The 72,089-nt window shown below is 37.4% G+C and overlaps 2 protein-coding genes across 3 annotated transcripts; one reads left to right on the top strand and one right to left on the bottom strand.

Moving 5' to 3' along the window:
- The first annotated feature begins 48,341 nt into the window (after positions 1–48,341).
- Positions 48,342–52,499, top strand: LOC105384360 (deoxyribose-phosphate aldolase). The gene is made up of 6 exons (XM_011554586.3): positions 48,342–48,549; positions 49,321–49,514; positions 50,153–50,312; positions 50,621–50,850; positions 51,693–51,839; positions 52,180–52,499. Exons 1-6 carry the CDS (start codon positions 48,525–48,527, stop codon positions 52,384–52,386), a joined length of 963 nt encoding a protein of 320 aa, XP_011552888.3. The 5' UTR covers positions 48,342–48,524; the 3' UTR covers positions 52,387–52,499.
- Positions 52,500–53,293: 794 nt separating this feature from the next.
- LOC105384361 (extensin) lies at positions 53,294–71,636 on the bottom strand. Of its 2 annotated transcripts, none has more exons than XM_038105435.2 (5): positions 71,454–71,636; positions 61,479–62,327; positions 60,395–60,476; positions 58,136–58,280; positions 53,294–54,497 (listed from the first exon to the last, which is right to left on the bottom strand). In XM_038105435.2, the coding sequence occupies exons 1-5, from the start codon at positions 71,469–71,471 to the stop codon at positions 54,341–54,343; spliced, it is 1,251 nt and encodes a 416-aa protein (XP_037961363.2). In that variant the 5' UTR covers positions 71,472–71,636; the 3' UTR covers positions 53,294–54,340. The 2 variants fall into 2 exon arrangements, with proteins under 2 accessions (XP_037961363.2, XP_048485103.1); XM_048629146.1 differs by having other exon boundaries at positions 61,476–62,327; positions 71,454–71,635.
- Between the last annotated feature and the right edge of the window lie 453 nt (positions 71,637–72,089).

Raw genomic sequence — 72,089 nt, 5'->3', positions numbered from 1 at the left:
TTATTTTCAGTTTACTCCCACTGTGAATCCGTTGATATAATACAAACTTGAATATTCGTATTTCATAACAAATAATAATAATATAGAACACAAGGCTTTCCCTAGGGATGAGCTCACAATAATATTATTAACAAATCAAATCAAATCAAATCAAATCAAATCGTTTATTTGTGAACATAGGTATTATTACAATAGATGTTTAAAAATATATATTATGTTGCGCTATGTTCTACACGTAGGTATACAATAATTATTTTTTTATTATTAAATTAGTACATGCAAGGAAATATACAATTCAAATTTAAAAAAAGGGCATGCATTGTTTACATGGTTTGCTTGATTACCATTAATTCATTAAGAATACAAAATAAAGTTTGTCAGTTAGATAAATATACTTAGTTGAAATTAAATACAAATAGGTACGAGTATAATGTCAATAATATTTTTATTTTATTTAATTACAATGACATGTCAGACATAAATTCTAAAACGGAGTAATAACATTTATCGATTAGAAGTTTAAAAAGTTTCTTCCTGAACTGTACAATGTCAAGATCTTTAATTATATTTGGTATTTTATTGAAAATTATTGGGGCCATGCAAGGTACATTATTTCGCATTAAGGTAGTTTTATATTTTGGTATACTTAGCCTATGTCTATGCTGAAAACGTGTTCTGTTTGAATATGTTTGGTGGGCTTTGGAGAAGAGAGAAGGATTGGTTTTTACAAATATAGCTACTTCATATATATATATAGAAGGCATCGTTAGTAGATTTAATCTTTTAAAATGAGGAGCACAGCTGTCGGTTGTTTTTAGTCCGCACATTGCTCTAACGCATCTCTTTTGGGCCCTAAACACGACGTCCTTATCAGTGCAGTTGCCCCAGAAAATTATCCCGTATCGTATGTTCGAAGATACAAAACCATGGTACGCATTCAAAGCTGTGTCAAGACATACAATTTTACTTAGTTTATGTAGCAGGTATGCATACTTACTAAGTCTTTCGCACACTACTTTTGCATGTCCTTTCCATGAAAGATTACTGTCCATTATGAGACCTAGAAACTTGGTTTCTTGTACTTCTTCAATCTTAATGCCGTTATATTCAATATTTAAGTCACAGTTGATTTTCCTTTGATGAAATTGTATTATTTTAGTCTTATTTAAATTCGCGATTAAGTTATTATTATTAAGCCATGTCATTATTTCTTCTAAAGTGTAGTTAATTTTGTTTTCATATAAATTTGTATCGGTACATTTTATTATGGCAGTGCTGTCATCAGCAAATAGCACCATTGGATGTGATACGTTATTAGGTAAGTCATTGATGTATAAGATAAACAATAGAGGACCGAGAACGCTTCCTTGTGGGACGCCACAAGAAATCTTTCTGCTTTTTGAGAAATATTTTATTTCCTCTTTGTTTTCAGGATTGATTCTGGTTATTTGTGTGTACTGACATCTTTCACTTAAATATGATTTTATAAGATTGAGTACGTTGCCTCTGATTCCATAACACTCTAATTTGCGTAATAATATGTTATGGTCCACATAGTCAAACGCTTTAGTCATGTCCATATAGATTGCGCTAACTGGGTTCCTTACATCCACATTACCGAGAACCATAGTGACTAGATCGTAGATTGCCATATTTATATTTTTATTCTTTCTAAACCCTTTTTGCTCGTTAATGAGAATGTTGTTTTTGTCAATAAAGTTTATAAATGATCTATATATAACTTTTTCGAAAACTTTCGAGAGAATTGGAATAAGTGCTACAGGTCGGTAATATTTCATTTCTTCCTTATCCTCTTTTTTAAAAATGGGTATAATCACGACTGGTTTCAGCGCATCTGGAAATACACCTTTAGCAATACAGTTGTTAAAAATGTGTGCAAGATGTGGTGCAATAAGTTCTGCTGTACTTTTTAGAATTTTTGTATGTATGCCGTCGTAGCCAACGCTGTTTTTATTTTTTAATGATTTTATTACTTTGACAATCTCTTCAGTTCCAGTTGGTGACATAAATATTGACTGTGGGTAATTATTTACATTCTTCGCCGTATTTGTCATGTCAGAGACAGTCTGTTTCGGAGGATTTATTTGGTCAATGAAAAAATTATTAAATGCATTGGCAATGTCTTCTGGTTTAGTCAGTATAACTTCGTCATTTTTAATTCTATTAATTGAGTCGTGTGGAAAGTTATTTTTATTTTGATTAATGATTGACCAACTGGCTTTTGATTTATTTTCTGACGAGTCTATGAAAAAGTTGTTTTGTGATCTCTTAGTAAGCCTTATAATTTTTTTGAATCTTTGTGAGTATGTTTTTAATCTTGTTTTGTTTTCTGGAGTTGGTTTCTTTCTATATTGCCAGAGAAGTTCTCTCTGTTTTTTACTACATACTTTGATACCCTTTGAGATCCACTTTTGTTTTTTGTTGATTTGAATTTTGACATATTTGTATGGGAAGCATAAATTGTAGAGAAGTAGGAAAATTTCCAAAAATGCATTGAAAGCCTTATTACAGTCGTCGGTTTCGTATACATCTGAAAATGATATACTTCCTAAATGTCTATTAAATTTGTTAATGTTTTCTATACTATAGTCCCGCCTTTTTACTTTCCAGAATTTTAATTTACAATGTTTTATTACTGGAATTTTTAACAGTTGTGCCGTATGGTCAGATAAACCAAAGTCTAATACTTGGCTCATTGCACCCCTTTTTATGTTGTGAGCAAAATTGTCCAAGCATGTTTTACTAATTAATCTCGTGGGTTCGTTTATTTGTAAGACAAGATTGTACCCCAATAGAAAGTTTTCAAATTGGTTTGCGGTGTTACTTTTCTTTAGTCTATCGATGTTAAAATCTCCGCACATAACAATTTTTTTATCACCATTTCTGCATAGATTGTTAAGTATTATTTCAAGTCTTTCATAAAATATACTGAGATTTATACTGCGTTGTTGACTTTTCGGAGCTCTATAGATACATAAGACAATTGTATTAAGATTTGTAAGCTCGACAGCGCAACATTCTACGAGACCCAGAACTGACAGTTTTGAAATGGATGATAGCTCTTTGAAAGGTTGGTCGTTCTTTACAAGGATACATGCTCCCCCTCGTTTTACATTTCGAGAGAATTGAGCTGCGAGTCTATAATTAGGAACTGCTATCAATCCTTCCTGCCCTGATACAATATTGTGTTCTGTAATGCAAATTACATCTACTGTCGAACCTTGAGACATTAATTCATTTAAATATATTGTGAGTAAATCTGACTTATTACTAAGACCTGCAATATTCTGATGAAGAATTATCATATGTTTACATGCGAAATAACTCAGTGGCCAGTCCAGGTGCAGGTTCGCTGTCCTTAGTTTCTTCAGTATTGCAGTCTAATATCTGAACTATTAAATCATGTAGATTCTTCATTATTACATTTATGCCTTTACTATTAACTGTCCCTCTTCGGTGGTCAAACATTTTAGCGTTATATGTCAGTTCTAAGTTAGAGTCAAGGATATATGCGTATTCATAGGTTGCTGCATCCAGCCATAGAAGGTTGTTGAAGGTTTCTATCCTATAATTAAACATTGTTTTATATTGGGCACATTGGTATGTTGGCAAGCAGATTATAAAGTTCGTGTGTTGAAATTTCTGTAACGTTGACTTTATTAAGTTCACGAGGTGAGCATAGTTGTTAGTCTCTATGAAATCTTGCTCACCGATCATTATCACACAAAAGTCTTCATTTGTGAGATTTTTTACACTGTGCTCTATGCCTGTTAGTAAGTTCTCTACACCACAGTTCGTTTTCAAGTAATGGTAAATTTTTTTATTACTTTGAAATGTTGCTTCAGCTGTTTCTAGTACATGACTGTTTCTATTTGTACTTAAGATACTTATTTTATGTGTAGTATTCGTTGTAGATAACTTGTTGTTTGAGGTTTTTTTAATGTAATTTTCAGAGTCAATTCTAGCCTTTCTATTTTCTTCCGTTTTTTTCGTGTCCTGGTTTGTTATTTCTATATCAGTTAGATGTACTAAAGTCTGAGTAGTTTTAGCTTTGCAGTCATCGACCTTAAGTGCATTTTTGCTAGGCGTCCTAGTATGTGTAGATGACTTTGGTTTTTGGGGTGTCGAATATTTCGACAATTTTTTTAATAGCTCATACTTTTTTCTGAGTGCCTCTAGTTCCGAAGTCAGACTTGCATTTTCTAATGATAGTTCTTTAACCTCGTTGTGGGCTATAGCTAGCTGTAGTTTAAGTTCTTCTACTTGTGTGTTGATACTATCACTTTCATCGTCAGATATATTAGGTAAGCTACATGAGCTGCCATCTATTATTTGGGAAGATGTATCATTGTCTGCTTCGTTTTCCGTTTCTGATTTAGTTCGTGCACCACGACGAAACGTGATATTACCGAAAAATGACATTTTTTCAATTTGTTTTAGTGTCTCTTGCGTATATCAGTTAAATTATTTTTTTTTTTCTTCAGTTATCGTCATATAACCTGCATATACAGCAATATTTTTCCCATCAATTAATTTTATTCCGTGTAATGGAACGTTTAAGTTGGAGTTATTTATTTCATATGGCAACACTGTACTTGTCAACTTGTCATATTCTGTGATGTCATTCGATCAAATGTCAAAATTGTTGTGCTTTGCGCTTGCGCACGATGTTGGAGTTTTATTGGTCCTTTATTTTGAAAAACGAATATGAATTTCAAAATTTAGCCGTTTACATTGATTATCAGCGAAAAGTTTATCATAATATAGTCGGCTTCAGTGTTATTAAGTGATATAAAATGTCGGGAACTCACTCGCACAGGTTAGTTGAATGATTCTCAATAGGTTTCACAACTTGATGATAGAAAAAATTAAATATATATATAACAACGCGCTCTAAACAGATAAGGTAAGGTCGGTTCCCCAAACTACGTTAAATTAGCTTAGTTTCTTTTAATTGAATTATTTGAACGCCTTTGAGATTTGAAACGGTTAGTAAGGACACATTCTTTGACTAAAGCGCCTAAAAAATCGATCTTGAATACAGTGGATAACTAATGTATTTTTTTTTAATTTCTGATCACAGGTTTCTGTAGGTACATTATTCATGAGATGAGTAATCTAAAATAAAGAGAATAGATATAGTTATAATTAAGTACCTAAGTGCCAACTTCTTCATTGTCGGTTATCTAACCGAGAGGGATTGATTTATAATTAAACGTCATATCCATATAAAATTCATGACAGATGTGTCAAAAGTTAACCACTACTCCCTGGTTGTGCTCTGCCTCTAACCGAGAATGGAGAAATTGGCACTAAGAATACCTATTCTAAATTTTTATAAAATCTCCATAATACCTAATACTATCTTCTCGATTATAAAGTAGCTAAATGCTAATAAAACGGGGTATAACGGGATAATAGAAATGAATAATGTTATTGGCACTTGTGAATGCGAAATGCCTCCGATCCTATTTAAATAATTTTAATCGATTTTATCGGGCGATGCCAGCCCACTGGTATAATGGGCTGTGGGCCACTTCGATATAAATACCTTACTTATGTCAACATTCCGCTTTTGATCTGACCTAAATATCCGACTGGCGTAATTATTTCGGATTCGAAATGTTGATGTTTCACTTTACTTTGAAGTTTTGTAATTTTTTCAGTATTTATCATGTTATGATTATGACACTAATTAAAGTGTTACTTTCGTATTCTATAAGCCCCAGTTTCACCATACTCTGTTAGACAAGGGATTAGTTGTTGATTTTTGACACAGCTGTCATGAATTTAATATGGAGATCGTACAGTTTACGGAGACATTACAATGTACGGTCAGCTGCATAAAGTCGCTATACACTTCTGTGTCAAACTGACGAACCGTCAATGTTTGAAAGAATTGATAGTTGATTGATGGGCGGTTTCAGATTGACAAGGTACAAAAGTGTATAGCAATATATGCAGCTGACTGTAACAGAAGTGTTAATGATCTAACAGACTATGGTGAAACTAGGAAAGGGGTTAAGAAGCGGTTGAATATATTCCAGTTATTTACACGCATTTTTTAAACAATTTTCATTGATTCCGCTTCAATACACCTGTAATCGATAAGGTATTCCATAATCATGAATCTCAGATGTACGTGGTCAATAAAAAACGTCGCTAGTAAAATATATGCCCCAAGAACGCGGCTGGCACGTAGAAAAGTACTCTCAAATGGAGCATTCAGTAAGCTAGTGTGAATTGGAATTAGTACTTAAAACGGGGCGTACTCATGTAATCAATTTTAATCTTTATCCGTTAATCCAATATTTGGACTATTATACGGCCAAATGACATATGATCACGTGAAGTTTGAACACTGGACTATGATGGAGAGTACACCTGCCCTGTGTGTGGTCTTCACTAATCTAAAGGTGGATAATGATGATTCATGTGAGTAGATTAGATACAAAATTATGTACATTCGTTCTCAGAATCTCACCGACTCACCGTACTTGTTTATCTTTGCGGGCTAACCATAATATATTTTAGAGCGTATTTTTTGAGAGGAGTTTAGATTGACTTCTAGAAATACATTAGTTCGTTCATTTAAGACATGACTGTTGTCTTAATCAATAAGTCTGGGATTGTATCATACGTATAATTAAATCACCATCATCATCAACCCGTCATCCTCCACTTACCTAAGCCTCTTTCTTCACCATAACACTCTATCTTCGTCATTGCTCATCCAGCTAATACCAACCTATCTCAGGTCGTCTGTCCAGAAAAAAAAATTTTGATCGTTGAGTGGTGGTAGCTTGCTCTCGTGTAAGCATCCACTTCTCACATCAGAGATGCTGCATATAATACTGTAGATTTAGCACCTCTAGATAATGTGAACCCGCCAACCAGCAGTGGACCAGCGTGGTGGGAAATGGTTCGAGCTTAGGAAGGCAGTTTAGACCTTGGGATATGCACAAAGGTTCAGACCAGAGATTCCAGATACAGTTACTTAAACCATCACAGAGTATAAATGTATAAGTAAAAGAATACCTATAGATTTGGAGAGTGCACGTTTCTTTCAGTGCAGTTTGGTGAGCGGTGTAAGTTCGATCAACGACAATTTGAAACTTTGATGGCCGCCGCATCGCCGGCCCGACCGAGCCCCGACCTAATTCACTTTATCGGAGCTTCATTTTATGATTCTTGCAAAACTGGAACCCAACACGGATTCCATGTTTGATTGGAGAAGGAGATCTTTTACGGTACTAGAATTGATTCGAGCTCCACACAGTAATTGCTACGAAGCTATATAAACCAATATCGTATTGGTTCACCGAGAGAGTGTCGTTTATACAGAGATTGACGTAGGGTAGGTGACAACATCTCTTTTTGGTATTTTTTGGACACGTTTCGGAATAAAATAAATATAATAGATAAAAATATAAAGTTAAAATAACAGATATATCCGCCGTTCTGTATTTAAAAGATGAAAGAGTATTTCTTACGACTCCTAAACAAATACTTACTTATTAATAAATTGAATCATTTCGGTCGGTCAAGGCTCGATGTACCTTTGTTTCATCGAAGCTATTCACAAACAGACCCTAAATAAGGCACCAACATCAAAGAAACTTGGGACAAAAGATAAATGGCGATAGGTACTGCCTTATATCTAATACTCTTTGTATTTTCTGAAAAATACGATTAGGGATCCTTCTTAAATAAAACTTTATTTTTATTCCTTAACGTGGTGATATAACATAGGTAAGTACAGCGATATACTTTTGATTCAGGTTAAAATCATTCATCACGCTCCTATAAGTATTCAGTGGGATATTAATATACTATGGTCAACTAACAAGAATTTGTCCTGTCATCTGAAAATATAATATTTACTGCAGAGCAATCTATCAAAAGCCTTTTCAATAATAAAAGCCAATCCCGAGTATGAATGAAATATGAACGTGGCCATTAATTTTTTATGAAACATTCAATTTCGTAAATTTGAGGGATGATATTGAAAAGCATAACATCTGTATTATTTTTCCTTGCGCCAAAAGCAGCGAAAATAACCGGCAAAATACCAAATTGTTTTGGGTTAACTATGAATGAACAATAAGAATTTTAAACATAACCATTATTCTAACAGTAAGTAGTAAACCAACTTAACGTAAAAAAAGCTTTAGGTAAAAGTAGCATAATAATGTCCACTGGCATACGGTATTATAGAGGGATCCTCGGAACATAATTACAAAATATTTCATTGCTTATTCTAAACAATTTCGTAACATAAATGACATGATGTGCGTGGGGATGGCAATCAAGGGATCTCGATACTAAATTAGTCATTCCCATACGATTGATTCTTTGAATTTCAGTAGCCGATTGGGTTTCACAATAGTTAGCCGCAATGCGATGCAAGTTTCAGCGACACAGACAGATCAAACGAAACCCCATCAAACTCGCAAAGCTGACAAAAGCGACATGGCGCTCGCCCCACGATTATTGAAGCTCCTTGCTGGTTTCAATTCCGGAACACTGACACGTTTGCACTGTCAACTGTTTTTCCACCATTTTAGCATTTAACCGTGCCACGCAAACGTGTTTGGTTTCGGAAATAATGACAAAAGCTGAAAGGATAAAAGTTACCATGTGGATAGACTTAGGGTAAAACACCCAGTAACTGACCATGTGCCAGTAACTGACCACCTTCCTCTTCAACTCCAATAAATAAGAAATATAGCCAAGCAGGGCCATCTAGTGAACATCCAATCTATTTTGTGGTTCATTGAGAGCATTACTGATACAAAAGATTTTGCCAGTCGCCAACAGATGGATAGTGAGCGATCGAAAAAGTTCAGTTGGCGCGCGAACCGAGTAAATTGCAGTTGTGACTAACGTATTTGTTAAGGTAAGTGAATTTTTTGATCGTAAAATTTACCATGAAAAAAATTGAAATCATTGAAAGAAAAAATTATACCATATAGATTTAATTATAAATATTACGTTTTTGATAAGATTCAGCTTGTTATTTCCCGTTTGATTGTTTTTAATGGGGTGGACAGTTACTGGACGACAAAACAGCGATTTTCCAATAACTGACCACCTATGTCGGTTATTGGGATTTTTGGTTGAAGCTGAATTTAGGCAAAATAAGAACGTAATATTAAAGCTCATATGTGCCATTTTCTTGTGTCAAAATATGAGCATTCTATCTTCACTCCTTCCATTTACTGACATAGGTGGTCAGTTATTGGGTAAATTGGTGGTCAGTTACTGGTATTATTATATATGATATATTTTTACAGCTTTCAGCGAGATGAAGAAGCGCCAAGATAGCAAAAAAAGTATAGAAAAGGCAATTCCACTTGACAGAGACAAACTAGGATCAACAAGACATTCCAATATAATTCAGGGTGACATGCAAGCACCTTTTAAAATATAGAGAATTCAAACACAAAGTCCAAGTTTGTTCCAGATTCGGTATTAGCTGATGAGGAAGATACAAACGCTAGTGGACCATACTATCAGCCTAGGATAATGTGGATTCTCCAGGATAAAGACAGATGTCACCATTTTTCCTTAAAGATAATCCTTGGGGCAGTCCCTTCAAGAATGCATACCAGGAGAAAAATGGCTTTCACCATCTCACTCTATGAAAAGATACTCAAATGCTATCTTCAGAACAGCTGAAGGCGTACCTAACCAATGCCAGCGCTTGTGAACCAGATGGAATTGGTTCCCCGAGCACAAAAGCACTTGGCGAACAAGACCTCAATGACGCTATTAATGACCCAACCCGAATATACGTTACCGACGAAACGCGCCTCCACATTTTTCCAAAGACAGGCAAAGCCACTTCAGCAAAATAGGAAAAAGAAAGCATCACTACAATGCTAGCACCCTCAGCCGGTGCACCAACACGCCCTTCAATGGCATTATGAACGGCCAGCGGATTTCAAACAGAACGGTAAAATTGGCACACAAGAAATGGGGCATTCTTCTATAAGTTGTTACCACGACCAACAACCCAGCCATTTGGAACCGATACCACAACTATCCGGAATCCACTGGCAACGCTATACTATCATTGGCAGACACATTAGTCCAGCAGCGGAAAATGCAGAAAGTACAGCGATGTTCTGCTTCAGTGACGCCTCTTCAACGAGGCAAAGATTCCCTGTCCCCCTTGCAGAAATGACTACTTCTGTCTTTGGCCAAATACTTACCTACAAAAGCACGTTTCAACAGCATCCTAAATATTCCAGTTGAATCCTCAACAAAGTCATTGAAATCCCGTTCGTCAAGGCATCCATCTTTGTATCCTGAAAAACTAACCCCCAATATCTGATTCGGTCATAATTACAATGGCTAGCCTCAATGACTCTTTTAGCCGCACTGAAAGTCTCTGGGTGGGGTTTCAGCAATAATAAAAACCATCTGTCTCTGTACCTACATCCTTGAAAGGACCGGCGGGGAAAGGGCCTACTTTTCCGGCGGGGAATTTATGTTTTCCCAGGCCGACAATACAATCCGCCACGATTCCTCCTCCTCATCAGTTGATACCGAACATGGAAAAGACCGGCTTTAGCGCTTGGATTCGCTACTTTATATTTAAGAAAATGCTCGTTTCTGGCACCATGAATGCTTCATGGACCTGTCCCACTCATCCTGGCTTGTTCCGGACAAAAAAATCGCCCTTTCTGTGACTTATCTGAAGGTTCTACATTGGGGCCACTTAATCTCCCTGAAAGCTGTAAATTTAAAATGCGTGTTCACTATGTGCATGTGTGTTTTTTCCTTTGTTTTTAGTATTTAACAAAAATGCATAAACTTGTGTTTTTAATAAATAAATGGTTGATTAAGATATCATTTAAATTATGCATTAATCTGATTAATTAATTTAATGCACTTTTCAGTTAAGAAACCTTGAGAAAAAGTGATGTGTCACACATTAAAAGAGACCAGAGGATCGGTACTATTACATAAAGTAATAAAATAAATAAATAATAATAAGATTTAATCATAATTCCATTTTTAAACCATTTTTAATTGGTGGTCAGTTACTGGCATCGAGTGTGGTCAGTTACTAGATTTTAGTGGTCAGTTACTGGGAAAATCACTACTTTTTGTTTGCAAAAATATGTAAAAAAATGAGTAACTTCTACATGTTTGCTATTTACTCAGAAATGTAGCTCTGTTATTCTAGTTTCTAAAACAAAAATCGGATTTAATAAGCGATAAGAATTGAGCCCGCTACAGATAAATTACTGGAACAACTCCCTTAAGGTGGTCAGTTACTGGGTGTTTTGCCCTACCTATATTTAATTTCAGGCATCTATAATTATGATGTACTATGTACATTGTAAGTACCTGTAAGTACCTACATGTATGAAAACAAATTTATATAATGTGCAAAGACTTATTTTTTAAATATAGGTACCTACTATTTTACATATTTTACTAAACTAAGTATAAATTATTATCCTAGTATAAAAAAACTATGATTTTGATTGAATTTTGAGGAAACTACCTACTTTACTTTCCTTGTGCTTTCTTCCGTATTTTTTTTACAATACCACTGTACTTTAAATAATTATGTACAAAAGATTTAACTTGTACATAGGAATAATCCTTTGAATGCTAGGAATGTTAGTAGTTCCACCTAAAGTGCCTATCAGCTGAAGATTCTAAGGCGTATTCAATCAACAGTGGAGTCCAAATTAATTACAGTTGCGTAGCGGTCTCGAGCGTTGTATAGCGCCATAATCTTAAACTTCAAATCCAATTAGTTTATAATCGAAGTTTAACGAAGACCTTGCATTGAAGGAGCTGAAGTGTTGGTGAGCAGAGCCTTCGGGAGGACCTCTGGTAGTTACGATTATGGAAATACCTTTAGAAACCTTGACGAACTGGCCTGATAAAAATACCTACAATGGAAATGGAAATAAATAAACTTTTTGTATTCCATAATGAATACGTTAATACAAGCATTTTATTATTGAAATAACTATGTAACTAGTTTTGATTCATTTATTTCCAATTGGGGAATTATAAAACGAGCGAACAAAAAAAAACTTTGCGACTGATGATGACATACTGTTTTAATAACTTGAGCGGTATGAATTTGAGTGAGCGAAAAATTAACTAAACTGACGACGAATATTGATTTATAATAAAATCCAGAACGAGCTTACAAAAAGTGGATTGTGATAAATCCATTTCAGATATTAAAATTTTATCCGAGCGACTAAATTACTAAGTGAGCGACTGGAAATACAGAGAGAGCAACTTCAATATTAAGATATAGATTCGATTTTTCTAAGTGAGGTTATACTTAGCGAACTACTAAAAAGTTCACTTTGAGCAAAGTTTTGTATGCTGCTTTATTAATGATTATTGGTTACTGATATTCTATTTGAGGGCTTATGTTTTTTATTTAGATACGCTTTTTTAATGAAAACTACAGATTTTTAAATGCGCGTGAATTCGAATGGGGGCTCGTCGTTCGAATCGTTGCAGTCAGGTGAGTCGTAGTAGGGCTCCTCATACCTATCAATGTTTCTTAGTATTAATAAGAAGTTTTTTTAAGTTGACTGAAGCGTCTTATTTTATTTTTTGTTCATTTGATTGAAATAAATGCATGCATATTACTTAACTTTTACGGAGTACATTGTTTTATTTAATTACCCTTATATTTCAATAATAAAATTTCTCAACTAATAGAATAGTGTTTCTTCAAATAGTTATTTCATATTATTTTTATTTTTTAAATGTGAGCTCATTATACTCTGCTCATTAGTGTATTTTTCAAAATGGTTTTTGTACTCGAAACACTTCATTTAAAATAAAATGCTGCTCAGTATAAAAAATACATTTGCCAAATATTGAAAAAAATGCAGGACGTAACGATGACACTCAAACAAATATTAGGTCGCTCAAACATTATGAAGCTGCTCATTTTGTATTTTAAGTAACTCAAATTAATGTTTGTAAGTTGCTGTTCTGTTGATTTCTCGTCACTCGCAGTCAGTCGCTCACTTAGTAATTCTATAACCCAAATTAATTAATTTTGACACTTAGAACTGTAATTTACAGTCACTCGTTTTATTGCTACCCTTTCAAATTTAAATAATAATAAATTCCTTTATTTCAAACATATTGATACAATTATTAACAAAAACCCCTTATCCAAGCTCGCACACAACAGCTAGTTCAAATATAAAACACAATTCAGTATCTCTTAAAAAGTCTCAGTCGGGACAGAATCACACAAGTTTTCAATGTTATATTTTGCAAACTAAAGCCTGAGATGTTCGCTGGAGCGAAAGACTTTATGCCCAGGCAAGTCCGTTCGGTCCGAGACACAGGTAGTTTAGAACCATGTCGCATTGAGCGAAGCATGTATGAATAGGATGTTTACCGACGATTCGCAATACGCGAACGTGAGATATCGTTCCACTTTGGAAAATAGAAAAGGAAATAAGTTAAGTATTTTAAGTCTTTTAGATGGGCAAAATGCGTTTAAAATCCGGCTTCGATCTGAAAGCTCAGGCGACATAAGAGAATTTAATGTTGTCCTACAATTTATCAAAACAGAGAATGTTACACCTCTTTTAAGGATAGGTGGTAAAAATACCCAGCAGTATAAAAAGCAGAGTAGATACATAGGTACCACCTCCGCAATATACTTTTGCAGTAAACGAAAAACAAAATACAATATGTTGTCAAAAATTTGTCGAGTAACGGTGTCTAAAAATTTCTTACTTAAATCTTTGTTGGGGGCTGAAATTGAAAAATCTGTACATAATTTATCACGCAGCGGGCAGCCGGGATCGCGTCTGTAAAACATTTGTATCATTTTATGTTTTGGGCGGAATAATATGATCTACGACGTCATAATTTTCTTCGGATACTTAAATTTCGGCTGCAGTAGAAATTCGCTCACGAGGAATGGAAAAGTTCCAGTGTCATATGGAACGGCGATATGGCAGGTGGAACTTTTTCATTTCTAGCAAGTACACTATGCTCGAGGAGTTTCTTTCGCCATTTCTTTCCTCCTAATGACGGAGCCTTTGTGAAATGGTGGTAGAGTAATATTATGACTTTTGACAAGTATGTAATTCTAATATTATACGTCGAAAAAATATACGATTTCATTATATTTCATTTCATTCATGATGTTACTCTATGTACGGTGGCGCAGGCGCCTAAAAGTATACAGGCGGATTTTTTAAAATAGCGATCCCTGATGATGAAGGGACCAGCTACATCTGTTATAAATCCGGGGACGTGTTGTGTGTGATGTGTGTAGCAGTGGTGTTTATGTGGATGTGCTTGAGCAGCAAATGAGCTTGAGATCGCTATTTTAAAAACTCCGCCTGTATACTTTTAGGCGCAGGCCACCGTACATTCAAGCGTGGATGTACCTTACATACTGTGAGCCCCTTCGACACGACTCACAACTATTACGAACGCCGGATGGTACTATCTTGAAAGAAAACACCAGTATTAGTATCACTATTCACTTCGAGGATCTCTGGAGAAGTTCACTATTCGAGCTTTCTATTAGAACTGAACTGTTCGACTGTTACCATTAAACTGAACTTAAATGTGCGCCGGACACCTCGCTTTATATAGGCCGGCGAGCTATCTTCCCGAAAGTTCCAGAGATGCTCGAGGTCACACTATTTATTATTATTATTATTACTAAGTAGGTAGAACAATCCATACTTATCTACTAACTATAAGTACCTAACTTAGCATCTAGAAAGTACGCGGACGTTGTGGAACATTCCCTAACTATTGTTCTAGAAGCTTCCAGACTATTGTAGATCTATTGAATCCATACTAATCCTTCTAGAACTTTATCGAAACTACTGGAAAGTGATAGAATGTTTCAGAACCTTCGCGAGTTATCTACTCTATCTATCGATTGTCGCGAACATTACTCCCGCCGCAGCTCTTGTAGCTGAACTATCCGCGGTCGCGACATCTTCGTCGATGGGCAGCTCCTCGGTCATCTCCATGGTAGGCGCCCGCAGGATTCATGACGTCTCCTTGCTGCTGAGAATCTCGCACATACTTCTCCATCCATCGTGCCCAATACTTGTCCGTTAATCTCTTGTCAATGAGATCCAGTCTTCTAACTGCCAAGTCACACTTGCTGTTGGACACTACTTTCCGCAGCAGTTCGGTCTCTCCCGCCGGTATACCCTTGAGATTGTCCGCCAGAAACGGCAGCGCATGCCGATCTATCTCACTTTCTGTATCTGTCGGACTATCGAATTCTTGGGAGAGATGAACCGTTTTCATGGCACTCACACTCATCTCACGATTCCTTAGACTACGATCTTTGGTCGTGTCTATGGATGGTGTGAGTGCTCCGACGACTTCAGCTGGGGCCGGTGACGTCGGGCCCTCTTTCTCGACACTGACTGGTTCAGCAGTGGCTGACACGATGAAGTTGCAAGCAGGACCGTCTTCAAGCTCCGTGATTTTGAATTCTTCCTGTTCCGTTGTTGTAGCACATTCCACAGGAGCCTCTTTATAAATCTGCAGCGGTTGACTCTGCTGTGGCTCCCGCCGGTTTTCACTGGCGATGATTTCTTCCGCAAATTCAGGCGGTAAGTGCACCTGGCAAACTGCGACTTCTTCCGCAGGTTCAGGCAGGAGAAGGCAGGGCAAGAATTCCACCACAGGTTCAGGTAAGACTTGGCTGACGACGAATTCTTTTATTACTGGTGCAGGCGTAACTCCACTGGCGACGACATTTCCTGCAGGTTCAGGCGGGACTTGGCACGTAGCGACGTCTTGTGGTGCGCGTGCGATTGTTCTTCTCCGAACCCGTGCTTGTTTTATCTCTTCTTCTAGTGCGGCGACCCTGTCTTCAGCCAATTTAGCTTTTAATTCAGCTTCCTCAGCTTTAGCTTTAGCTGCAGCTATGGCCACCAGAGCTTTAGCTTTAGCCATCTCCTTTTGTCGCTCAAGAAGTTCCAAGCGGGCCTGTAATTCTCTGCGCCGCGCACGAGAATCAAAGTGGCGCGGTGAACTTGGTGGATGTGAAGTTCCGTTCTTCGACGATCTAGACTCGTAGACACTTCCTTCTAATGCAGTGGTGACAACGGTGGTGGGGGCAACGGCAGTTGTGACACCGGCGACTACTATAGGGCAGGGTGGCAACAATGGAGGGGACAGCGTCTCCGTCGTCGGCTCTGACGGCGGTTGTGGACCTGGTGTACCTCCTGTGGTTGCACCCGATGCCGATGCGTACTCCATTGCATCTGCAGACTTCACCATGGAGACTGCAGATGACTCTTCCGAAGTCCTTTTTACTGCGTACGACTTCTGAGACCTTGTTACAGGCATCTTCTTTTCTTCCAAACCGGATGCACGTATGACCATAAATGTAAGGTCACTTCACGAATTAATACGAATGCCGGCTCGACTATAACTATCCGGCTCGAAGGACCATAAATGTTAGCCCCTTCGACACGACTCACAACTATTACGAACGCCGGATGGTACTATCTTGAAAGAAAACACCAGTATTACTATCACTATTCACTTCGAGGATCTCTGGAGAAGTTCACTATTCGAGCTTTCTATTAGAACTGAACTGTTCGACTGTTACCATTAAACTGAACTTAAATGTGCGCCGGACACCTCGCTTTATATAGGCCGGCGAGCGATCTTCCCGAAAGTTCCAGAGATGCTCGAGGTCACACTATTTATTATTATTATTATTACTAAGTAGGTAGAACAATCCATACTTATCTACTAACTATAAGTACCTAACTTAGCATCTAGAAAGTACGCGGACGTTGTGGAACATTCCCTAACTATTGTTCTAGAAGCTTCCAGACTATTGTAGATCTATTGAATCCATACTAATCCTTCTAGAACTTTATCGAAACTACTGGAAAGTGATAGAATGTTTCAGAACCTTCGCGAGTTATCTACTCTATCTATCGATTGTCGCGAACACATACGTACACTTTGTACTCTAACTTACATAGTGGTAAGGTATTCGCTGCTAACTTCAGAAGTACCCACCAATTTGTAGTGTGTTGTTCTTAATTCGTGGGCTTTAAGAGTCAAATTCAAACTGCTAGTGTTGTCTCCTCCTGTACCTGTTGTAAGTTTTATCTGGATAAAATCAGCTCTATTCTTCCCTACCTTTATAGTTTTTATGAGGTAATTAATTTTTAGCTGCAACTTCGTTCTCGTTAAGAGCTTAGGATAGTATGTGTTGGGATTAAAGCTGCCCTGAAACACAAGTCCGTGAGTAAATACACCTATGTTCATAGATGCTAGTAAATACACCTATGTTCATAAATATACAGGTACACCCTGATTACAGGTTATGCTCCCTGATTACATAAAGACATAATTTTGCATAGGTATACGTATACTTGACTACAGGTATACTTGAGAACGAGACCTTGTCGCAAGTCAATGAGACCTGCTTTCTAGGGTTCAGACTGGACAGCGGCCTGTTCTGGGATGCGCACATCGACTGGCTGTGCGGCCGACTCGGGGGCGCGTGCTTCGCGTTGTCGCGGCTCGCAGCCACCGTCCCGAGTGAGGTGGTGAGATCGTGCTACTTTGCCACGATCCAGTCTCTCCTCACATATGGGATCGAGCTGTGGGGCCGCGCGGCTGACTGGCACAGGGTATTCGTCATGCAGAAAAGAGCAGTGCGTGCTATAGCCCGAGTACGATGCGATGAGTCGGCACGTGACCATTTCATCGCGCTCAATCTGCTGACGGTACCCTCCTTGTACATACTGCAGGTAGCCTTGTTTGTCAGGAAAAATCTGCAGTTGTACAAGCAAAGCCAAAGAGCCAGACGCGCGGGGCAGCTGCTCGCCGTCCAGCACCGGCTGGTGAGGTGCGCGCAGTCCGTGCACGTGTGTGGCCCGGAGGTCTACAACGCTTTACCTACTGAGATCAAGGATGCGCCGTCACTGCCAGCTTTTAAACAATGTCTAAAAAGGTGGCTTGTCCAGCACGCCTTCTACACTGTGGGTGAATTCATTAGCAGGAAGACTTAAATTATATTTGATTTTTTGTATTCTTTACTTATAACTACTGACATGTATATTCTTTTAATTTTTTTATTCTTGACATTTTATTATTGTATAATTTACCATGGACTATCTATTATATTATTTATCTTGACATTTTATTATTGTATAATTTACCATTGACTATCTATTAGTATTTGAATTTTTGTACTACTACGTACATTTAAATGTTATTTTAGTATTTAATTTTAGTTTAGGTATGACTTAATTTTTATTATTATTATTATTTTATTTATTTTTTTCCCTGACATGTAATGAATATTATGAATAATAAATACAATACAATACAATACAATATAACATTTTCATATTTATTTGACCAGCTCTACTATTCCATCGTCGACATCATCAGCAAATTGGTCCCGCAACATAATGAACATATATTAACTTATACCACTTTATCGAGACACGTTTATTATGCGTTTGACAGCCTCTTGACAGCATTAGCCATTTTATAAGTTTTTTTGGAAAGGGCTTAAATAAAAACGGTAAGTACTTACCTACATACGAGTAGTTATAAATAGCTATAAGACGGACGTGGCGGAGCGAAGCAAAAGTATCATAGGTATCATAAGCAACACAAAAGAAGGTCAGAAATGCAATAAACTCCCGCGACATTTTAAATCTAGCTTATTACCCTCCTTTGTTCGCAGTTCGTAACTTCAGTAAGTTGGGAACGTTTTAAACGCGCATCAGAAAATTTATTGAAGGACCGAGAATTCATACAGCGTAGTGAACGTAGCCGCAGTAAAGCGCGCATGTAATATGGAATGCTAGCTGCAAGCCACCAACGGAGAAAACGAACATTTAAACCGTCTACAAAATGTATTAGCCTACTACATAGAGCATAGACAAGTTTGATGCTAAACAAAATAAATTTAGCACTCGTAATTTTTTGCACATACCATCCGGACATAGACTTGATGTCTTATAGGAGGAGTATAGGAGTATATAATAATATATGAGGTACTATTGCATAATAATATAAGCAACTTTCTATCAGTGGAAACTTTTAAAAGGCCTTTTACTGCTCATTCTATTGTTAAATAAAAAACTCACGTTTACTAAATACTTACTTACTTATGTTGTAAATTCACGCAAACAGAAAACGCTTATAAAACTTTACTTGTTATCCTCTAACTAACAATATTATTATTTTTTGTATTTTAAATTTTTGTTCATTTTTAACGCCCGAGTTACGAAAGCTCTTAGCCAATTTTACCAACTTTGTTTTAAATATTTTTACAAAAGTGCTTATAAATATTAAAGTATTATCTTTATGTCGCACGGGCTACTTCATGTTGGCCGTAAGCCAATATTTTCAGTTTAAAAGAAAAGAAAAAATGTATCCGTTGAGTATGATTTAAGCAGCTTCATATATCAAGTTGACTTTCTGACAATGTCGCTGGACTAGTGTACGGAACACCAGTGTTTTAACTGAATGAAATTTATATTACCCACGAGTAGACTTTTACAGGCTGAATACCTTTTGATTTTCATTGGATCTAGCAGGTCATTTCGGCAACAGTGTATATTTTTATAACACCCCTAAAAAGAGAGGGGTGTTATAAGTTTAACGTGTTCTGTTTATCTATATGTGTGTGTGTATTTATTTGTGGTTGCGTCGTTTTTTGTAAATGTCGTAGGTTTTTAATGTTCGTTAGGATATTGGGTGTATTAATGATAAAGGTTATGTTTATATTCCTGTAAATTTACAGAAGACACTACCTTCTGCAAATACAAAAAAAACGACTTGTAATTTACTTATACTGACTGCATGCATGGTACTTAACTATGAAAGGATTCGCAATCACAATAATTTTCGTTTGCGATAATTGGTGTACACTATCAATAAAATTTACTTTCATTCAGCATACTGTCTGCTAAATTAAGTATAAATGCACCATTCAAACAAATATCCAGCCAACTACACAAAAACTTTACGATCTCATAAATAACGACCACCAATGTCCCAATAAAAAATATTCAACAAAAATATTGTCGATTGCTTTTTAATATTTCACTGAAGTGTACAGCGCGCGAACTGTCACACCCGGAAATGGATGGGCTGACCACGTAAAATACCATTTCTTCACGGACCTACAAAAGTTACCCTGTAAGGACCTCTATCTATGTATGTAGTCAAAAAGATGAGTAGTAACAGTCAGCTTCGTAAGTAATTCTACATTTTTGTATCTCTACCTATTAATTGAATTTCAATGTTCTGCTTCAGATTGCAACTACGAAATTCTAAATTCCTATGTGACCTATGACGCTGTCAAAGTCATACATTTTGTTTGTCATTAGTTCGTTTTCAGAACCAACTTTATTTACAGTGCGACAAACTTATCTGTTCCGGTGAGAGTTAACTAAATTAGTCCATATGTCATTATTTAATAATAAATTATATATTGATACAGATTATATGGGTTTATTAAAACCGCAAGGGTAAATTACCATTGCGGGAAAACTTAAAATTTTGAAGAATGAAGAAATATTTAAAAAAAAAAAAAAAAAAACTTAAACTGTTTATTTCAAGAAAATAAGTAATTTTTGAATTACAAGATCCAAGGACTTAATCTACTTACTAGGTGAGATTATAATAGCCTTAGATTGTTACCCTAGAACAGCGTATAAGTAAAAAAAAAAAAATTATAAATTAACATTATACTTAGTTATAAAAAGTTATTTCAGTAGCAGCGTTAAGTGCAAAAAACAAAAAACAATACCAGAAGACAACCTAGTTATGCACCTACACACACCATGCAAGTTAGTATTACGTTGGTAGATGTATGCAGGTACATACGGTAAGTTTAGCTAAGGATTATTTAAATAAACATTTATGTATGTATAAGTAGGTAAGTACAAGTACAAGTACCTAGGAACACTTATTAATTTAGACATCAAGGTTAGGTTTTTTTTTTATGTAAGTACACAGACAGTATACAAGTAGGTACATAGGTATACATATACATCATTTTTATAACAGAAAGTGAGGAACATGTTGAAGTAGGCAGTAATATCTAGTTTAGTTGAGGTGGAGCGGTAGGAGATCTGTCTGACACACACGGACCGTACTTTTCTTTAATGAAATAACGTTTTAATATATTTTTTGTTTGTATTTTATTACTAAGTTCAAGTTTATTTTGAGTCTCCTTTGGGAGCTTATTTAAAGTATGCGGTAGTATGTATCTTGCAGATCTTCTACCATATTCATTGTTACATTTACAAAGTTCGTAGGTAGGAGTATTAATTAAAGTACGAAGGTTACTGGGTCTTACTTTTTTATGTAATAGATTAATTTTTTCGTGATATTCATTGACAATTGCTAGATCAATCTTGTCGAATACATTTATGACTCTGCAGTATTGGAATAGTTTTTTGTAGTTATTTTTGTATTTATATTTAACTTTCAATGGAACTATGGATTTTAACATTCGTAGTTGAATATTGTATATGCTTTGGATATTTGTTTTAAACGTTCTCCCATAGCTAGATATACCATAGTTAATTATTGAGTCCGCTAATGACATATACAATAGTCTCAGCGTTTTATACGGCATTTTATATTTTAGGATATTGAATTTGGCCAGTAGTGCTCTTAGTTTATTACAAACGTGTTCCACGTGGGGGCCCCATGTGAATTTGTTATAAATTTTTAGACCTAAATATGTAAGCTCATTTACGATATCAAGCCGTTTACAATCACAGTGGGTAGGTGATAAGTGCATACAGTGGTGTTCGTGGGCTATGACCGTCGGAGTTGATGCAGTTTTGAGATATGGCGAGTGGATTATTTTAGTTTTTTGGTAATTTATCCTTATTTTAGTTTTTTGGTAATTTATCGATAAACCAACATCATGAGCCCACTTACACAATAGGTCAAAGTCGTTTTGCATTTTGCACTGCGCTATTTCTAAGTCTTTGTGCGCTGTTATTAAGCAGGTATCGTCAGCAAATTGGTACACAGAGGCATGCTGAAATATTTTACACATGTCGTTGACATAAATTAAATATTCTGTTGGGCCGATAATCGAACCTTGGGCTGTTCCTTGCAGTGCTGGTTTCAGCTCACTTAATTCACCAGCGATGTTGACGGTACTAAATCTATTTTCGTGGTAGTTCTTAAACCATTCCAGCACAGGGCCTTGTATACCATTCTGCTGCATTTTTTTAAACAACGTTTTATAATTAAGCGTATCAAATGCCTTACTAAAGTCAATCATGACCGCTAATACATGTTTCCTATCATTTAGGTGGTCATTTACCTCATCAGTGAATTGTGATAACAGCTGTGATGTGCTTTTTTTTCTTTGAAAGCCAAATTGTTTTTCGTGTATTATGTCGTTGCCAGAAAGGAAGTCATTAATTTTTTTACCGAAATATTTTTCTATTATTTTATCTATACAAGAGAGAATCGTAATGGGCCTGTAGAAGTTTGTATCTGTATAGCTACCTTTTTTATGTATTGGTCTAATCAATCCAATTTTCAACTTATCGGGAAAAGTGGAAGTAGATATGCATTGGTTTATAAGGTGGGTTAATACAGGAGATATTTTGTTACTGATGTATTTCAAATCCTTGACTCTAATCTTATCTATCCCTGGACTCTTTCTCTCATTCATGTTTTTTATAATTTTATAGACTACGTCTTCATTTGTTTTACCAATTCTTAGAGAAACGGAAGGTGTATTTATGTATGAGTTCTCTTCAAGCAGCGGCTCGCTACAAGAAGTAAGTACATTTAAGACATTACTTTCAAAGTCATGAGCAAATTTATTGGATAAATCCTTTGCCTTAAGTCTAAATGAGTTCAGAAGCATTTCATCGACAGCTGCTATCACCCTACCTGTTAGCCTATTCACAATTTCCCACATTTTCTTTGGATTTTTAAAATTATCACATATTTCTTTTTTAATATAGTTATTTCTAGTTTTGTTCATCAGTTTGTTAGTTTTATTTCTGTACCTTTTATAAATTAATTCGTTATACTTATTAGTAGTATCATTTAAATGTAGTTGTAAGAGTTCATTTTTTTTTCTTGACATTTTTATAAGCTGGTTAGTAATCCAGTTACAATTATTATTCTTATTTTTAACATTTACTGTCTTTGTGTAAGTACATTTTTCGTATATAGCATCAAATTTCTGCACTATAAAATCTAGTATACTATTTGGACTATATCTATCAAATACTGGGCTCCAGTCAACCTTAGCAAGCTCCTGCTTAACCTTATTATTATCTATCTTGGTTGTTGTAGTATTTTGGTTTGACCTACGATGACAATTTATAGCGAGACTGGTTATAAAGTGGTCGGCTAATGCGTTTCGTACAACAGCTGATTGAATAGTGTGATAACGCGCAGTTACATCGCGTAAGAAGATATGATCAATGCACGTTTTGGATGTGCCTTTTGCTGTGGTTTCAATTCTAGTATATTGTTTAATGCAACACAGAAAACCTAGTTCAGATAGAAGGTTTAGATAGGAACTTGCTTGGATGCTGGCTACCATTATGTCCACATTCATATCACCAACAATTATACAATTAGAGTTCATAGGATATTTATATAAGAGCCTCGAGAGTTCACCAATAAAATTACACACATTTGTCTTTGGGGGCCGATAGATAGCACACACGTATGATTTATAACCATCGGTGGTTATCACTTCACCAGATAAGCACTCAAAATAATATGAACTCACTGTTTGCTTTAGAAAAGTAACACTGTTATGTACGTACAAGATTATGCCACCTCCTTTCTTCTTGCTTCGTAATTCTGTGTACATTGTGTAGTTTTCAAATCCGAATAAGTTTTTTGTTAAATTAGATACGTTAGCCTCCGTTACCACTATCAAGTGGATGGTTGATGGGCTTGTTGTGATAATGTATTCTAGCTGTGCGTGATTCTTTATCAGCGATCGAAGATTAACGTGTAATAATAATAGGTTGTTTAGCTGTGGGTTCAATTCGCATGAATATTCTGTAAAACTTTTATGTGTAGTTTCAGTTATTCCTTGTTCGTGACAGTCCATTTAGGATAATTAAGTGTCAGTATTGACTAGCAATCGACGATAGGCATAATATGAGTGTAGTACATACCTAACTTCAGCCATCTCACTTGTTAAGCTCCTTTTTAGGGTTCCGTAGCCAAAATGGCAAAAACGGAACCCTTATAGTTTCGTCATGTCCGTCTGTCCGTCTGTCCGTCTGTCCGTCTGTCCGTCTGTCACAGCCGATTTACTCGGAAACTATAAGTACTACAGTGATGAAATTTGATGGGAATATGTGTTGTATGAACCGCTACAAAAATATGACACTAAATAGTAAAAAAAAGAATTAGGGGTGGGGCCCCCCATACATGTAACTGAGGGATGAAATTTTTTTTTTCGATGTACATACCCGTGTGGGGTATCAATGGAAAGGTCTTTTAAAATGATATAAAGTTTTCTAAAAAACATTTTTCTTAAAGTGAACGGTTTTTGAGATATCAGCTCTCAAAGTCGTAAAAAGTATGTCCCCCCCCTCTATTTTTATAACTACGGGGTATAAAATTCTAAAAAAAATAGAGGTGATGCATGCTAATTAACTCTTTCAACGATTTTTGGTTTGATCAAAGTATCTCTTATAGTTTTTGAGATAGGTTGATTTAACTGTAATTTTGGTTAAGTTATTGTGCTTACACTGAAAACGATGGCTGAACCTTATAAGATAGATCATTGATGTATATTTGCTGCTACGGAACCCTTTGTGCGCGAGCCCGACTCGCACTTGGCCGGTTTTTTTTATCGTTTGTATGTCGGCCGCCGATCGCACGTAGTATATTTTCTTATCTCCGTCCGTTTTTCGCACCATTATCATGCCGTCCTTGCACCATACGTATTTACAGAGAGATTTATCCTTCAATTCAGTTTTGGCCTTCCATAGAAGAAAAGCTGTGCTGGGGCTAAGTGAGGCACGCACGTATATCTTGGAGTCGCTACTGGCACCGAGCTCCCTGGCACTGATGCTCTTGCTCCTGGATGCCTGTATCCAGGACTCGCTGGAGCCTTCCCGCAAGGTCACTACGATTGGCGCATCAGCAATGGTGCGGGAATTTTGGGCGGCGCCTGGCTTGATGGGCTTTTTCTTCCGGTGAACGCTAATTATGTCGTCAGCATTTTGTTGGAGCGCTTTGCTTACCAGCATGGCAACTTTTTTAGCGTCTTTTTCTTCCTCAGGGACACCGCATATCACGACGTTGTTACATAACTGTGCTTGCTCCATTCTGTTGATTTTTTGCTCAAGGACTTCGTTTTTCAGTTCTAGGTTGGTGTTTTTATTTATGACATTCTTAAGTTGGTTTTCCATTATCTTTATTCGAGAATCATGATCGTGCATTCTTTCTCCGAAATCATCAATTTTGTCAGAATAAAACTTGAGGGTACTTTGCGATGAACTACATCGCGAATTATGTCTCGGACCGTTTGTCGCATCTCGCGAACCTCTTGTTTTATTTCATACAGTAACCGTTCTTGACTTCCTAGGTTGGGGCATTCAGCTTCAGAATCTTCATCCTCCCGGTCTGGTAGGATGACCGAGATGCGTTTTGGTTTGCCCCCGGCCGTGCAGGAGCAACTACGGCACTTCCAGTCGACGGAATCCGTTAGGGACAGAGCGGTCAATTGCTCAGTGGTTAGGGATGCACAGGAGCCGTGTAACCACTTACTGCACTTGTTGCACTGCACTCCAGGTGTTTTTTTACCTACTAGCTTACTGCACTTGGCACACTTCACCATTTTAAAATATTATTTTTGGTCGCACACTCGCGCGCAATTACAGGTTATCGATGAAAAAAAATAGAAGTCCGTTCGCCACCGCTGCATATTAAACATTTATGTGAGCTCTCACCGGAATAGATAAGTTTGTGGCACTATACCTGGTCTGTCAATAATAAATAATAGGGTGCTATATTTTACAAAGTAAGTACCAATAAGATTTGGCTTGTTGTCTATATCTAGCTTCCTATGACCTAATTTAGATTTTTAAAAAACATAGCATTTATGTCAGTTCCTATGCCATTTTCGGCATTTTTGTAGACATGAGTCAAGATGACTCCCTCACTCATTATTTCTATTCTCCTCCCGTTACACAGTCGAGCCGCACCCGGAGGGGGGGGGGGAACTGACTGGAGGTTGGAGGTCGAGGGGGGGCAGGGACTACCTATCATTATTTAGTCGTCAGGCTGTGAGCAGTGTCGAGCACATCTGCAGTAGCACCGCAACGCATCGTCAACTTTGACAGGATTGTGCTAAGAAATTGTTGAAGTAGGTACCTACTAAGTATAACAGCTTCGCTTTGTGCTGGGTAGTCAGGGTACACACCGGTAATTCGGAAGTAGTCGGCATTGTTGGTATTCTCCGTGCGTTTTTATTACTAGAATAACCCCACTGGACCAGCCACTTCCATAAAATAAGTACATTTTATAAATAGTCAGGAGATTATAAAAAATACCTTTTCATTTCAGTTCCATTTAAACCAATTTACATACCGCGCTTCTACTACACAATTGAAGCGGAAATTTCATAGTAAAAGATTCATCTTCGGTATTCAAGGAAAATACTTTCCTCTCTATGACTGCTCCGGCACTCGTACTTACTATTTTTAATCCGAGCAGAACTTTACAATAAATATGTGCACACACGCAGCAACAGCTCAGCGCAATTAACTTTGAATAAAATGTGAAAGTTCATTAGCATGTAGGTCACCTCGGCTGTTGTTTTTGTAGACAGGGTGCATTTTTTAAATGTGGCATCAAAAGTACGTTAATTTTAAGGTGATGAGATTAACAAGCAGTTTAAGAAAAAAACGTAGGTATAGAAACTTACAGATTTTTGCAAAAGACTTTCGAGGTTCGGCGATTATTTATTTGAAACTTTATTTTACAAATATGAAATACAAAAAAGGTGGACTTAATGCTAAAAGCATTTTCTACCAGCCAACCAACAGGAGGTACAGGAAAACTAGTAGAAAGGTGCAATTATTCTCAAGTACCGAGATATTGTATCTCCGTTTCAAATCTACCATGTATAAAATCTTTAATTTAATGTCCTACGCGAGATCTCCAGAATATCATTTTTCTTTATTCATCCGATATAAACGTCATTTCGGCAATATGGAGATTGATCTCTGTACCTCGGGAATCTATATTAACATTGAACTAATATTACTGCACAGTAAGTACATTATACTTCAATGATCGATACCCTGTATAATGTGCATATTGTGATGTAATGGAGAATGAACAAATAGCTGTGGCCACTAATTTCACGGCTATGGATGATAATGAGTTAACTTAAATAAATTTACAGCTAAGTGAGAAAGACTACGCAATTTTAAAGGTATAAATTAAACCAACCAACAAATAAATAAATGAGCAGAACAGCAACATATCAAATTTCGTTTAAATATTTGGTGCGAGGCACCCTAATAATACAAATCCAAAAAATATAAATTCAGATTATAATTCGACGTAATTTAATCAAGGGTTTCTTGAAATAAATTAGTCCGATGTCGCCTCCGCCCATTCGTCTCGTGGAATACGAGATGGAAGAAAGATAGATTGGCTTTGTGAATCTCATCTCAGATAAAAACTACTGGCACTTGATGAATGTAAGCAATTAATTGCAAACGGCCATCAATTGATGACTGAGAGACAAACGCGAAGTTGCTCAGGTTACGTTAAATTAAACTCACTTCGTGCATTCTTTTAAATTTATAATTAAAATCTGCTCTTCCAGGAAACCTTTTCATTGGCGGCCTTATAGAAAAATAGTCTGGCTTCGGTGCATATTTTTCGAGAAGATAAGTCAAAATTCGCGAAAACAGAACTCATTTTACGAGCTATATACGGAAATATATTTATTAATATAAATACATACTATGTTCGTACGTTCGTCGGTTTTTACAGTGACTGCCCATGACCGCTTGTGTAGGAAAGTCACTATGGATGCTCTCAGCCCCATCTGGCCCCAAAACATAAGGACCAAAATAAAACAGACTTTTTGTAGATTGGTATACACAAGTTAGTAACTCTACTTCAACCCTTACTGGCTGTCCTCGGCTGGTAATAAAGCTTCCTAGTTGTTTTTTAAGGCACTCCTAACAAGTTGTTTAGCTTAGCGAGTTTTAATTAATGGAGTCATAACTTTTTACTTACCCTTTGTTTAATGGGTGGGCAGCGAAGGTGCGCCGAGATGGCGCTTTCTTCAGATAGTGCTTTGTCATTTAAAACTTTTATGAAAATGACCCGATACTTAGTCATTTAATTAACCTTACCATTATCTTACAGTTGCTTTCAAAAATATGTACTAAAATTTTCAATTTAAATTTTTTTTCTAAACTATACAATTGTTCAGACTCAAGTTAACTCTTGTGGGTAGTACGCATTCTGTCACATAAAACACAAATAATTTAGCTCACTTACTTAACAGTAAGTAATTATGTTTAAATAGCAAAAACAACATTTATTCTGTGTTGGCAAGTGCATTGTGCAGACGGCGCGTAAGTTTTCCCATTTAGTACGGAACGCTTCTCATATTTAATATTAATTCATCCTCTTCTCCTTTGTAAAATAGCATTATACCTTTTAAAATGGTAAAGTAAATCATGATGAGGAATGCATTACACTTCATTTAAAATTCCCGTTGGAGTTCGTTTCTTGGAAGTGGGTATGTTGGTAGTTGCTTCTTGTTCTAGGTACTTTAGCGAGTAAGTGGGAGGCCCCTTTGGGAGTGAGTTATGTAAACCCACATGCTCTAGCCTTGTAGATGAATGATTTTAATTTGAGTGAAATGACCTTTTCCGTGGGAAATGGGATTTAGGAAATTGAGAAGCGGAACTGCCAATCGGTTGGGTACTATGTCCGAAAAGGAGCTACGAATGCCACAAATATTGCCTTTGACTGGCGCCCCCAAATGGAAAGCGCTCCCGCGGACGCCCTGTCCAAACATGACGCTGAAGCGTTGAATTGAAAGCGAGCTGCAGGCCCAAGTCAGCCAAGATAAGTGGAAGTGGCGGACGTTAGAGGAGACTCTCTGCACCTCTGGGGTGGTTTAGGACACATAACAACCACTATTTATATTATTAATATTATTGTAGGGTCGACATTTAATTATATCTTCTCTCTTCTTTATTTCTTTTCTCTTCGTGTAGTGCCTGTAAAAGTAAATAGGTGATGAAGTAATATTTATGGAATTCCTTGAAGTTAGTGTATTTTTTAGTTTTTATAGTTTTCTACCGAAGGATAGAAGATATCTTATTCAGGCACAATTGAATTCCTTTTATGATTTTGATGAAAACGTACCTACATAGGTGTATCACATACATTAATAATAGCTAACCTATATTCTCTCTCATTGAAAAAAAACCCTGTCTAAGCACTCCATGAATAATTCACCGGTAAATCCGTGGAGTAAATCTGTAAATCTCACTCACCTTTGTAATAGCCATTTGTGGTCGCGGCCATTACGGGGCACGATCGAGCCGCCCCCGCCGCCGCCGGCCAGCAGGGAGCTGTAATGTTTCCTACTACTACTGCTAATAGTAAAATATAGTTACGGATCCTTTTAGCCTGCTGGGATAAGCAGCTGTCTCCATAAACTGTCTTCTAAAATTATTTAATGGGGACTCAAAATTAATTTAAATAATTGCAGGAAATAACTCTGATGCCATCTAAAAAACACATAATATAATATACTTAAATTATAAAAAAAGCCAAGTCACACAAAAAAAAACTGATATCGTTAAGTATAAGTATGTAAAAGAAAATAGCTTTAAATCATGCCATTTTAATTATGTACTTAAAATAATTCATCCTTTAGTGCCACTTCTCCAGCCAATACCGTAACGATATTTTATTGTTATGTTACAAAGCCGCCTCAGGAGCAGCATGGAGCGTGACCGCCGATAATACCGGTAATAAACGAACCGCGGTGCGATCCCGATCAGAACAGTGGAAATAAGGACATAGGGCTAGGCTAGGAGGCCAACTCTACATTTCACGTAAGCCAATTTAGATTTTTCGGTATAATATTAATAAAAAATACAGTATTTATTCATCTTTTTTTTTAACCTAAAAAAAGCTAGGAAATTATTATTTAAGATACCTCTCCTCTATGTATACTACTTTAGGTCATCGTCATCACTGGCCTCTACGTCTATAACAGACGATTTATTCATATTTTGTAATAATATGCCGTAGTATCTGAGATACTGTTTTTAAACGGTATATTTACCACTCACAATAATTCAGAAGAATTTATACTATGTTTAATCATGCAAAGTTTTGAATCTTTTTGATGCTGTTATATCTATATTACCCAGTACAGAGCATATTATAGTACCTACCTATAATTTTCACTTCCGTTTAGCTCATTGTCAATAGGTTTTCGGTCACTTCACTTAAATCAGGAGAGCCTTGGCCAATTACCCAGTCACTAAGCATCTTCTTGTCCTTCGGGGCACATAAAGGTCTTACAGGTCCTCCACAATCAGACCCTGACTCATAAAAAGGCCCTTTTATGCCCACCAATATAATGCCTCTAATTTTAATAGCCGAGTACCTACTTACTTACTCGCTTTGATGTAATTAAAACCAAGCTGAAGTCTGGAGATTTCGCTAAATTTAAAAGGCTGTAAAACTGTTTGAGATTGAGCTTTAAATTTGTGTTCTGACTATCTCACTGAATTCATTATATATTCTTTATTTTAGGCATGAACTAAGTGGTAGCTTAAATATAAATTCACCAAGATTGACACAGACAGTTTCATCAAATTCATTAGACATACAAACTAGCAATACACACCTATAGGTATGCAATCTATTCAATCAGATCAGCGTCGCTCCGGCATCCCATCGCTTATCTCATTCTCGACATGACACGGAGAATGTCACTGACGGGAATATTTCTAAGGGCGGATTCGGCCAACGTCGAGTAACTATTTACTCACGAGTAAAGTACCAGTTACTCGCGAGTAAGCAGATTTTGCATTCTACCAAACCTGAAAACAAGATAACTAGCTTATCCCAAGAATAAAATGTTATACCGCCAAAATTGACCGTGTAACGAGCTTATCCGAGAGTAATTTTGTGATGGCGGCAGCACATCAGCTGATTAGAAAACCGTCATAATGACATATAAACACATCTGTCAAAACATAAACAAAAGTACGTTAAAAGGCAAAGTCTCAGAATAACAACAGCGAATAAAATTTTAAAACATAAACAATTTCATACTTTTATAATCCATTCAAACTAAGTTGGCATGTCATTTCTATTGCATGCTTTGAAACGCAGCTATTTTTATTTTAGTTGCATTACAGTTTCGTTCCTCGTTCATTCAATTTAATCATGGTATAACTTGGTAGAATGCAAATGTACTTATCCTAGATATTTACTCGCGTATAATTTTAATCCCGGTATAGTTATTCTCGTGTAACGTGATGTTTGGACGAATTCACCCTTAGATAAGTACGCATTCATGTAGTGCGCGCCGTTTATCGAGCCTCGGATGATCGATGGCTCACAGGCAAAACACTTTCAGCGCCTGCCAACCGTGACATTCTCTTTCAGGCTCGCACACCCACGTAATTCAATATTGTTTAGCCATACGTCGATACAGCATAAGACGCTCAGCAGTTATGCAATTCGGTATATTTTCCGCCCTAGAAGAAAGCGAAGAGAAGATGAGGGCCAAGAATGGCGTCGGGTTTATCGGCTGTCGTAATGTAGCGTGTTAAAAAATAAGCTAAGTGAAGGGCGCAATCTACCGCCCGCCCTACAGTATTTGGACGGTTTTTGTAGGAGGTGCGCGTACGATTCACGCTAACTACTGTTACGACACTGCTGGCTATGCACACTGTGCTTTTACTTCTTACGAACTGAACCTTATCGCCATGCCTCAAAAATCTTTATTACAGCAACACTTGCCGCCCTTATTACTTATTCATTAAAGCTGCTTATGTTAAACGGAAAATTGAGAGTAAACTTCGCGGAGAATTATAATTTATAATTTACAGCAGGCACTTGAGATTAGCCGGTTCGTGATGTGGCTGGGACTGTGGGTGTTACATAATGTTAATACAATGAGTCACATTCGGGGGAAGAGAATGGTCGGGAAAATAAACACAAAGAAATGCTTTCGCCCCGAGCGATAATATCGAGACACTTAGCACTTGGCCGCCATTGTTGCGAGTGTGGCGACCGCCGCCGTGCATGCGGGCAGTGGCTGGAAGCACGACCATCAATGATATACAGAGTGTTTTAAAGAATGTTTTGAAAATTAATAATGGTTTAATAAACATTGTTTTAAGACTGAAAGCTATGTATTTCTTCTGTGATGTGATGGATGGTAGGCGTTAAAAATTCAGCGTAATGTCCTCACATTCGAACCTTAAAATCATATATTTGTGATGCGACCCACATGCAAAGACTGCAAAATAACTGAAAAATGTCACATTTCGACTATTACATTAAAAATAAAGGGACCACCCTGTACATGTTAAGTGTTAATCGAATAACAATCGTAAGTATTATATCGATGTGTTCGATGGTGGCGCCCTCATCGAGAGTGAGAGTTTTCCTCTTATACCCTTTTTGTCCTTAATCTGAGGGCTATCGACAGAAAATTATTTTCGGATTTATACAATAGCTGTTACTTTCGTGGTCTGGTTCTTCTTAAGTAATACTTCGTCGACGCCTTTCTTCTATTTGGGTTAAAGGAAATGATTTTAAAGTTCGGAAATATCAGCTTGTCATTAATTATACAGTTAAATCGAGATGAGAAATAGTTCATACTTAAGTACAGTCCATTTAGATACCATTTTGATCACTGAATGTACGAGTATAATGTATATATGTATCATGACTATAAAGTTATTATTAAATTTAATATTGTTTTAGAACCAGCATTACACTCAAATGATTTCTCCAACGACGGCTGCAGTCAGCTCCAGATAATTGCTCAATCTACATTCCGGCCGCCGCAAGTACGTTAAGGCTTCGAAAGAAAAATACATGCCCGTCCCTTTATGCAGCGCACGTAAAGATGTTAAATTAACAAGACTATTTATCTAACATTTCCCGTAAAAGTGACCCGGGTTACGTTGAGAAATTGTTCTCTTTTATACTATAACGAAGATTTAATTATATCTGTGGATAGAATTTTGTATTATTAATGATATATCATATTAACTAGATTAGGTATATACGTACATTGTATACGACTTAATAGATACAGAAGTATAGGTATAGTCAATAATTAAGTAAGTACCTACCTACTCAAGTAAAAGACTTTCCACCCTTAGGATTCTCTTCTCTTACCTTATTTATTGTAAATCATATATAGGTATACACATTATGCTCACGTCACGACTGTATCCTCGAAGGGGTAGTCATAGTTGACTTGCAAATCTTGCAAGCGAGCCATCCGATTTTCACTGTAATTTTGTACTCAAGTCAATTGGTTTCCGAGAGCCATTTTTGAATGAGCACAATGCACTTAGGGTACACATCTAGAATCTAGAATTTTAAATCAATATCAATGTTATCACTGTTTGACCACGTCCAGTTGCGCAATCGTGTTTCAGGATCGGCATCTGTTAGATTTTTAATGCCATTGTTTACAACTTCAGTTGCCAAGTTTCAGGTCGTATTTCATAAACAACAGCTTGCTAGGTCCCAAGTTATAGAACAGACATTTTCCGAATGACTTGTAAGCGAAAAGCAATAAACAAGCCATCTCAAAAGGACAAATTGTTTCAGTTTTTACTTACAACGTAAACTACTTAATACTAGAAGGTTTAAATAAAGTACCTAATTATTTTTATAGGGTTCCGCTCATCTGGCATAATCTTTATTGACCAAAACTCATTTCGCATAACTCGTATGGTCTAAACTTTTTTGGCCGAACCATCACTTTGCCAAGACTTATGTGGCATAAGGCTCGTTTCGTCTAAAACTCTTTAGGCACAATCTTTAAACACCTAAGTTTCGTTTGCTCAAATTTATGTTCGTCTATACATATGTATAATCTTGTTTCTCCTAATGTTATCTTAATAAATAATATATTAAGTATGTAGTAAATGTACAAATTGTGGTATTTTTCTCCTACATTCCGAAAATCACGATGTTGTATGATCAAAAAATCGAAAGTTAACGACCAATATAATTATTACAAACCCCATGAGATTGAAACCTAAAAATAGGTGCGACGACGAGCAAAGCGAGGAGGAGCATGTTAGGTGCACATGTCCATCAAAACCAAAGCGGAGCGCAGCGAAGCGGAGCGGAGCGTTTTCCAAACAGCGGAAACAATACAAGGCACCAGTTTGCGCTATGTAGGGAGACGCTCCGTCAAAGTTAAAGCCAAACGAAAATTATAACTTTGTATAAACCTATGCCATAGCATTATTAGGCTATTCAAGATTTGGCCATACCATTATTAGGCTAAACAATGTTATGCGAAATAATTTTTTACTAATTGAGATTTATGCCATACGATTTTCGGCGTAACGAGACTTTGACCAAACGTTACTATGCAATACGAGATTAGGCAAATAAATCTTATGCCAAAAAAGGTAGAACCATTTTTATAACCTCTTCGCCGCCGACTAATAATGTAGTATGCTGAGTCTTCACTATGTTTATCGCTCACTCTACGCTACACGCGCCTAATAACGCAGAAGGTAAGGGTCCACCTTTCGGCAACGTAGGTACGCAACGGACACATCGAATTTAGTATTCTTTGTATAGAAATTCACACCAGTGCGTCCACTTCATCGACGCCGTGTCTCCATACAGTCATGAAAATCCGTTTGGTCCGGCACGTACTTATCCGATAGGTGGACGCTTACCTTAAGTAGTGTTACGTTTATAATACCGTATCATAGTGCAGAGAGGGCCACAGCTGCAGGTGCAACAGTTTCCGTTTAACAGCTCAAGTTGCGCCGCGCGCCGCAAGTTATCGTCGAGATTGTAGATAGTTCTGAATTATCCCGCTAACAAACCTCCCCCTCAGCCTCCTGTCTCTTGCCTCACCGGATGTAGGCTACGGTGGGGCAAATAAGACAATGTGCCCCACCTTTATAAATAGTAATGAACCTATAGCTAGTTGGGAGATTGTTTAAATTAGCACAACTAGCTTTTTGCGTGAGCTTTTCCCTTTGGGAATCCCGGTTTTTGGCCATTCATGAGGATAAAAACTGGCCTATGTTGTATCCAAGATCTGAGCTTGTCAGCAAATATCCATGCACCTATTTATAAACACTCAAATTTTTTCAGTCACATTTATATCACGGGTCGATAAAAATGCTACTTCTATGGTTAAATTTTATGGTCTATGATAAAATCACGATAAAATAGTACCTTCTGCATAAGTATTTGATTCGACTGTGATTTTATTCAACTTATCACCAAGCTATTGCCGTCGTCACATTAGCCCCACCGTTGCGCTAGTCCTGAGTTCGCTCACGTCCCACTGCAGACTACTTACTCACACACAATTATACTGAGAAAACCTTACCCTTCGCACACGCTGTAGTGCTACGAGACTACGATAAAGTTTTGTCATACAATTTAGCTGGTTTTGAAACTGGGTTAAGTGTTAATAACCACGTTTTGAGATTTACAAGTTTGCAACACACAGCAATCCCAACAACTACTTATTAAATATATGTTAGTTAAATCAAAACATTTGTACAGTTCTTGTAAAAATTTTAGATTCATCGAAGTTATCAGGTTTCCGGTTTGCAAATATGATAAGAAGAATTAAGTATAGTAAGGCGTACCACGGCACAGTTTCATTACAAACAATAAGTGATGCTCTAGTAACCTGTTACGTAAGTATTTATAGTAGTTTATTTTGCAAAGTTAGCGTAGTCAGACTCTGCAACCGGCCCTCTCCCCATATGAAGGGGGCTATTCTAATTCCACGGGCACATTGCGTGAATGGCTCTGTGACGCGTCACTGACGTACCAGTTGCCTATTCAGCCTTGCGTCGCCTGCATGTGACCTATTTAGGTAAATACTAGGTCCACGAAGGTAACCTAACTATACCTACTCAGGAGGTTTTTAAATCGATTCAAAATAATTTTCTTTTCTTTTCTTTTTGACTTAAAAAAAAGAAGTCACTTAAGAAATACCTAGCATAGGAAAGTTTTGTAAGTCCTATGGGTAAGCGGGGGGAGCAAGACGATAGAACTTTAAAGAAGTGGACTTGTTACTTGCGTTTTAAATCAGTGGGATTATCTAATAGGAACTATGTATTACGTTACAAGTTTTGTACATACCTCGCGAATTTATTCGGCACACATTATATATTTTTACTGACCATTGAAGGCAAAGTAAGCCTGCTTCCATGTGAGTGTATGAATGTATGAAAAGAGCATTTTATTGGTCGCACAGCTCATGTCCCGGCGCCGGTTATGGCCGAGATTATCCCGACTGAATCGTCTCTTATTGCGCAATAAAAATACAACAATGAATGTAACAAAGAAATTTCCTACTTACTCTCTCCTATTGCTAAGAAAAGGATCTTTTATTATCTAGGATATCCACAAAGTTTGCTAAGTCTTTTTTGATTAACTTTTACCAAGATTATCCTCTTTTTACACTACAATTATGAACCTAAATCATAATGACTGAATGAGTGTACAGTCATGGATATAAACTATAAAGTATAGGTACATTAGAAACTGACACCATCTGCTAACTGTACCTAGACAATTCTCAATTTATATTGTAACCAATTCTATCAAAAAGCTTAAATTATTCAAATACTTTATAAAGTACGGTTTATGTAGTTAGATAAATTATGACCCTATTTTATAAAGGCGGGTAAAACTTACATGGTATAATGTCTAAAGTAATAAAAAAAACCTGCATAGCTAATCTTATTACTATAATTTAGAAACAACACTTTGTACTAAACATTCTCAACAACAAACAATGTAGAAACGAACACAAACTTCCTCTCTTGTTATAATCTTAGTATAACCACGCCTCCACCACAGTTCAAGATTTAAGTCTTCCTTTATTCAAATTAAACCAAAGACCAACTTCGGGCCATCGCTAGTTATTATTAAAAGTGTTACCAACTTCCTTAATTAGACCCGACAACTTATCCCGAACTTAATGTAAAATACTTGACTCCATAAGATGCACGTACATTTCGCTCTATAACTCTTTTGGAACCCGACCGAGTGTGCCGAGCTATGAAACTTAAGTAATTACATATATTATTTAAGTTTATAACTTAAAGTATAAGTTAGCTAAGTTATGCCACGTGAAAACAGGTTACTTAACTTACGCGTGTGGTCGTGATTGTGTTAGAGGCGGCAGAGGTTGGATTCCTTGTAGTTAACATAAATAGTATCTGTAGGTTATTGGATCGCATCCAGTGATGTCAAAACTGACAAAAGTACAGCCTATTTAATCACTGTACACGACTCCAAGACTGCTTAAGTAAGAATAAAAAAAACACAACAAAAACACGCACTCACGCCTTGTACTAATGTACTCCCTTGCGGGGTAGGCAGAGGTGCATTGCTGCACCCACTTTTCGCCAGAGTGTTATGTTAGTCCCAATGTAATAGGGGGCGGGCCTATTGCCATTTTACGGGCACATCCAAGACCCGAGAACAAATATCTGTGTTTAAACAAATATCTGCCCCAGCCGGGAATCGAACCCGGGGAACCTTCGGCTCAGTAGTCAGGGTCACTAACCACTACGCCATTCGGTCGTCAAGTCGTCGGTCGTCGTTACGTCGGTTAAAGTAAGAATGCAAAGAAGAAATGCATCAAAAAACTTTTAGCGCATCCCCCTATTTGTGTCTCTAGACGCTTTGAAGAATGGTATTTCGTGCTCCGAGTCGAATATAATGCCATATTATTAAGTATAATAAATATCAAATTCAAAAGCAGGTAGGTATAATATCCTCACGTCTCACCGTTTTGCTGAAAATGTAGGTTCAAATACGTAACAAATTCCATAATTGGCCCAACTTTTAGTTACAAAGACATAAGTTTGGAATTAGAGCAATTTGGTGGAGTCGCAACTCGTTTAAAATACTCCGAACTGGCTAATTAAGAGAACCATCGGGGTGTGAAATTGTAAACGTGTACACCCTGTATATGAAAACATTTGGTGGTCTGTGTTCACTAAAGTTCTGGCCCCCACATAAGTACAAATTAATGCTGGACGAAAAGCATCTCTATCACCATGAAATAAAAGTTATAATAAGCTAATTTTGCCTGGATGCACAAAAGAGACTATGAGTCTGTATAATAGACCGTTAATTTGGAAATAGATTTAACGTAGACAGGACAAGTAGAAAGTGTAATACTTTCGTATACGTTTCACCATCGACACAATACCACCTATATACTTACTCGTAAGTTATGTCAATTAGCAGCGCTGCATTAACTGTCGATTAATAATGTTCGATGATGTTTAGGTAAATGGTAGTGTGCCTAAATGAAAAATATTGAGCCACGTGTTTATTCTGACTAAGATCGTTTTGTATAGGTTTAGAAGTTTTTAAATGCGGATTCTATTTCTTACTACCTACTTATTTTTCTTAAAATACTAACCCCCTTATTCATAAAAAGTTACTGGACGGATTAGCTATTGAACTGTTTTGTCACTCTCTGTCAAAGAACAAATTGTTCTCTGTCAGAGAGGGAACAGAACAGTTAGGGTGCGTTGCACCATTTAACTTTAACTATTACAAACGTCACATCTTCTGTCAAAGCATCGGTTAAGCGAAAAATTGGTTGCACCATTCAACTATGGTTAAAATGACGTCATAACTTTAACGATAACCATAACCACCCCATGTTGGCCGGTTACTGCTTTTGTTAAAGTCAGGTAGCTGTCAAACGCGTTGTATAACCTCAAAGTAACAGTATTACGTACAAATATTAATATTAAATAATTCTTATCAAGTGGCTTCTACGTGAAATAGCGCTTGAAACAAGTTCCTCAGAAATTGAGATTGAGGTGGAGTAAGTACGGAACTTACGAAATATGAAGAGAAAGGTGTACTTTCAGAGAACTGATAGATTTGCAGGTTCCAGGTCTCAAAAATGTGGCTCGTGTGTTGGCTTTAAAACTAGAACTTTTCTTACTGCCTCCAACGACGAAGTAAGTGCACCTATTATTATGTTGTAGGTGTAATGATCATCTTCACCACCAAATAAGCGTCCACTTCTAGCCATGGGCTCTTCCAAGGAGCGAAACAACACTGTGCCCTCGGCCTTCCTTATCCAGCCACTACCGGCTACCTGCCGGTTGCCGGTCCAGCGCAGCAATCTAATATCAAAGTAACCTACGTAACTCTTTAATTGAATAACCTTGTTTTCAGAAATTTTGCAATCACTCAAATACAGAAATATATCAATGAAAATAAGGACAGAACTAAGAAGAGTGCAGCCCATTATAGTGGCTACGGCATAGCTGCATAATATATTATGTTAACAAAATAGAGACCCTGTGCTGTACCACCAGCTAGGTTTTTTATGATGATTCATCATCTGATGAAGAGGAACCTGTCTATACAGTTAACAGGAATGATGAGCATAATGGAAGGATGTCAATAAATAATTATTTTAATAGATTACATCGTTAGTTTTAATTTCAACTTGTTAAGAATTAATTAATAAGATAATTAATAATAAAGGCTTCTATTCTATTCTATTTTCTGGGGGTGTAAGTACCTGCACCTGGCTCTCTCGAATGGAACCTTTGTGCATATCCCCAAGGTCTAAACTGCCTTCCAAAGCTTGGACCATTTCTCCACCACGCTGGTACACTGCGGGTTGGTGGGTTCATATATCTAGATGTGCTAAATCTAGATATGCAGGTTTCCTCACGATGTTTTCCTCACCGTAAGAGCGATGGTATACATTGTAGGTACTTATGTTAAAAGAACTCATTGGTACATGTCAGCGCCGGGATCGAACCCGCATCTCTGGCGTGAGAAGCGGGCGCTTACCCGACTGCGCTACCACCGCTCTTAATAAAGGCTTATTAGAGTCTACTTTGTCGCGGGTTTTATTGATGATCTTTTGGTATATTAATCTTTTGGTCAATATTTGGAGGAACAACAGACTTAGGTCCTATGACATGTTGACTTTGAGTGCTTTGACAGAGAATGACGGCTACAATGTACTCTGTGACGGCTTCAGTCCGACAGCTAGATTTGGTATTGCCTTACATAAAAACGTTTCCCACAATAACTTTGGGGAAAATTATGTCTCAAACGATTAGCAACCCTAATAACATTAACAATGACCGACGATTTGATGGTGCAACACGTTGCAGTAAAATGTTAACTGTAACGACTCTGTCATTGCTAAGTTTAACCTTAACTATTACGATAACCGGGATATTGATGCAACCCACCCTTACAAGTAATTTTTATAACATTAATTTCATGATGATAATGAAAATGCTAGGCATTTTGAAATAAACCTACTGCGACACAGAACAGTTATGAAAAACGCCTAACTGAATAAACAGAAGGAAAGCTGCTATAAAGACGCTAATGTTTTTTAAAACCTATTTAGAAACAAAGTGGAAACGAAATCTCTCAGGAATTCCATTAGCACGAGTGGAACTGGAGCCGGCGAATATTTGCCATTGATTTAAAAGTATTTTCGATCAGCCCTCTTTATGCAAATTGACGAATTTGATTTGGATTTATTGATTACGTCCATTTGTTAAAGTTCTAAGTACTCTATACAATGGTTATCAGAAAGTAGTTTTAGCTCTAGGATTAGGTATCAACTGGTTATTTTATAGATATTTTGACGTACAGCTGAGCAACAGCATGCTTAGCTTCAACACTTAAAAGTCCCAGAATAGATTCCCAGGTTGGATCTCTTTTACATGACTCATAAATTCACTTAGCACTAGTGATCACTCTACATGGAAACGCAAAATTAATTAAGTACAACAACCAGATGGAAATTGGTGTTTTTTACTATAATATATCAGTGATGCAACTTTATTAAACTCTTTTAAATTTGCGGTCAGCCAATTGCCTTCACTGGCATACGTTTGTAAACATTATCATCATCAAGCTACACAAACATACTGTATGAATAGTTTAATATTCGTTTTATTTACTCATGTACCTACTATTTTATTTACTTACACAGTGCAATTTGTTTTCATGTATATCATCATCCCGTACGTAATTGATTTTTATGATTATTTAAACAACTAAACCACATTATGTTCGCAATAATTAAAGCTTTCAATATTCTATAATTTGCTTCAAGCTGGTGACGGCGCCAACATTATAATAGCACCTTGGCCTTGGATAGTTTATCAAACACTATTTTTTATTAATTGAGTGTTACGAATGATCGCTACGCGCTACAAAAACGCTACGAGCGCAACGAAAAAGCTACGCGCCGCCACCGCCGCCGCGCGATAAAAATGTAAGAAAATGTCTTGCGATTCAAAAATAGTTCCGCAGGGCGGACCCTACGGAAATGCTACAAGTTACAAAACGGTGCTATTTTAAAATGTAAATATAAAAAACTACCTCATATTACTGTTGTTTGTACCTTTCATTTAAAAGTGTGAAGAAAGCTTAGCACTTCGCAGTTTTACCTTCAAGGTAAAACAAACTGTTAAAAAGTAAGAAGTTGCACTGAGAATGCTTTGGAAGGTTTAAATAGTGAGATAGGAAGTAAGTTCTGTAAAAACTCGTAACTAACTTAAGTTTAAGTTACAATCACTTCGTTGGTTCTCAGCTTTTAAAATCCAGAAGCTACTTGCAAACTAAGGCCTGGTTTCACCGTTAAACCTTAAACTGGATCAACATATACAATCTATGAAGAGGTTTAATAAGAACCAATAAATTACAACAATGCTCACATCACACTTGTACAATCGTTTGCATACGGCTCTGCTGCTTTATATGAAGGGCATGAATATTTTGCATATTCATATTTTTGCTGAATCTGAATATTTTTAGGAGTCGTGGTCACCATTCTATAAAACTTTGACTCTACCAGATTATTTACTTTACCGTTTTTAGAACTGTTTTATTTTAATAAAACATGTTTTTTAATCTATATTAAACTAAAATATAATTTACGGAGTGATTTCATAGCAGTAAACGAGTTTAAACCAGTGGTGGTTAAATCTATCTGAATCAAATGAAACTGTTTGTAAATTAAAATATCTTAACCGGGGTATTCTTGTGAATAAGAAGGTAAGAAGTTAAAACTGCATTTTGATTAATATAATATTTAATCATTTTATATCTATCTGCTCCGGCCGCTGTAGATTACGTTTAAACAGTACTTAATATGTAAAGCTAAACTATAAGAATGCAATAGAACTCGTTTCAAATTTATTCACACTAAATCACAACATACACGACATAATTAAGATATTTTCAAAACATTAATTAACATAGTAGTTACTTGACTAAACGCGACCTGCGACCTTTATTTGAACCGCTTGCATATTCCCTATTCCTTATTGCTGCAAGTTACAGGAGGATACGTTCAGTAGTTTCCGCTGTGTGTTGATAGGTTGATACTAAGACCTGGTTTCTCATGATTCTGTTAGTTACAGTCTCAATAACGGATTTGCTGACGACGCGTTTAAGGATTATTACCCTTGTTAATTGGATGAGTCCCATGACGAAAATTTAATAGACCCATAGAGAAAAAATAAACAATTCTGAAAAGAGTGGCATCTCGAGGAGTTTTTTGTCATACTCTATACGTCATACTGAACAGCGCCACGCCATCTCTTTATATTTCTCAGCCTCATTGTACATACATACAGGGTGCCCTGTTGGGTGGGACACCCTGTATATATATAGATATTGTTATCACAAGTTAATAGCCGGATCTCCACCAAACGATCCAATGCGATCCGATCGCCCGATCCAAGAAGTTTAGTATGTAAGAATTCTTGGATCGCGCGATCGGATCGCGTTGGATCGTCTGGTGGGGATCCGGCTATTAACTTCAATCTATAAAGATATGAGACATATTTGCCTTAACGTAGTTACACCACACAACAGTTATTACATTTATTAGCTAAATGTAAGTTCAATCTATTTATGTACCTACCTACATGCAACAATAAATAAAAAACAAATTATTATATAATTCTTTATTACCTCGCATATAACAATGTTTCAGTTCAGTTTTGTTCATGTCACTTGTAAAATAATATGCGAGTGGGTGTGTGTATTCCTTTTTTATTCCTTTCACCATGAAAACCACTTCATGTTTTGCTAGTTTATGTTTCCCAAGAGAAGCAAATCTTGCCACTTGTGGTGATAAAGTCATTTCGTCCAATAGTGCATCATTTATCCTCGCGAGGCAAATCTTTGACGACATTTATCAGTTTGGTACACATAGTATTTTAATCTTCAGCGGATATGAAGATGTCGATCGCTCTTTGCCAGTGCCGTGGAACCACATGGAACCTGGATCCATATAGAATCTGTCAGGTCACAAGAATTTCATAAAAACACTTTTTGCGGATAAAGATGCTTTTTCTTAACACACCATGTTTATTTTTATTTGTAGGTATATAAAATTTATAAATAACGATAAGTATACCGAGAGTATAGGCTTTTATTACAAAAATGTTATTTGCGAGACATTGTAAGACAACTGAACTGACACTGACACGCAATTTATTCATAATAGCCATAGATCATGACAATGTTGACATTCAAATACTACTTATCTATGTGTCTTGTTATTGTTCTATGGTCTTGTTCATAACGCCATCTTACATCTTTTTTGGTAATAAGAGTAATATAAAGAGATGCCGCTACTTTCTACTAAAAGTTCAGCCATTAAGGCAGTGACCCCCCCCTGAATAGACCATTCATAAATCAAGCATTATGTGAATCATTCACTCACACTTCATTCAATATTCTGTCATATTCATTGAAATTGGTGTCTATGTCTCTATAATGTCAAACAACCTCAAACAACCAAACTTTTTGGTTTTGAGGTTGCCATGGTTACTATTTCTATCGAGGTTGTTTTTTGACATCCGTCATTGAAAATAATATCATTACGCCATGCCCTTTGAAAAACAATACAACGAACTAGATGGAGTGTCAGTGCAAAAGAAAGGACTCAACAAATAACACCTAAATTTCTAAGTAAGGTCTTATTTTAAAATATTTTGTTAGAAGATTTTTCACTTAATTCAATAGTTCTCATTAAGTCATTAGGTTTAACTTCTTATATCTACCTCTGTGGTCTAGTGGTAGAAGCTCAGCTTCATCACCCAGGGATCCCGGGTTCGATTTCCAGGTAGGGCCATCAATTTGTGTTTCTATATTGCGGTTCCAAGTTAGGTTAGGACATTAAATTTAAACTTTTATCTCGGTTTGACATTATATAAAACCCAGATAGTATTTAGCTTCATTTTTTATGTCACACAACATCTAGTTCGTATATTTTTTATCAAAGGCTCTGTTCATTTTTCCATCTTGAATCTTGACAGAATGAGTGACAAGTAAACAACCCGTTGCCTGGTTACCGGTCTTAACCAAGTCTTAGCGGAACCCCACAGCAGCAATCAAGTTTATCACCCGATCAAGGGAGTTAACCCCGTGATTTAGCATGGTGGGACACTCACTAACTTTAACGGTTCAACATGTAACCAAACCGAGGTATTTTTAACCTAACCGAATGGTATGAAATTAGGCCTAAGTCAGTCATTCCGACCGAAGGATTTTGTAATTATAGATTAAGAAGACTGTTTTTATTTTTAACCGACTTCAAAAAAAGGAGGAGGTTCTTAACTACCACCTATTGTTACTCGGATGAATTTATTGGTCAATGATCATTTAGAAAGTTCGTTTAGAAAGGCAAATAAGTAAAAATTTGTATCATTATTTTAGTGCCGTTTACGTAGTTATTGCATTTTAATATAAAAACATCAAAATCTTCATGTAGTAGGTAAACATGGTAGGTATCTACAGTAATTAAGGTATTTCCCACCATGCAGCGTCACCGTTGAACACCCTCTCCATATTATATGGTTAAATCCCCTATTAAAATATATGTTGCAAATTATAATTAATTTAAAATCCTAAACATTAATTAATTTTACAGCGGGATTGTAGCGTTCAGAAACGCGGATTAATAATAAACAATCAAGCGGTTTACGATGGCAACACAACGATAACGTGCAACGATCATGCGACATACAGCCAATGATGCATAACATTTGCCGTCAATCGTGTTGTTAAATTTATTGCCAATCAGTCTGGCACACGTTCAGAATTTTTAATTACTCGAACTCAATTACTCTCACAAACACCCCTATGGAGCTCGGCATTCAAAAATATTGTATATGAAAGATTAAATTGATGGCTGTAGTTAAAAAAACGACATATTGTGGACGCAGCTGCTATAATTATGATGAGGTAGGTAGGTACCTACGTAAAACAGACGCTGCTAAATAACAGACGAGGCCCTGGCGACCGGATGATGGCGGTATAACCATCCAAAAACAGCTACACTAAATCCCATAGGCCGGCGATGGGCAGCAGCGTCACCGGCACGAAAAGTGTAGCCCTGCGATCACCAACCCGCATTGCCAAGCGTGGTGATTATGGCAAAATCCTCCATGGAGTCACACCCAAAGCCCCGACCCCCAGTTCCCGGCAGCCCTACTATTCCTGACTACGGCAGCGGTCTAGGTAACGGTAGGGCAGGGGGTGCGAAGAATCCCCGGGTTGCAAACGCAGCGTGGGACGCCCTCCTGCCCGCTGGACTGACGACCTTAGGCGGGTGGCGGGTAGTGGTTGGATGAGGAAGGCCGAGGACCGAGTGTTGTGGCGCTCCTTGGGAGAGGCCTATGTCCAGCAGTGGATGATTATTGGCTGATGATGAGGTACCTACGTATGCCTTCCTGAGTAATATAATATTATCAAAGTGTACGTACCTCTTGACGAACAAATATCTGTCGGACTAGCTGATATAATAATCCGATAACCACGGTGACAAATGCTAGTCCAGCAGTATTTTGCACCGGCGCGGCATGTCAGTAGCCGGAATTTTTCAGCTGAAAAGTAGGTAGGTAGGTTCTTATATACAAAATAATATTTGAGTTGTCCTGAAAAATGTTTTAAGTTGATTTGTATATGCATTTTATTGCAATCGTTTAAATTTGCCTACTTAATTATTCGAAGACATAGCATTTTATTTTATTTTAATATATTTTGGAGTGAAACTTTATTAGTGAAATTGTCGGTGACAGGTATAGAAAAACGCGGACTCGGGTGTACCCTCGGGAAGCGTCATAGCGATCTTTCTTGATACAAAAAAGTCTGCCAATTTTTGCGGGGGGAAATTTTACCGTTTACCATGATGGGACATATCATTATGAGTTTTAATTCCCAGCAATAAGGGTTACGTGAAGTGACATTTAATAATGAACACAGTGTCTTAATTTTTCTTGCCAATGGATGTAACAATTATCGATAAGTGTTATCGATGAATTCGACAACATGGGTTAGAAATACTAATTTCAAATTAATTAGGTATACCTAGTTAAATTTAATTAGGAATGATTAATAAACGAAGTCACCCGCTTTTCGCTGTACATTTATACTCACGTGATAGGTCGCGAGCCGTATCGCCGTTTTTGAATGAGTACAATGCACTGAAGTTGTCGAGTAAGTGGGCAACCCGAGCGACGGTCAGATACTTTAAAGCCGCCCCTTCGGGCGGCCTCTGACTAGGCTTAACGACTGCTGCCGAAGCAGCAACCGGGACCCACGGCTTAGCGTCCCGTCCGAAGCACGGAAGCGTCCAGAAAAGAACCATTTGAAATCGGTAACTCATGCTGTACCTACCAATGGCTGACCGTGTCAGTTGTTGCTTAACCTCAGTGATCAGTTACGATTACTGAAGCCAATTCGACTACGGACGCTTCCTTATACAACTATGACCTTTTTTGTCGATTAATACATATGTATGACCAAATCTGTGATCAAATCCGGAATACGGATATTCTATGAATTGAAGCTGTCATTTTAGTATGTAAACAAATCATTTTCTATGAAACGAACGCTTTGCCAACTAGATTGAGTCTAGTGAAAATTGAGACTGCAACTAGTTTTTATAAATGTGTAAGCCTTTCTGGCCTACCACCCCGCCAGAGGGGAACGTCTGCCTATTTTGTCTCCAGACCATTCATACTCAATGGTGACAGGTATAGATAGCTACTACACTAGATGTTTAATATAAAATATAATAACAAAAGTATGTACCTACTTGCAGTTAAGTTAGTAACTCAATGGATGAATGAAATGAAATTAAACATTATCCTACGTAGATAAAGTACCTAAGCTACCCGTTTTCTCCTGAATTCTTCTGGCAATCTACCTTGGCATATAATGTATTACAGAGAGGACTGGAGAGGTCGAATGTTTGTCTTTAATCAGCTGCCCGGGGCGATCGGTTTGCTCTCAAACGTAATGAATTATTGCCAAAGCAACGGTACCTACATACCTACCTACCTAGGTATGGGTGAAACATGGAAGTTGTTCAGTGTTGGAGGGACATTCTTGATGCGATGGTGACTTTTTCGTAGTGACTAGTATGTTAATTACGTAAGTAATAATACATTTTCCTAATTATTTACGATTTCCCATGGTTTGAATTAAAATAACTACAGATTATTAAATCTACCTAGTTGGTAACACTATGATTTAAAAGTATTTTGGTTTATGCCCGCGACTTTTCAAAAAGCGGGGTAAATTGCCATACAAAATGCCCAGTGTCTGTTAACACCACCGACCACTATCAGAACTATTTAGAAAAACTCTTGCCATGGTCATGTTATTATGTTTTTTCTTTGCTGAATCGTAGATAAATACAAATTGAAGTTCATTGTATTTTAGTTACATTCGGCACTAACTAGAAATAGTACTATCAAAGCCTTTTGAACGCAACCGTACTTTATTTTATTTAACTACAAAAAGGCCATACACACTTCCATAATAATAATTATTATTATATTTATCATCGTGTAAATAAATTTACGAACGCAGCCAGCACCATTAATCTTACTGTAATGATATTGTAAACTGTGTCTTAATCTTCTAAACATTAGGTTAACTATTGTGTGTATTTTTATCTGTCAAAGTGAAGTGCCAAATGAACTTATGAAGTGTCAGCAGTCCATGTTTTTTTACGAATTTCTTGGAAGTAAACTTGGAATGTAAACTTTGAGATAAGTTTTTTATTGTTGTAGTTACTTGATATTTATTAGAACACGTCAGTACCTACCTATTTTAACGTTAGATTCTCAGCTAAATGTGATTATAGTAGCTTCATTCAACTGCTTATTTGAAGAACTGTGTCTTGCATCATGGAACAAACTTTTGAAACTTTCTGTGAGTACTTACCTACCTATCATATCAAAGTTTCATATTTTATAAGTTCTAAAGTATCTACAGGTTTTCTGCCGTTAGCCTATCAACAGGTTATTGCTTGTAATTTGAAACTGTAACTAGGCAAGTCGGTGCAATATTTTTTAGAAACCCTATAATTGAAGACTTGTGTAGTGTCTTATCAGTAGTTGATAGCCACATTAGAACAATAGATAACTGAACTGAAGCAGTCTGATAAAGTGTGAGTTCATTTTACGTTAAAATTCCTAAAAGTATTTTTTAGTCTGTTGGAATATTTTGTTCTATAGCAAATGTGTCCCAGTTGTCCTGCTGGTCAAAAAATGCTACTTATTGATATAATAAATTCAAGAGTTTTTAATACCTAAACCATAAGCTTTAGACTAATTTTAATATTACATTTATTCATTGACAACCAAATGGTGTAGTGGTTAGTGACCCTGACTACTGAGCCGAAGGTCCCGGGTTTGATTCCCGGCTGGGGCAGATATTTGTTTAAACACCGATATTTGTTCTTGGGACTTTGATGTGCCCGTAAAATGGCAATAGGCCCACCCCCTATTACATTGGCACTAACATAAACACTGGCGAAAAGTGGGTGCAGCAATGCACCTCTGCCTAACCCGCAAGGGAGTACATTAGTACAAGGTGTGAGTGTGTTTATTTTATTTTTATATTTTTTCTGTTAGCGGTCAGCCATAATTCTATCTGAATACAAGAAAAACTTGCAATTAACTCCTTATACATTTGTTACAGCTGATTCATATTTAAAAAACGTCTACATCAACCACAGTAATGTGGAAGCTGATGTCCAACGGATACTGTCCGCAAACAAGGTTGAGGAAAAAGACAATGTGGCTGGCTGGTTGCTGAAAGCAATCTCTCTGATTGACCTCACTACACTAGCTGGCGATGATACCAAGTCTAATGTATCCAGACTATGTGTCAAGGTATGAAGCCATGTTTCACCCATACCATTACCCATTGCAGATTGCTGGGGCCACCACCACCAATAATTAGTAATTAATAATCCTTAACCAGTGTTATATTGTATATGGATGTGACTGTATGTGTGTGGAGCACTGCTGCTTATGGATTGCTAATGTGTTGGTGGTGGTACTCTAGCAGTAGTTGATACTACATATTTCCTATGATTATAGTTCTTCTTACACACATGCCGTGCAGATTTTTAGAGGTGGTTGTAAAAATTAAACAGCAAAGTTACTTTGCCATTCTTCTGTGTTTGCTGTGTTATCTATCACTGACTGCCCAGGGTAGATAAGATATTATTATGTACGGTGGCCTACGCCTAAAAGTATACAGGCGGAGTTTTTAAAATAGCTATCTCAAGCTCACATGCTGCTCATGCACATCCACATAAACACCACTGCTACACACATCACACACAACACGTCTCCGGATTTATAACAGATGTAGCTGGTCCCTTCATCATCAGGGATCGCTATTTTAAAAACTCCGCCTGTATACTTTTAGGCGCAGGCCACCGTACAGCTGATATTACGGTTTCCTTAGTGCATCCCGAACCCTAAATAGGGATTTCATATAATTATTTTAATTGATATTTCAGGCAGTAACACCACTGTCCAAAGTACTAAGTAAAAGCCTTGGTTTTGGGGAAGATGATGGTATCACAACAGCAGCGGTCTGTGTTTATCCAAGCCGAGTGGCCGATGCTCATGAAACCCTGAAACTGTTGGAAGCAACAGGGAAAGTCAACATTGCTGCAGGTTTGTTTATTGAAGATTATTATACATTATGTGACATTTAGTTGTAATTCACTAATATTCTAATTGTTGCACACCTCTACATAAAATTTTTGTTGCCATATTATAATATATTTTTTAAGCTCTGAAAACAAAATTCTAAATTCTAATTTCAATTTTTTTTTAAGTATGACATAATGAGGTGGTACATGGTAATTTGTTTCTTTTGCTGTGAAATTAATAAACGTAATAAATATAAAAAAAACAATGATACTTGAATCATCAGTTTTTGTCAGCAAATCATTAGTTAAATACTTACATTATCATTACAGTGGCCACAGGGTTCCCATCAGGCCAATTCCCGCTATCAACAAGACTGCAAGAGATCGAGTATGCCGTCTCGCACGGTGCCAACGAGATTGACGTGGTCCTGGACCGGAGTCTGGTGCTCGGGGGCCTCTGGAGCCAGGTGTTTGAAGAAGTCAAACAGATGAAGAAGGCGTGTGGGGATGCCCACCTCAAAGTGATTTTGGGTGTTGGTGAATTGGGGACTTATAGAAATGTAAGCATAAACATTAAAAAATATTTAAAAAATTAATACTAAATACCTTACTAACTTAGTTACTAATTCAGGGTTTCAGCTTCCTTTTAGATATGCCAAATCTTGCTTCAGCTGTTTTTCAGTGAAAGAGTATCATGTATCCATCCTTACAAAAGACTGACGTTATAATATTACAGTACCTATATTTATGCGATGTTTTCCATAGTATAGTATCATGAAAAACTACCTGCAACTTTACTTATGTATATACCTACCTCTAGTAAAACGAGTAGGCACTAGGCACACACCGTAGGCTCCGCAGGAAATTGTATTAAACGTCGCCGCGCCGACCGGAAATCAGGCAGTTATTGGTAAAATTCAGACCGGAAGTACGTCGTTTTCCCTTCGGGTCGTGTTACATAAATTCTTGATATACGAGACGGCCAGTCCTCTATCAATATGAAAATATCAGTCGCCATTTCACTTTATTTGGTTTACTATCCAAATTTAGTTAAAGTATAACCGGCTGCCTTACCTCAAAAATGTGTCGGTTACTTTATAACGGAGTTTTAAGAAACTTTTCACTGTCTATATGTTCCCAACCCAATTCTTTAGGAAATAATTTTATTAACTTATCTAATAAATGTTAGACATATTAGCCGTCGTTCTTAAAATTATCCGATTAGGTAATCGCCTTGCTCATTACAGAAATATTGGCTGCGTAAATCTCATTCATCATAATATTATTCCAAAGTAAAAGTTTAAACAGTAATAAAATAGACATGTGCCTTTAGTGTAGCGCCCAATCCCCAATATACAAACATGTTTTGCTATACATTTATTGATAGATTTTCTTTGCCCAGGTATACAAAGCCTCGATGGTGTCAATGTTCGCCGGAGCGGACTTCATAAAGACGTCGACTGGTAAAGAGGCGGTGAACGCGACGCTCCCCATCGGCCTCGTCATGTGCCGCGCCATCCGGCACTACCACGACGCCACCGGGAGGAAGGTAACTGACACTTTAGTTTATCATCTAAAGCACCCCACTCACTTCACGCACCCACGGACCTCACATAAGCATATTTGCTACTTATATTTTAAATAATACAAGCTACAGTGTCAGTGCTGCCATCATATCTGCCGAAGATTTGACAACCGTTGGTGTAGTCGTGTCCTTGATTAGTGATCACGAAATGGGAGAAATAAATACCGAGGACTGCTTGTGAGAGGCCGATATCCACCAGTAGCCGATTGTAGGCTTATGCTGACATAATATAATTATCAGAAGGTTTTTAACAATACAGAAGTTAATTTATGCAAACATTTCATAATCATTTATTGTCCTCAAGGTGGGTCTGAAGCCAGCCGGCGGCATCAAGACAGCTCGAGACGCGATCAACTGGCTCATCCTCGTCCACTCAGAGCTCGGGGCCGACTGGCTCACTCCCAGTCTCTTCAGGATCGGAGCGTCCAGCCTCCTCGGAGTCATAGAGAAACACCTCTACACGCACGCGTACGGAGTGCTGTTGGACGATTCCAGGTTCAAATTTATTTAAATTTCGAACAACGGTGGATTGAGAATTCTGTTGGCTGTTTGGATGATTGGCGTTGCCGCAGAAAAGCTGTGTTCCAAATTTTATTTTAAGTTGATTTACCTACTTGATTTAGATTTTATTATTAAGAAAAAATGCCATAAGCCTGCCTTTAGCAAAGTTAAGATTATTGAGAATTATAACCAAGAAGTAATGTGCCATGGATCATACGGTCATTCCTTTTAAAGAGCTGTTGATTAAGCTAATGAATCAAAACAAAATGTTGCTAGGTATAAGTAATAAAAATTGACAATTTCTCCTATATGGAAGGTGCTATTGCTATTGGTGCTCCATACCAATATTATCATGACACGATTATGATGTAATTTTAAGTATTTTTTTTGTTAATTTTTATCATAATACTAAGAAACGTTTTCTTATTTTTATAAGCTTAAATTCTTTTTAAAATTTAACATTTTCTATTTACGTTGGTTTTTTACTAAGAAAGTTTAAGTAGGTAAGTATAATTATGTTTAAAATATACCTACATTTTTAAAATCCAAAGATATGCCAACTAAAAAATACTCTCTAATGTTACTGTTAAGATTACAAGAGGTAAATAAATATATTTTCTTAAATAACAACCATTTATTTAAATTCTATACCTACATAACATATTTCCAAATAGATAAAACAAACTTAACCATACAAGAATTATGACATAAGTGTGCTATACAATAAATTATAATACACCTAAAAATATCCTAAATACCTAAATTAATCGATATGACACCTATGCAATTACAATTACAACAAAACAAACAAATACAATTACAACAATAAAAGTAGCAGAACTAATTACATGATACAAGACATTTGTAATACGCTATTTGATGGTTAAATTACACATAGCTTTTCGAAAAGGAAAGCCATAACAGTTGGTCACAAAGCAAATTAGATGAAATGCAAAATATGACAATCCGAGCCTCGAGGGAAATCTAGCTCTGAACACAGTGTGCAGGCGACATTACCAGCACAGACGAGCCAATCAGAATGTAAAATATGTAAACTGTACAATTGACCATAGTTTTATTAATGCCGCAAATGCTGAAGTAAAAATTAAACGGTTTATAGCCGTTCGAGGTTATTTTTGTTACAAAAAAAAACATTATATATGATTAACATAACATAAACATTATTATAGTTCCCGAAAAAAAATATAGCAAGTAGCTAGAGTACCTACCCATATGATGCATTAACATCCTTCTTAGGTATAACCAGGTATCATTATTTTTAATGCAAAAAAAGTACGCAATAGGCGGAAGACAAGTGGATCGCTATTTCGATGTTATGAAGAAATCAGTCGTCGAAAGAAGCGGGCCAACAATTTGGTCCATTTATTTTTCCTTTTAATGCCTATTCGGTAACATTGTCTCGAACAACGAACACTTTTTATGCCTAAATTCGAGCTCTTCTAATGGAGGTTTTTAGAGCCATAAAACACAGAAAAATACTCGTAATATCCATGAAAATTTAACAAACGCTCCAGTGGTACAACTCAGTAATTTTACTTTTTACAACTCTAAGTTGTAGTTTGAATATCTATTTCAGAATATTACACGAAGGAACTAATGTAAACTAATGTAGTGTAGACCTTAAATCTATGTCTAGCTCTTTCTATCCCTGTACTTTCAAATCAAAGCAGCAACAGATTTAAGGTCAGCCTTAGTTGAAACTCCTTCGTCTAATTTAGCCAAAATGAAGCCTATTTCGATCTGTTACTAGATTCTGAAAAACGTATGTCCGAGCATTTATCTAACTCTAATAAATTAGCATTCTATTTAGGGACCTAGAAGGGTAGGGTATAAATTCTCGGACATACGCTTCCCAGAGTCCACCATAATAGGGAGAATATTCTAGGGATGACAGAATAACTTCCCTATTCCCCTATCTCTCCCATTATATCGTCAATCCCTGCCTACTCTTCTTCCTTGGGTGCCTCAGCATGGAAGCCGGTGTCAGGGTCTGCGTTGTAGTTGACGACGCGCAGCTTCCCCCCGCGGTCCATGTAGCCGTAGTGCCCCTTCACTCGCCCGTCGTTGTCACGCTCCTCGAAACGGAACTGACGGTTCTTCCTGGAAATTGAGTTTTGAGGTTATGTTTCTGTTTTATAGGAGTGCATGAAGGGTAGGGTATTCTAGTGACGTACGTCACGTACGTGACAAGAGCAGACAGTAAGTGACTTCTAATCTGACTGGGATCCTTTCATCACGATGACAAGCCCTAGTCCAGATCTAGTTTTTGTCGCCATCAGGCTTAGAAGAACATTCCTCTGTCTCTAAGTGATTAGGTACACTGACTGTCTTTTGCTGGCCTGGCCTAAATTTCCTTGTGAATTTCAAAGTTTAACTACAATCTTACATAGCCCGGTTTTAGCTAAACTGGGTCTTCCATGCATTCGGAATCCTTATTAAGTAAAGCTCTTAAAAAAGTAATGTACTTAAGTCTCAAATATAAACATTGACTTATTATCAATATGCACATACCTTGTAGGTACTTGACTTTCTATAATCAAACTTACAGTCTAAACTCTAACCCTACACGCTTGGTGGGTGGTCGAAGCGAATCTATTTGCAATAGCGGACCACGCGTCGTCCCTAACTTCGCGAATTGAACGAAATTAGATCGAGGGAATAGTTTAACTTGTCCAAATTGCATTGAGGCAATAGCTGCGAGTTGCGCTCCAGTTCAGTGTGTCGATGCATTTCTACTAGCTTTGAGCACGGAATTTGTAAGTAGCGAGTAGCTAATTCTCAACCACTCGACTTACAAGTCGAGCGTTAGAATTCAATGGCTGTTCCAGAAATATTCGCTTCGCCTTAAAAGTTTTCCCGTGGGATATGCCTTCTATGTTAATCCGGCCTTAAAACTATTTAGCTTTGTAAATACCAAATTTTATAATTTTAGTAGAATGTCGCGTTACTAACAAGCGACTTTAAAGGCGGGTGGTCGAGAATTGGCCCGCACAGGTGGGGAACTGGATGTCACTTAGCTAGATATAGGAACAAAGTGTTATGTTGCGCAAAAAAGGTTTAGAAGCGAAAGTATTTAAGTTTAAACTATGGCTAAACTCTTTATAAATAAATACAGTTAAAATTGTTATACATACTAGGTATATTTGTTACACTAGACCTTCATTTGGTTGGGTATGTAGGTACATAATATTACGTGCTTTAAGACGGAACAGATTAAATTTTCCGGAAAACAGCTACAATGTATGCTACATTGTAGCTACATAATATTAAATAATAATATACACAAGTAAGTACTTATAATAACTACCTCTGCATAGCCATCTGCTATTTGTTTCTTGACCATGAATTTATAATAACAACGCGATGATTTTTCCACAACTCTATTATTGAGTTTTATAGTAAAGATACTAACTAACTCAGTAAGTACTGTTTTTGAACAAGCTTTTGTTCTACGACTATGGAAATTTTCGTTTTTTTGCTATCTACTTTGTTGGTTTTATATAGCGGAATATATTGTCTTCCATGAATATTATTTTGTGATAATTAGTCGTAGAGTTAAATGTGTTTAGAAAGAGCCCCGGAGTCATTCCTTTTCCTTAGATACATACCTACTCCACCCACCATATTCTACCTATCTAGCTATTCTAGCTACATCTACCTAATAAGCCGAGGTAATTTGTTGATTGGTCTCTGTGCAAAAAGTGTGTCTTATAAGAAAGGAAACCAATCTCACGGATTGATCTATGAAAGAGGCAATGACCTTAGCTGGCGATTTCACGACGACTACGTTTGTGTTTCGGTTTTCGACCTTTACGGGTCTCAATACTCTCAATGCGGTAACATCGATTTTTAACGGCTCTTCTTGGTAGATTTCCTACCATATTTTAGTACGAACTAGATGGAGATGGAGTCAGTGCAAAAGAAACGTCTCGACAAATAACACCCCACTCTTATCACTGAGCTCTTATTTAGAATAGTTTTGACTTTATTCATGGGTACAATAGTTGTCATTAGCTGAACTTAAAACGCTTTGATTTGACAGTAAACAAAAAGCGGACAGTTTGTTTGCTATGTTTTTGTATGTGACTCGCCATCTAGTTCGTATATTATTAATCTAAGGCGGTAAAATCGATTACGAACGGGTAGTCTTCGTGGTAGATTTCTATGAATGCTACCTATCTTTGATAATAGAGATAGAAGTAGAATATCTTAATGTTTTGGTGTTACCATCCGATATGCTTCTAACATGTGCGGTGTGCCTAGAACATAATATGCTGTCTAGCTAACTACTGCATATACATATACACAAGACATATATACAATTATACCTAGAATATTATATTATAGCTGTTGGATATTTGCGTCAACTAAGACTGGGGGGATTTATTCCCAACCCGCCCGCTAAGCGCGGAGATTATGGCACAATCCCCCGAGTCTTGGAGTCCGTGTCCATCTCACTGCCTTTAACCGTATATAGAGTCCCTACAGAGTGAGTAATAAATATGTGGCGGAGAAGACATTACATACGTAGGTACTATGCCGTTGTGTAATGTTTTGAAAGTGTACAGAAACTATTATTTTCACCGGTAGGGTCGCTTATCTTTTCTGGCAAGCTCCCGTTGAAATTGGTATCTGCCATCCTGTTATACAATTATACGGTCATACCTAACCCTGTGTTGTTTTTTAGTCAAGGCAGGTATACTTAGTTCAAATATGTTAGTAGCATTTATTCACCACTTTTTTCCGTATTGTTCTTCAAGGGATACTAAGGGCATCTGCGGCGTTCCAAAGCCTAAATTACAAAAGGGTCGTTTTTCCTCTTCATAACATAAAGTATTATAAAAAAATTAAAAAACCGACTTCAAAAAACCACTGAAATGTAAGAAATAATTTAAGGTTTACACAAATTCTACTCGTATGAGACAGTACAAATATACCTAAGCAGGAACTGTTCTTTTTTGATGTTGGTGCGGTGACAAAGTAATCTGAAGAAATATGGCACCAACTTCAAAAAAGAACAGTTCCTGCTTAGGTATATTTGTACTGTCTCATACGAGTAGAATTTGTGTAAACCTTAAATTATTTCTTACATTTCAGTGGTTTTTTGAAGTCGGTTTTTTAATTTTTTTAATTATTATTTTATTTAATAGTTTTTAGTTTATTTGTAATAATTTTCAATCAAAAGTAAGGTGCAAATGATACCAAAAAGTCCTACTAATCAATACGAATCATTCAAGCCTAAACACGAAGTAGTTGCTATATACCGTTGAGGAGTTCCCCTGACTGCCTTCCGTTTCCATCATCAGATCAGCTCAAGGTCACCATCATATTTTTTTGTTATAAGAACTATATTTACGTTCTTAATTTCATTAGAATCGGTTAATATGTGCCCAAAATGGAAATTCATACCCTGTTTTTACCCCTTTACCCACCCTTGGGGGTGAGATAAAATTCTGAAAAAAAAATGGGACCACCTGGGAGCTCAACCCAATACAACAAAAAAAGAATTTTCAAAATCGGTTCATAAACGGCGGAGTAATCGGTGAACATACATAAAAAAAAATATATAAAAAAAAAAAAAGATCCCGACGAATTGAGAACCTCCTCCTTTTTTTGAAGTCGGTTAAAAACTTACAAAGCATGGTGATAGTAAACAAGACACAATAGATTTTAAATTGTCTCTGCTGATCTCTCGGGTTGTGAGGGTTTAAGGGTACAATTAAAATGATTAAACTCACCCCTTCCCAGTGTCATATCCGAACTGGTAGCTGTGCGGTCCGTTCATCCCGTGCATGCGGAACTCCGTCCTCTCCTTGGGCGCGGGGGGGGCTCCGCGGGGCGCGGGGGGCGGCGCCTGGCGCAGGGGCGCGGGGTAACTGTTGCCTGTAAGGGGATGGCGGTTGATGAAGAGAGTAGATCGGTATGCCTAGTTGAGAGGAATGTAAAGCATGGTTTTCCGTCAGTCAGCCGATTGACTGACGAGGTCGAAGAGAGCTTGGATCAGTAGTAGGCCTATCACAGTACGCAAGACATCAAGACGTGATAAATATTTGGGCTGCGCTCACTCACATCGCGCGTCTTCGAGAGAGACCACGGCGGAAAACTTTAGTCACGTCTTGAGGTCTTGCACGCCATGTCAGGCCTGACTGAAGGTTGGACCACAAAGTCCTATTACCGTGATGAAGGGCTCAATGACCCCTCATAAGCTCAAACTGACACCTTTAGCAATACTTTATAGCCCCCTTCGGAGGGAGAGGATTATTCTTACCGGATTTATTCCAATAATATTTCGATCAAATAAAATCATCCAATCACAAAGTGACATACCCTAAAAATCGACAACCACTTAAAAACAGTAGATACTACCTCAAATGTGTCTTTAAATAATTTAAATACATGTATTGAACCGTTAAGTTTGGAGTTTATAACTCGCGCGATACACAGTTTAGTCGCAAGTTGGAGAAGCGCTGCACATCGCAACTTGAGGGGGCATTAGTGGATCACCGCGTATTTACTTGCGGATTCGGCAACAGTTTGAGAACATTGGCTAATTCGATTGAGATTGCTTTGGTGTAATGATTTCCACGTATAGGTAGGTATGTGAAAGTTGCATGTAGGATTATGATTTGGATTATGTATTGGTATTGATCATACCATATCCGCCAACGAACCGATAAAAGTTGGGATAATGGGTTCTTGAGTGGAATTTGCCTGTTCATAAACACCATAAAAGTTAACCGATAGAGTGGCTGGATGAGCAAGACTTAGACCGAGGTCAGATGTTGAATGACGCTCGTTGGGAGCTCCCAATAGAGGCCTATGTCCAATTTTCCAACAGGCCAGAAGGTAAACTATTTTCGACTGTTTTGATCTTTTCGCAAATGATTAAACCAGGAAATGGCAGTAGAGCTGTTACAAGCACTCTTTTTTTTTTAAACGAAATACAATTAATTCTCTTTCAACCGCGACAGCGAACTTAGCTTTTAAGGTGTAGTATGTATACATACAGTATATACATAGGTATAGCTTGAGCTAGCTAATGGAGTTAGACCCTGGCTTAGATTAATAATACACGAAGAAGATGGTGTGTTACATACAAAAACAAAGCAAAAAAAAACTGTGCCCATTTTGTTAGGGTTCCGTAGCCAAAATGGCAAAAACGGAACCCTTATAGTTTCGTCATGTCCGTCTGTCCGTCTGTCCGTCTGTCCGTCTGTCACAGCCGATTTACTCGGAAACTATAAGTACTACAGTGATGAAATTTGATGGGAATATGTGTTGTATGAACCGCTACAAAAATATGACACTAAATAGTAAAAAAAAGAATTGGGGGTGGGGCCCCCCATACATGTAACTGAGGGATGAAATTTTTTTTTTCGATGTACATACCCGTGTGGGGTATCAATGGAAAGGTCTTTTAAAATGATATAAAGTTTTCTAAAAAACATTTTTCTTAAAGTGAACGGTTTTTGAGATATCAGCTCTCAAAGTCGTAAAAAGTATGTCCCCCCCCCTCTATTTTTATAACTACGGGGTATAAAATTCTAAAAAAAATAGAGGTGATGCATGCTAATTAACTCTTTCAACGATTTTTGGTTTGATCAAAGTATCTCTTATAGTTTTTGAGATAGGTTGATTTAACTGTAATTTTGCTGCTACGGAACCCTTTGTGCGCGAGCCCGACTCGCACTTGGCCGGTTTTTTACTATCAAACCGTTTTAAATTCAACCATTAGGTTACAACCATTGTACGGTCAGGTGCAGAGAAACCTGACCCCCCTCTCATAGTAACAATGTTTCTGAGAGGGGTCAGGTCTTTCTGCCCTTTACTGTACCAATGTATAAATATGGTAAAAAATCTTCTAACCGAACTAATTTAAAGTAACAGCTCAATGGTAGAAGTGGGGTTTTATTTGTCAATTTGTTTCTTTCGTAGGTACTGACACTCCATCTTATTCGTGTATTGTTAATCTAAGGTCCGGGTAATGCTGTTCTTACGTCCTGGATGTCTGAAGTTGGTCTCGGAGGCTTCTTGCTCGGAGCTGTTCGTGTTCTCTGTAGATGTACTCTGAGGCTCATCCTGCAAAAAAACATCTTGGGTTAATTTGAGGTTTTATTACAAAAACAACGAAACTTTTTTATACTTAGTAATATTTTTTTGTTTCTATAAATCATAGGTATATAGGTAATTATAGTCCATAATATAATATATCTGTAATCGTTATCCAATACCATTAAAATTACCAGTTAAATATCAATTTAAGCAAAAAGTTAGTTATATACGTTGTTGTTGCAAAAAGGTGTTGGACTTTGTGCGATGATTTGTTTAGACGCGAAGTCTCTGAAAATTAAGCTCTGTATTTATGTATGATTGTAGTTTTTATAAAATTACCTAGTAGGAACCTACTGATTATCAGATAGATACTTGATCTGATCTGATGATCTGATATCTCCTGTGTTTTGTTAGTACATTTTATGTGAATATAAAGTCTATATTTCAAATAATAATATGAATTACGATATCTAATATGTGCGTAGATTCCTATACGATTCTCTGCTAGTTAGGTACTTTAATGTTGTAATTCTCGTCACGTTTAGATCGAAAATGGGCACTAATTGCCCAATTGTACACAAAGTGCTTACTCTGCGCAATTTATGTGTTAATATTAGTTAACAGAGAGTGTGGCTGACCAAATTTCACAGTGACAAAATGACAAAATAAATCAATTCTCATTCGTTACAGCTCAGCGCCGCTCGCTTGCGTCAGGGAATCCACTTTATGCTTAGTCATGTTGCGCACTTAACATGAAACAAAGCATTCCCACATCGCCCGAAGCTTAAATGTAGAAAGGAAATGTTTAGATGCGACCTTTCCTGAAAACTTAACATTTGCCCCATTTGTGAGGAAATTGTTATCCTAGACGGCAGGAAATTAAAGCTTTGAAATAAAATTCGAAGAACGTGCCTGCCTACCTTCCTAAACGATGTTTGATGAAATTGTTTTGCGTTAATCTAAATATTCTAAATTGACAAAGTTAGATCAAAGCGTTTAAAATGAAACGAGAAGGAAAAAACTTACTACCGTATCATCTTCAGTCGACGGTTTCTCTTCGTTCACAGGAAAATAGTTTTTCGGTACTTCAGCCGTCGGTTTAAATTGCTTCGGCGGTCTGCCATTTGGAACTTCCATGTACTGTGAGATCGGGATGGGCACCGGCTTAAATTCACCTAAGAATTTCTTGGGATAAAACTTCTTGGTTGGCGTCTTCGGTTGCTTGTACTGCGACTTCGGCGGCAACAGATGCAGAGTTAGCCGGGGCTTTTCAGGCGTCGAGTCAGTATCGTCCGGGCTGTTCGCGAAAGATTCTTCTGAGGATCGAAGGTACGGCAGTTCGAGCTCGCTGGATGGGACTTGTACTCTGAACGGGATTTTGGGGGAAAGTTCTGGCAGCTGCTGGTCTGCTGAAGGCGGGAAGTCGCCCACTTGTATCTGAGGCGGCAGCAAGCGGCTGGCCGGTAGGGGAATCAACACTGGAACTGATTTAGGAGCTCGGCCCGAGTCTGACACGCGCGGGATAAGCTTTAATTGCCTCAACGGCACAGGTCTTGCGACCGGTGGGCCGGCGGGAGTCTTCAGTATCGGCGTCCAATCAGACTGCTGCTCTGCCTCAACCTCATGCGAGATGAAGTCGCTGCCGGCGTCCGGTCGCGGCGGCACGAGGTACGTGGCCGGCACGTCCTGGCCCGTGACCTCTTCCGCTTCTGCGTGCGTGTTGGGGGGCACCAGGTAGCTGTCCACCTTTGCCTCGTCTGACGTGTAGTAGACCGGCGCCTCGGGCTGCCGCTCAGTCTTCTCGCTCAGAGCCTTCACATTGTCGTCGTCGTCCACTGGCACTCGGATGCTTCCTGCTGCAGCGACAAGCCCTAATACCTGTAAAAACAATAAAAGTATTATTATTATTACCACCGCGGAATTCTTCCGGTCTGCCGGCCATTCATCTCTGTCGCACATCATTAACTCAACCGTAAAAATAAAAGAAAGAACTATTTCTAATGATCACGCCAATTGCTTAACCGGGGCACGGCTCACCTAATAGTGCGCTTGAGAAAAAGGGTAGAACAAAAACGTCATTACATCGTATCGCGTAATCTTGATTGTGGATTACTGTGTCACAATAAATACCTGTAATTATACAGGTACCTAATACGTACGGTACGAAATATTTGATACTACTTGACGAGATTGATAAGCCGCGGTCCGTACAACACAAATAGCCGTTTAGCAATGCGTACAATTTACTGACAGGATCAAGATTTTTCGTTTTTACTTAACCTACTTACAGTAAAGATAATGTGTAATTCAATCATAAAATTTACGCCTAAACATTGGTGGTACCTACATTCGCATTTCTTGCCTTGTTACATAATTTCAATATATAGCCAAAAATATACGCAAAACTGAAAGAAAACTTGGCAGCTAGAAAGGGCCCCACAATTTTACCTGTAATATTTGAGGAAAAGTTTGGGAATAAAAAAACAAATCTACGTCATGACTGGTGAATATTTTACTCTGGTCATATTGTAGCCGCGTGATTCAACTTTTATTAGAAAAGTTTTATTTTACTACTAGATTTTGCTTCGTCGCGTTGACTTTGGTCGCCCTACACACAAAGGATTTGGCGAGGAAGGAATAAATGGGGCATCTAGCCCAGATATCTCATTTATTTAATCTAGTCATCAAATAAGCTAAATAATGGTATGAATTTTAACAGGTAGATATAGGTGAGTACATGTAGGTAGACTTGAGTTGACTTACATAATAAATGTTACGATCCCTATGTCACCTATATGTCCTCAAGGGTATGGCCCCCTTCTTTTCAAACCTAGTCATGGTCTAAAAATTATTCCTATGTTACAGTAACAGTAAGTTTTGAAAACTTTCAATAGGGAGCAATCAAATAAAGTTAGTTAACAAAATTATTAAATAGAAATGACCAAACTAATCATCACGAAACAAAATTTCTAGGTTTAGGTCACCACGAACCGTGTAATTTTATTAACTTTTGTATTCATGTTGCGTCATTAATTTAATTTCATTTTAATTCGATTCAATCAACAGTACAAGACACGACAATGGATGAAAGCATGCAATCTCAGTAATGTAGGTACCTCGATTACTTTACATCGAATTTACAACACAAACACCCAACTATTATTATGTATATCTATTGTGATTTGTGGCAAATGTGTGAAAGGTTTACCGTGGATAGCAGTGAACTTCATCGCTGCCTCCGGGCTTTAAAGTTAACATCCACAAACCTACTACAACTGTACGTTTCGGTTCAAACAACTTGGTAGTTCTGAAGTTGGCAGCGAATGCTTTTTGTATAAGTACCTTGTAAAACTAAGAAACCGCCTATTCATTCTTTCTAAGATTGACAGTTTAATCGCAGCCAACTTCAGTAATAATAAAGTTGTTTTAACCGCATTTATTTTATTTATTTGAACACTTTATTGTATACAAAGTTCATAAAATATGGAGAGAATTAAACTAACTAGTATACCTACAAGGGTCGATTTATCGCCTAAACGCGACAACAACCCTGCACTGTACGGAAGATGTATATGTGAAAAAGGGTCCTTCACTACAATACAGTATGTTAAAATACCTCTGCGCCTTTCGCAAATTCTAATACACTACTAAATTTCCCTCTCTTCTAAACTATTATTGCAATATTGATATTGTAAGCTGAAAGGGTAAACTCAAGTCAGCTGCTAACAACTGTTCCATGGAACTTGGTAATTCTTCAGAAAATTAGATACGCGATGAAGACACAATGTTGTTATGCTTGTGTTATGTTATGTCATGGAATGATAGGTAGGTATGGCGACAAGTGAGGTACAAGTACAAGGTCTAAGTACGCATTGTTTGTAGATCGGAAAATACGGTTGTTTTCGTGTGATGTTAACACAAACCACTTTCTACATTCTAGAGTACTTGCGTATGACATGAGCTACAGCTGAAAAGCTCCGGCTAACCTGATTATGTCACATGCAAACCAAGTTTCTCTCACAGCCATTAATGTTTAATACATTCACCATTTCCCGAAATTCGCAAGAGGGCCAATGTAGTAATACTGACATTAGAAACTTATAAATCCTAATAAATTGAATTTGTACGTAAAAGCTCTCTATCCTTTGCCTACCCTGTTAGGTGTTAACTGTACACACAGTATCTGCGTAATGTATACTATACTAGACTATATAGTGTAGTTCTTGGCCGGTGCAGTTGTAGCGAAGTGTCGTTGACTCCACGGCCAAATCACTTTCTCCGCAAAATAGCTTGATCCGATTAGCCACGGAAATTCACTAAGCCTTCTATACTAGAACTAGGTACCTACCAGTGGCGGCTGGTGCCTCAGATACCCGGTGGTGCACTTTATGGGTTTAGTAAATTTTGGAAGAAAAATAGATTATTACAATAATAATTAGAAGTAAAAAAATTATAAGTATATTTTACCTTATTTATTTTTAAATGAAGGGTACTCTCCCTCTAACTCTCAAACGCCAACTCATCGACATGTGTATTCTGCCTGTCCTAACCTACGGCGCACAGACTTGGTCTCTGACCGAACATCAGAAGTCCAAACTCAAGGTTTGCCAAAGAGCGATGGAGCGTACTATTCTTGGTTTACGAAGGATTGACCGGATCCGGAATACCACGCTACGCTCCTCGACTCGTATCACTGATGTGGGCGCACAGACTGCGAAGCTGAAGTGGGCCTGGGCAGGCCACGTCTGTCGCATGCACCCGGACCGGTGGGCCAGAATTGTCACCGAGTGGGTGCCCAGTGATGGACGTCGGCGTCGCGGAAGACCCAGACGGAGATGGCGAGACGACCTCGACAGATTTTTGCCTCAATGGCCGAAAGAAGCACTGGATCGGGAACGGTGGTCATTTTATAAGGAGGCCTTTGCCCAGCAGTGGGACACAATACAGGCTACATAAAAAAAAAAAAAAAAAAAAAAAATATTTTAAATCAATTCTGCATTCCTTTTTTGACGCGAAATTGCTTCTCCGCCGAAACGAAAACAACACACGGAAAGCAAAATAAAGCATTTAGTTCTCACATCCACATAACCATTTATTTTTATTGTAGGTACATTTCACTTTTGAAAATTCAGGTCTAAGGCACTTATAAGTTTTATTTCTTGTTTGACACTCCTATTTTAAGATGAGAAAAGGCCGAGGCGGCCCAGCAGATTTAATGTCCAGTCTATTTTGAAATGTCCTAAGTATACCTATTTCTTTTTATGAAGTCAATATTGTATTTTGCACTCATTTTCACTCACACAAACACACTCACGAAATCTTTACTACTTTCTTAGTTAATATAATTAGAGTAACAAATTAATTACGTATTCGCGCGCGAAAGGTGAAACTGTGAGAATGACATGACAAGTGCATCGTTCGTAGGTCACGCCACCGGTCAAGGCCGCCGCCCGCGCCTCCCGTGGCGTCATTCGTATTATTTCGGCAATTTCCGGTCGCGTGCGGCGCACAAATTTATCCTAGAACTGCATACAGTTTGTACTGAGCATCTTCCGTCTCACGCGCCGGGCGATTTCCGTCCTGTTTCATATTCATACTACAGGTAGGAGCTCGCCCCGTGCGACAATCCGAGCGCACGAGGCCGTTTTTGTTCAAGCAAAAATAAGATCTAATTCTTTCGCAGTAGAAATCAAAATAGGCCAGCGCGATTTAATTTAACTCGTAACGATAATCAGATTTATGTAATTTCTGTTTAGGGTAGGTATTACGGTTGTTATATTGGTATTTTTTGTGGAGTTTTTTTTTAGACGTACCTAGTATGGTATAGGAAGAAGGAAGGTACATATTTAGAAGGTTTTTAAATGGTAGTGCGTTGCACGGGCGCACTTGAGGTGCAGCCGCCACTGGTACCTACTGTAGGTTTCTAGCACCGTAGAGCCATACCAGCATCCAGTTGTGTAATGAGTCCGACAACGGTAGCTTTGCAACAGAATCAAAAGCCAAAACCAAAATATCTTATTAAATTAATAAACTTTCTGCTTCTGAACCTCCTGCCGGTACTGAAGAGAATGCTATTAGCATTATGTCCACCTGATTGTACATGTACTCTTTGTAAAGTTGTAAATTTTGCAATAACAACACCAAAAAAAGTTTATTTTTGTCATTTCTGAAACTAACGAGGTAAATTCCTTCAATGCTATCAGTTATTGAAATTATTTCCCATCTCTAAGCCGTTCTAAAGTTAGTGTTATCAACCTATAATACATATATTAGGTATACAACAGTTGTAGACTTTTAGTAGTAGTGTTTTAGATGTATAGATAGTCACTATAGATCTAAAAGGGGAAGTTTATAAGTTAACGTCATTAAGTTAATGCATAAGTTAACACGTTTTAAAACATGTCTGGTAATTGTATTACGTTGTAGTTGTTGAAACGAGATTACAAACTTCCTTTAAGCATAATTGGAATTAGTTCCTGATTGATCTTATGTGAATACCGGATGATGTAGCGGGAAGCGAGTGCGGGTTTGAATCCCGACCGGGACATATTTGCTAGCGGTAGTAGCGGGATTCTTTGACTTTAAAATTTAACTTATCATGTATGAGGTCAATTTGCGAAAGTTGAGTACTTATCTAATAACTACGGGCTATTTTACGTGCGAAAATAAAATTATTGTTCACATAACATGGTTCTAGGTTAACGGGAGAAATACCCGATGAATTAAAATAGGCGTTTCTTGCCACTTTTCACACCCTATGTCTGTATAAGTCATGTACCTAAGTATATTTGAATCTTGTGTCCAGCTGGATTCAAGGGCCGGTCAAAGAACTTATTAAAAGAGACGAAATATACTTAATTAAGTGTTTCGTATTTTGTAACATGGCGATACCCCACTTGATATTACCACCCCTAAATTCCTATTCCTATTTAATAACTAGGCAATTATTATGTGAACCATTAAGGCATACTAACATCATACTAATTACATTCACTAATGATTTCACCAAATGTTACATCTAATTCAAACACAAGTTTATGACATGAGCTTTGATATACATAATTAAGTGTAATATAGTTTCTAGTATCTAGTTATAGATGTATACCTACTGGTTCGTGATAATTCACTGAGTTATGTCGCGGTTTAGCCTAATAGCCAAGTCTAGACTTTCTAGGTTCACCCTAGAAAGCCTGTTACCACTAGATCGGAAAACAGATTCAATAATAGTGGGTTATTCTAATACCTAACATTTATTATGTAGTGTTTGCAACGTAGCATAGTAATTGACCATAGCTTAAAGCTCTTTGTTTCCGGAAATTATAATGATATCTTTTTATAAACCGTGAATTACCAAAACTGTTATTTTTTGTTGTTTGTTGCGTGGTTTATAAATAGAAGCAGTTAGATAGGAATCTTCCGGGTAAAAAAAACTTTTTTTTATTTTAATAGGCGTAAGTATTTAAATTGTACGTAAATATTTTGTCTGTCGGAGACAGTCGGAGTGCAAAGGATTCTAATATATGTTGCAGGTTAGTTTTAAGTAAAAAAGACATAGACATGAAAGAATCCTAACGAGAGAGATAAACAGTAATAGTAACAGGGGATAATAAAAAAGTGAACGATCTAGCCTTCTCATCTTTCGTTCTAAAAGAAAACTGTTGGAAAATGCGGTCAGTAACACATTTAATAGCAGCCTAGCAGAAATAATCAGCTGTGATGTTATCTACCAGTTGTGATCACTTACCAGACCAGCGGCGGGCAAATAGCCAAGCTCTAATTGTTTTTGCTCTTAGATCCTACCTATCCATGGTTTCGGACCATTGATAATGGGATGTGCCTACTATTCATAGGTATGGTCTGGTTTCTTCAGCAGTTGGTACCGAATAAGCGCGTCAAACCGGCATATTGTGGTGCCTTTCCACCAGAGACATGCTATGCGTTTGATATCCACCAATCATAATTGGTCCACATAGCATAGCACTGGTGGGAATGGTTTTTTTTCATATCATTGCAGCATACCTGCATAGTACCTACCTACATCTGGTTGAAAATCTCCCATTGGTGCAGGTTAAAGACGCCGACACATAGGCGGAAGCGGCTTTACGGACGTGGCTGTCAGTCACGGCTAGAGTTGCAAAATGAAATGACGGAAAGTTTCCTATAAATGACGGTCAGGTATGGTCAGAATCGAAATTTATTTAAATAGTAAATAATTAAGAATTTAAACATAAAATTTCGATATTATCCTTTTTTTCTTATAAACGTGCTTGGTTAGACTAGTCACCCCATTTCCATGTTTACACCATGTATATCGTTGCGATTTCGTCGTCTGTGGAGACGGTCTCATAGTAAGGCTGCCTTTCCACCAGAGATGTGCTATGCAGCTATGCTGCGAAGATGTGATATCTACGCTACGAAAATATGTGACCGTTTCCACCAATACTACGCTAGGTAGCTGTGCGAGGAAGATGCGCTACGAAGATGCGCCGCCGCAAAGTAGCTGTGCGAGAAAGATGCGCATCTCGAGCTATGCTATGTATCGATAGTAGGGAAACGACGGGGGCGGCGGGCATACTGTAGGTCTGCTCTGCACATACATAGCTACACCACTCGCGATGGTCCATAGCACATATCCATAGCACGCATCCATAGCACACATCCATAGCACGCATCATTCCATACAAAAAACATATCTTAGTTGAATCCGTTTCCACCAGTGCTAAGCTATGTGCACCAATAATTATGATTGGTGGATATCAAACGCATCCATAGCATCGTAGCATAGCACATCTCTGGTGGAAAAGCACCCTAATAGGGTGGCGGATGCAGCAAATACCCCGGGATCGAACTATGGCTGAGCTAATCGGTGTCTGTTTGGCACCTACCATAAGCAGGAGTCGTTAATATGGGCTCTATGTCTGTGTTGGTTAGTTGGTATTCATCGGAGGTACGGATAATAATTATGATCACAATACATATAAATTATGTATAAATTTTTATTGTGCACATATTTATTCTATTGCTGTTAAGATATTTCAAGGTCAATGGTTATGGAATTCTAGCAACCTGAGTATAAAAATAATCATATGTGGGGACACACACAACCACCTGACCCCAAACTAAGCAGAGCAGATGCAGAGTGATACCCATATTAGATAATAAAAACGTTTTTTATTATTATAATACGGGTATCGGCTGATAAATCCACACAGATAAATATTTACAGACACCCAAGACCCGCTTACAAAATTAAATATCTGTCTTTAAACAAAATTGCCCCGGCCGGGAATCGAACCCGGGGCCTTCGGCATAGGAGTCACTAAAAAGGGTCACTAACCAGAACCACTACACCATTCGGTCTCAGTATAGTATCTCTACCTACTTACTCTACTTATTGGTATATACCTACCTAGGTTTAATTGCAATTGAAAACTGTTCACTTGCAATTAAACCTAGGTAGGTACCAAATCAGGGTGAGGTAGAGAACTAAAGTGGCTACTTGGCACATGCATATCTATAAGGCCTGTAGTTACATCCAAAATATCTTCATCAAGACTCTCTTTTGAAACAAACAAAAACCATTTTATTTTATTTATTGTAGGTAACTACTTAGTTTGAATTTCGCAACACCGCAACTAAATGAAACCTATGTCTAATATTTAACGCAGTTTTGGGTTGATCCTGTTCCAGACTATGTATTTATTTAGGAATATGAAAATCCCTGGAGGTAATTTAACCGCGCGAAACCCGGCAATAAATATTATTTAATCTCTGGTGCGGAATAGTTTATAGTTAGAACACCTAACTATAATCTCAAGGTAAGTATAATATGCATTTCCTGTATCTAACCTAGGTCTTTAGATCGGGCACATTTATACTGCAGCGAAAGTTTCAAAATAAGCAATGATTACATTGCAATCAATCATTGAGTGTAGGCTATTTATGAAAATGTCCCTAGACTTCAGAAACTTTTTGTACCTACGAGTGTAATAAATTATTCACTTTGACTTTAACTAACTTAAGTACATAGTTCTAGATCAAACAGCCGTAAAGATTAGACTTGGGCAGTCGGTGTTAATAAACCGTAGTTCAAACGAAAATTGATTTTAATGATACAGTACTTCGAATCATTTTCCCGTGCTAAGGAAACAAGATAAATTTTACTACGAAACTCATTTTGCGGATAACAGATTTAACGGAGTCTCGGAGGCTGAAGATGTTGGAAGGAAAGTGCAACTAATAAGCTATTGAACTCGCATCGATGAGCAAAGAGTAAATTTTGTTGAAAATCATTTGAGAATTTTATAGGGAAAGCGCAATGCTTCTTGCGCTGAGGAGGGTGAGTTATTTTATAATAGTTAGGTATTTAGTACCTACTTAAATAACTTAGTAAGAATGTTACCAGCCATACGTAGATTTTATGCGAAAGACCGGCCATCCGAGCATGTCATAATTATATGGGACGACATAGTTATGTACGTTTCGTACAGTATTAACCCATATATGCCCATAACTAGTTTTTATATGAAGTTGTTTTACTTTGGGATATGATTAAGATTCAGATTCTAAGTTCAAATATGCAAAAAACTCAACTGGGTCGTTAGCGACCCTCTGGGCATATATGGGTTAAGTATAGATTATTATAATATTATCTTAATAAGGTACATCTTTGGGTACGGAAGGTCACACTTTTCAAACTAAATAGGTAACCGTCAATGTTTGAATGAATAGTGGTAAGATAGTTAACCGAAAGGGGGTGACTTTGGGGGTCATTCTGAATAACTTTTGCCCTACGACTTTGAAACCAAAAAAGTTTCTATCGAGAAGAATATTTTATTTCGCGATAAAACAAGTGTTGTTCAGAATGACCCCTTGAGCCTCCCTTAGAACCTACACGACCCTTATTTTTACACCCTGTAATTACAGGTACCTACAAACAATATCTAATCAAAATATCAATATCTAGTTAAGTACCTAAGTTAAATTCAAAGTAGCACAACTTACTAGAATAAACCGCCACATTCTGCTTCTAGAAATCCCAACAGAAAAATTAACAAGACAACTTTTTTGTTTTTAAACCACAACACCAACTGTTGGTTAACCTGTGCACCGCGATCGATCGCTCGTGAGTAAATCTGCGCCGGCGCACCGCACTGCTCGAGTTATACCAACTGAGGAACTGACTATTGTCGCCAACCGTTTTTATGTTGAGCCTGCAGCAGAACAGTAATAATACGAGAAGTGACTCGGTATATTATAGCCACAAATAGCTTTATTTTTTATCGACAACGCGACGGCCTAATGGAATAATGCCTAGAATCTGACTGTTGTGCTGCGAGCTGCAAAAGACCTGAGTTCGACCTCAACCGGGGCAGACACATTTGTTCTACATAATAATCACAGAATTCATGTAAATATACAGACGAATTGAGAACCTCCTCCTTTTTTCGTAGTCGGTTAAAAAAGACAGACATGACGAATGCATAAATGTTACGTTTTTTGCCACATCAGCAACGGAGCCCTAAAGCACTTCTTCCTATCCACTGCTCCTAGGTAGGTAGGTGCTATTCTTTGTAGAATAGATTAATTTTTGTTTGTTTTCAAGTTAGGTAAGCCGGTACGCCATAGCCGCCGGATAAC

Source organism: Plutella xylostella, chromosome 22, assembly GCF_932276165.1.
Source record: "Plutella xylostella chromosome 22, ilPluXylo3.1, whole genome shotgun sequence".
In the NCBI taxonomy this organism is placed as follows: Eukaryota; Metazoa; Arthropoda; class Insecta; order Lepidoptera; family Plutellidae; genus Plutella; species Plutella xylostella.
This window is presented reverse-complemented; position numbering and strand designations above follow the sequence as displayed.

What these genes read in the sequence shown, in the direction of transcription:
- LOC105384360 (XM_011554586.3), top strand. Translation starts at nt 48,525, where the DNA reads ATGGAACAAACTTTTGAAACTTTCT. An exon ending in ACAAACTTTTGAAACTTTCT is followed by an intron (nt 48,550 to 49,320) that starts GTGAGTACTTAC and finishes CATTTGTTACAG; the next exon opens with CTGATTCATATTTAAAAAAC. An exon ending in ACGACGCCACCGGGAGGAAG is followed by an intron (nt 51,840 to 52,179) that starts GTAACTGACACT and finishes ATTGTCCTCAAG; the next exon opens with GTGGGTCTGAAGCCAGCCGG.
- LOC105384361 (XM_048629146.1), bottom strand. An exon ending in CGACTGAAGATGATACGGTA is followed by an intron (nt 60,477 to 61,475) that starts GTAAGTTTTTTC and finishes GTTTTTTTGCAG; the next exon opens with GATGAGCCTCAGAGTACATC. An exon ending in CAACTTCAGACATCCAGGAC is followed by an intron (nt 58,281 to 60,394) that starts GTAAGAACAGCA and finishes ATCCCCTTACAG; the next exon opens with GCAACAGTTACCCCGCGCCC.